The 61481-nt window shown below is 48.7% G+C and overlaps 1 protein-coding gene across 7 annotated transcripts; it reads left to right on the top strand.

The window, feature by feature from the left end:
• The first annotated feature begins 1345 nt into the window (after nucleotides 1–1345).
• SLC25A37 (solute carrier family 25 member 37) lies at nucleotides 1346–45036 on the top strand. 7 transcript variants are annotated; one of them, XM_033429761.2, is made up of 6 exons: nucleotides 1549–1683; nucleotides 25030–25096; nucleotides 36307–36349; nucleotides 37109–37337; nucleotides 39369–39425; nucleotides 41291–45036. In XM_033429761.2, the coding sequence occupies exons 4-6, from the start codon at nucleotides 37115–37117 to the stop codon at nucleotides 41809–41811; spliced, it is 801 nt and encodes a 266-aa protein (XP_033285652.1). In that variant the 5' UTR covers nucleotides 1549–1683; nucleotides 25030–25096; nucleotides 36307–36349; nucleotides 37109–37114; the 3' UTR covers nucleotides 41812–45036. The 7 variants fall into 7 exon arrangements, with proteins under 7 accessions (XP_004270714.1, XP_033285652.1, XP_033285651.1 ...); XM_033429760.2 differs by lacking the exon at nucleotides 36307–36349; XM_049711682.1 differs by lacking the exon at nucleotides 25030–25096 and having other exon boundaries at nucleotides 1550–1683.
• Nucleotides 45037–61481: the final 16445 nt, after the last annotated feature.

Raw genomic sequence — 61481 nt, 5'->3', positions numbered from 1 at the left:
CTAGCCCATCCTTAGCACCAGTCTTGGAAGCAACTTTTGGCAGCTACCAAAATTGGGGAAATGGTGCCCTTGGCCATGAAGACTCTATTGACATCACTGAATCTCAAATCCCAGAGAGCTGCCTGGGTTGTTATGACCCAAATCTTGGGACCAGGGTGAGGCCAAAGGGGGTGTGCAGCATCTTCAGGGTCTCCTGCACCTTTTCATATCTCAAGGCACAGCTTTTCTGACCAGAGAAGCCTTCTTTGGATAAGGTGCAGTAAAAGTTGATCAGCTCCGGCCAAATCTTAAGCCCAGAACATGCACATTTAGATGTGCAGATGCCATGCTTTCAGGGAGCCTTAGATAAACAGGCAGGTTACTCCCCTACTTTTTGATTACTCCCCCTTCCCCCAGATGGAGAAAGACAGTATTATTTAGGTTAAAATAAAACAGTCTGGGTTACACTTTATTTAAGAAGATAGCTTGGGATGAGTTTAAGATCGAGAAGACCAGAGTCTTTAAAGATAGGCAGATGCAATACTGCACGATTTCACTCTCTTGGCCACTTTGCACCCTACTGTGAGACCAGGCTTCTAAAGTCCCTCCAGCCCCAGGAAAACGTGCTGAAGGCGCCTACTCAGAAGGGCTCCATCCTGGTGACTACTTATTGCCCGGTCCAGGGCACGGTGGATTTAGCCTCTTGGTGAGAATAAGGAGGCACAAGTTTTGCTCTATGTATTATGTGTTTTCAGTGAGACAGAAAAATTCGAGTAAGTGGCCGTTCTCCTCAACGAAGCAGCCTGGCACAGCATCTTGAGTTTTCACTTTGTTCCCTCCACGGGACATGCTCTCGAGCTGCACAAAAGGAGGTGAACCCCTCATATCGCGCAGTGGGTCCTCAATTCTAGAGCTCCACTCCACCTCCACGTGTGCCTCCACCCCTCCCCTCCTCCAGCCACCATAACTGCTCCATAAATGACGTTCGCAGCAACTTCCCCCCTCCAGGCCTGAGGAATGCCAAAGCTTGCTGAGCAATACTGTTTGCAAAATCCCCGGCTCTGGGGGCAGATTTTCCGCTGCTCCGAATCTCCCTCCAGCCTCAAGCATTGCCCAATCCCTACGGTCCGGCTGACCCTCCCCAGCGACTGCCCCAAACCAGGCAGCACCACCCCAACAGGAGGTAAGACAACTTCCCGGGACACCCCAACGTCTCCTTTCGCCCCCATCCGGTAGCTTGGAAATTTGCACTGGGCAGTGACGTCACACTGGGAGGCGGGTCCCCACTGTCCCGCACACCAATGGTGCGGCCGCGGCCGGCCTCTACTTTCCCAGTGATTGGTGCCCCTCTGCTCCACCCCAGCCCGCCATGGCGTCAGGCGCCGCAGCACCCGGGAGGTGGTTCCCACTTTAAAGAAGTGAAGTTTTTCGCCCCCTCCCCCTCCCCGCCCGCCTCCTGCAGCCTCCCGCGCCCAGCGGAGCCGGCGGATGGAGCTACGCTGTGGTGGCGTAGGGAGCCAGGCTGGAGGGCGCAGGATGGATGGGGACAGCCGAGATGGCGGCGGCGGCGGCGGCTGCAAGGACGCCGGGTCGGAGGACTATGAGAACCTGCCGACCAGCGTCTCCTTATCCATCCACATGACAGCCGGAGCGATGGCCGGGATCCTGGAGCACTCGGTCATGTACCCTGTAGACTCAGTGAAGGTGAGGCGCGAGGGGACTTTAGGGACGGAGCGAGCGGAGAGGAGAGCGCGCGCGCGTGCGTTTGCATCCCGCGCAGGAGCAGCCTGGATGCAGCTCTCCGAAACCGCGCTCTCCTCGGGGCCGCGGCGCCCCGGGTCTCCTGGGTCTCACCGGGAGTTGGCGCGCGTAGCCGGGGCGCCGAGGAGCGCGCTGCGCAGCTCCTTCCGCTGTGCGCCTGGGCCCTGGGGGCACCCCCCGCGCCCACGAGGGTGCCCCAGCCGGCGCCCCGCTCCGCCGCTCCCGCCGAGTTCCCGGCCCGGGCTGCTGGCGGCGCTGCGGCCGGCGAGGAGGAGTGGCGAGCGCCGCTGGCCTCGGTGGTGGCGGCGGGGTTCCCGAGGGAGGCGGCCAGTGCAGCTTTGCACAGTCTTACCACTGTCTGGCCACGCGATCGGAGAGTTTGCGGTCCCGGGTCGTTGCGGCTCCAGCTGGCGCTCCCGGTGTCCAAGCCGTGGCGAGCGGCGTCCGCCGGCCGGTGCCGGGTGGCCGAGGCTGCCCACACGTGCGCTGTCCCGGAGGGACCCGCCGCCGGGAGCGCTAACCACGCTCGCGCCGAGGAACGTGTCCCCGGTCCGGCCGGCCCGGCCACCCGCCCTCCGGCTGTCGAGCCGCTGAGAGGCAGTAAGACTTGCAATGACATTTGCCTTCTCATTTTGTTGCAGGGAGGCGGGCAGGCAGGGAGAGCGTGTGCTATACAGCCTTTCTTACGGTTTGTGTAATAGAGGTTCAGTTGGCCCGGTACTTCCCGGGTAGTTTTAAATGCATTTCTGTAAGGAGGCAGTTTTAGCCAGGCGGATTTTGCCTGAGTTGACCTCAGTCAGCCTGTTCAGGATACCGAATGGCTAGGGGATAGAGTGCTGAGGGGGAATAATACTAGTACTGACACATCGCACTTTTGTGGGCAGAACTCATCTAAAACACACAGCAACCCTGGGGATTAACAGATGAAGAAACCGTGGCACAGAGAGGTGAACAGATTAGCCTGCCCGGGCTCGTGAGCCACTGTATCCTCCGACTCCAGCCTCAGTGTGCTTTGGGAGATTTGGGGACCTCTCCGGGTGGCAGTTATCTTGGAAGGCAGGCCCAGCAGAGTTCCCCAGTTAGCATCTGTATCTTGTTGCTGATGCTGGCCCCATGTGAGTGGCGTGAAGGCCAGAATGTCTAATGGCAGGTTTTCCCTGCCCTGGGCAGCTCTCAGAGCTGGCAGTCAGGGACTGGACAGACACGGGTCCAGAGAGAAGACCATGGGCATTGGCAGTAAGGTGAGCCCAAGTCTTATATTGTGCTGCTGGGACTGAGCCATCACCCCTTCTCTCCCTCCGGCATCCCAGTGGGGAATTAAGGGAATGGTCCTTGCCTGCCAGGGTTACAGAGGCCACAGGGAGATCTTGTCTTTTAGGTTTCCGAAGCTGCTCCAGGAAAGACCCTGGACAGATACCAGGTGGCATTTGTGTAGGAAAGAATCCCTCACATGTAATAAAATTCCCCATGTTTGAAGTTGTTGTCTCAGGCGCCTTGGACAGAGTGTGGGAAAGTTAGGAGCAGGGAGATGTTATTTGAGCGGCACCAGACCCACTGGGTCGTGGAGATGAATGTTCCAAGGACCTGTACCACTTCTGAGGCCCTTGGTCTCTGCTGTGAGTTTGGTTCAGGGCATCATTTTAGCTTATCTTTAGGATTAGGAATAGTCAGTCATGCCTTTTGAGCTCCCTGTGACACTCTGAAGAGGCATTAATCTCACGTGTTTAAATGTTGTGATCTGTGTTTAGTTTCCTCCCTGCCCCTCCTTCTGCCCCATGGACGCTGGTCTGTTTTGATCCATTTGTCACTGTGTACTTAGTATTACTTTCTGTAGCGGTTGGTTTTCACCTGTGACCAGGTTAACGTGGTGTGTATGATCGAAGGAGCTGGTCTTCCTGTCCTAGGCAAGTCATTCTGTGGGGCTTGACTGTAAAATGAAGGCTTGGGTTAACTAACCAGGAAGGTTTTCTTGGTTCTGCGATTATAATCCTAGCTCTGAATAATGACCCTTAGGGGTTCTTCTGGTTTTGAGCATGCAGGTTTGGCTTTAAAGCCCCTCTTGTTTTTTGGCTACAATTTTCTTGGATTACTCTTTTCACTTTGCAGCAGGGATGAAAGGCACAGAGTTAAGTGGTATGAGCCCCGCTGTGTGACCCCAGTGAGGCTGGGGCAGAGTGCCAACGTGTGCCAAGACCAGCATGGTTGTCATGTGTCCAACATGAGATATGCTTCAGTCACGGGAATGCTCTACTTGGGGAGACCTTCACTGTGTTCTTCTTAAATATTTGGGAAGATGAAGACTGTGAGTAATTGAATCAGGAGCCCTGGGCTGGGGTTCAAGCCCGGCCCCTAACTTGTTTCATGCCTTAGGCACGGTTCTGTGTCTTAGTTTTGTCACTAGTAAAACGGAGGCTGTGGACCAGTTCAGCATTTCCCATTTTTAACCTGTCCCCCTTTCTATGAACACAGAACACTCGTCCTCTTTTTTTTTTTTTTTTTTTTTGTGGTACACGGGCCTCTCACTGTTGTGGCCTCTCCCGTTGCGGAGCACAGGCTCTGGACGCGCAGGCTCAGCGGCCATGGCTCACGGGCCCAGCCGCTCCGCGGCATGTGGGATCTTCCCGGACCGGGGCACGAACCCGTGTCCCCTGCATCGGCAGGCGGACTCTCAACCACTGCGCCACCAGCGAAGCCCCCACTCGTCCTCTTTACGTTCTTGAAATTTCAAAAAGTTATTACACCTGAAGCCAAATCAATGTAAGTTGTATCTTGAAAGGGAAAAAAAAAGTTTTCTTTGATTTCATAAGGCACACAGTTTTAACCTGTTCTTGTAAAGTTCAGTGAGAGTGTTGGATGCGCCTGCTTTTTCCAGTTTTTCTCTCCTAGACAGTGTGAACCATGGTGCTCAGGGGTGGTCACTTTCATTTCTGAGCCCAGCGAGCTGTTAGGTTGGGTCATTGAGTGCAAATAGGTCAGCCTTGCTAATGCTTCCCGCTGTAACATTACATACATTTTCCCATGAAGTCCCATCCCCCCCACCATGTCACCTTACTGATCTGCATTTTTCAAACTGGATGGTGACCCATCAGTGGGAGCAACATTTTTTAAAAAATTAATTAATTAATTAATTTGGGGCTGTATTGGGTCTTCGTTGCTGCATGTGGGCTTTCTCTAGTTGCTGTGAGCGGGGGCTACTCTTCGTTGCGGTACGCAGGCTTCTCGTTGCGGTGGCTTCTCTTGTTGCGGAGCATGGGCTCTAGGCGTGCGGGCTTCAGTCGTTGCGGCACATGGGCTTCAGTAGTTGTGGCTCGCGGGCTCAGTAGTTGTGGCTCGCGGGCTCTAGAGCGCAGGCTCAGTAGTTGTGGCGCACGGGCTTAGTTGCTCTGAGGCATGTGGGATCCTCGCGGCCCAGGGCTCCAACCGGTGTCCCGTGCATTGGCAGGCGGATTCTTAACCACTGCGCCACCAGGGAAGTCCCGGGAGCAACATTTTTAAAAAGCCAGATTGGTGAGAGTACAAAACACGGGCACGTGTGGCATGCGGTAAGGAGCAGTGTCGCTCCATGAAATTCTGCTTGGGGGTGTGTGTGTGTGTGTGTGTGTGTGTGTGTGTGTGTGTGTGTGTGTGTGTGTGTGTGTGTGTGTGTGTTCCCTGAGTGGCTGTGTAAAGTGCACTTCTGGCTGGGGATTGTGGACAAAAACGTCAGAAAAACACTGAACCTCATAATCACTAGTGCCTCTTGAGCTCCAGCAGTCAACAGCCTGTGATTATTAAGTGGGTATTTGGAAGACTTTGGGCAACTTTTCTCCTCTTTCCTGTGTCTTCCTCTGTCACTTGTCCCCGCGCTGGTGGCATATGAGTACTCACTCATCCATAAAGGGCCAGGCTGCTGGGACCCCGTACTGGTCCCAGGGGAGCGAGCGAGGGGGCTCCGTAGGGCTCTCGCCAAAGGGTAGCCACGACTTGCTCCTTTCCAACTGGGGCTTTGCAGCCCCTCTACCGTGAGCCTCTCCCTGGTGCACCAGAGGGGCCAGTGGCGTGGTCGCCTAGACCAGCACTTGGGGTGGATGTGAGAACCCCTGATCGGGAGCGCTCAGGGCTGTGGGGAGAATGCCAGGTGGGTGGAGGAGGAAATTCCAACCAGATTAGGCACACCGCTTGCAGACCATGCTGAGTCCTGCGGTGGCGAAAGCCGGGGCAGAAGGAAACAGGAAAGATTTGAAGCGAGGGAACTTCCGCTGACCCTTTCACAGCCCTTCTCTTGTTTTGCTTGTCAGGGAAACTCAGTCCTCAAGCTCTGCTGGGGGAAGCCCTCCTTCCCCGCCAGGGTGCAGGCCGATGGCAGGGCACTGACTGCCGGCCGAGTGGGTTAAGGCTCAGCCTTCTCTCTAGGAGCTGGTGGCTGCCGGGCCAGTTAGAAACCTCGCTTGGCCTTGGGGGTTTCTGTCGCCGGCCCTGCTGAGCTCCGAGCAGCAGCAGCGAGCCAGGCAGGTGCCAGGAGGCTCTGCATTCCTCCACTTCTGACTTTGCTCATCTTTCCTGGTCCCAGCAGTGCAAGCTGACTGCTAGGGTCCTCTGGGGAGGTGGGGGGCAGGGGGCGAAGGCAGCTGCCAGTGTCCCTCCCACCCACTCCAGTGCTTTTGAAACCAAGTACCGTCCAGTAGATGCCATTCTGCTTCGAAAGGGCGTGAAATCCCAAATTGCTCTCGTTCTTGCAACAAAATTATAGTGATCTTTCCTGTCTCCTAGAGATCCCGCCCCTCCCTTCTTTTCCGTCCTCCTTCAGCGGGAGGCGCTTTTCTAAAAGGTGGATTTCGGAGTGGCGTGGAGTCCAGCGAGGCGTCCTCTTGAACTTCTGTCCGGTTGTCTGTGTCATGAACACCCAGGCCGCGTGCTGATGCCCAGGGCTGGGGTCTGCTGGAGGAGTGGGAAAAGGGATCTCAGGCGGTCCCAGATCAGCGCTTGGCCCCCATGTGGCCACTTTCCGGCCGGCTGCGGGCCCCCTCTGCCCAGAAGTGGGGGAGAGGGAGGCTAGAGCAAAGGGCTTGGAGGGGAGCCCCTAGGACTATAGTTGGCAGTCAAGGCGGCCTCAGCTTTTTAACAGCGGGAGGCACTTGGGGCTAATTGGGGGGATTCAATTACATTGTTTAAGCCATACAGGGGTGTGCACATGGGGTAGGGGGGTGTGCACATGAAGTGGGGGGGCGTGTCATGTGGAAGGGAGGGCGTGGCTCTGTGGAGTAGGCCTTCCATAGTTTCCTGGTTTCCGTTGGGCACCTTTTAGCCATCTGTGGCCCTTTCATTGAAGAGGACTTTTGTCCCACCGCTCTTGGGGGCGGTGACCAATCTCCAGACTTGAGTCCCACTTTTCTTCTTTTACAGGCTTGGGTTCTGGACCCCTTCTGACTTTCCCTGACCCACTGGATGAACTGGCTTGCTTGTGTTCAAGGAAGCCTTTGGTAGTCCCTCTTGAACCCCAGAACTGGCTCTTTTCATATCTCCCCTGGTACCCAAGGGGTACTTTCCTTCTCAGAGAGTTTTCTTTTTGTTTTTAATCTTCATTGAGTTCTGCTTCTCCGACAGTCTGCCCTCCCCTCCCAGCCTCCACCTGGAATGTTTGCTGCCGTCCTTTTTCATAGGAGGCTTGCATCCGATCACTGTCTCTTTAACTGCAAACCTGCCCTCAAGCTCCTTCTGAGCCACAGTTTCTCACCCTCAGAGAACTATCTTGGGGCAATTCAGGTCCCAGTCTTGGACTTAACCGGTTGGGCAGGACACTTAGCTTTTCTGAGGTCTAGTTCTCTTATCTGTGAAATGCAGACACAAATTTTCTTCCTGCTTTTTCTCACCTGAACCAACTTTCCATTGCTTCCTTCTTCCCTTGTTTTCCCGTCGGAACCCATGGAAGTTCCGTGTAACAGGCTCCCTTAGATCTTCACTGAGTTTTCCTTCCTCCTGCCGGTGCTCTTCTCCTGAGACCCCCACTTCCCTGAAGCCTCTCAAGAAAAGATGGTTCCCATCGCCTCAAACCACATGCCTTGGGGCTGCTGCCCTCTGGCTGTTCATCACCCCCCTTATCAACTGCTCCTTCCCCTTTGAGGCTCCCGCCATCCACTTCCACCAGTGTCCATCCCTCTTCTCTCTCTGTCCCCACTCACCTCCTGCTCTACTGGGATGGCAGGATGGGTACGGGCGGGGGCCCCTGAGCCTGACTGCATGGACTAGGTCCTGCTTCCCACTTGGGTGTGACCTGGGGCAAGTTTCTTCATCCACCTCTGTGCCCAGTTTCCCCACCTGTAAAAAAAAGGACAAGATGGTACTGATGTCCCAGGTGGCTGTGAGCGTTGAGTCCTTACTGCACTTATCAGAACCTGCCGTGTATGAGTGTCCCCTAGGTGGGAGCTCTCAGGTTCATCATGGTCATCATCAATGACGTGATCCAGTCGCTTTCCCTTGTTCTCTGAATGTTGGCGTCTGGCTCATAGACCGCTCCTCTACCCTGAATCCCATCATCATCCTGAGACTGTCCCCTCTTGGCCACCACCCAACGAACACCCAAATCCTTCCATTCTTTACGTTGCTCAGATCGAGGGCTGTTACCTCCACGGGGCCTTGTCCTGACCCAGAACCTTTCCGCCTCTGAAATCGTGCGTTCAGACATCTCATAGCCTGGCCACAGCTTTCTCATGGTCACACTGTGCTAGGGCTCCTGTCTCTTCTCTCTCTCCTCTGAGCGCATCCCTGGCTTCCTCAGCCCATCCCTGCAGCCACTCCTGGGCCCGCAGTTTCTCTGCCTTTGGTCCTTCCAACGCTGGCCTGCCCACACCTAATCCCTAACAACCCACCACCCGCTGGGCAGCCGAGCCCTTCGGGAGAAACCCACACTGCTGCCCCGTGTGCCAGGCCTCTGCGGCCCCCAGCAGACCCCACTCCTCCAGCAGACCCCAGCCCTGGGCATCAGCACGCGGCCTGGGTGTTCATGACACAGACAACCGGACAGAAGTTCAAGAGGACTCCTCGCTGGACTCCACGCCACTCCGAAATCCACCTTTTAGAAAAGCGCCTCCCGCTGAAGGAGGACGGAAAAGAAGGGAGGGGCGGGATCTCTAGGAGACAGGAAAGATCACTATAATTTTGTTGCAAGAACGAGAGCAATTTGGGATTTCACGCCCTTTTGAAGCAGAATGGCGTCTACTGTCCTTTCCCGTGTTCTGGTCAGTCTGCTTTTGTCCTCCTCAGCAGCTGCTTCAGAGCATCTTGCTTCTCAGACCCCCACCCCTCCTTCTCCCAGCCTCAGTGTGGCATCTCGCTCCCTGTTTATAGAGGAACCAGGCCCCCAGTCAGGCTCTCCTGTGACAGTCCTTCCAACTAGCCTGCCGTCTCCCGCCCCTCCCTCCTCCTATCTTAAGGTAAGAGGGTCCTTCCTTCCTGTAAGGGGAATCAGCAGGGGAAGGGTGACGTGTAGGGACCACCCCATACACCTGGATTTGAATCCTGGCTCTCCACCTGGGCCACCTTACTTGGCCTCTCTAAGCTCAGTTTCCTTGTCTGCAGAGTGTGGATGTGAATCCCAAGACCTACCTTACAGGGTTGTTGAAAGAATTAAGTGGGGTGACATACGTGAAGCTCTTGCTTATTGAAGTTCTCAATAAAGGTCATGGGGGTAGTTATTGTGGTCAGCTGTCTCATGAGTAACCCGCTTCCAGTATCCTTAGCATACCCCCACCCAGCCCCACCCCACCATGGGTTCCTTCTTAGAAGCATTTCTACGTCCAGTCCGAACTTCTCCCATCTTAAATAACCAACCAACCCCAGGCAGCTCACCTTGAGCCCACGTGCCCTTAAAATAACAAATGTTAGAGAAGGACGGTTGACATTCAGTCTCTCCCTCCTCCCCTTGTCACCCCCTAGGCCTCTCTGGGTTTTTGTGCCCGTCGCTCTGCTGGCACTAGGGTGCCAGTGATCTCCTGGCCTAATACATTCCACCATCGTTTTCCTGGCCCCTCTGACGACAGGCAGCCTGCTGGTCTTCCTCAGAATTCTGCCCGCTACCTTCTTTTCTTTCCTCGGGACACGTCTCCATTTCTGCTTGGGTCCTGATAACTCGCAGGTGGCATCTCTGTGTCTCTGGTCCGGACTCTCTAGGAGCTAGATAAACAGTTGCCTTGAAGACATGTCCATTTGGCTGTCTTGGTGTCCATCACGGACGTCCTGCCCTCCCCTCTGGCCTGCCCTTTGGCCTGGGCCCCCTCCCTCAGAAAATTGGGGATGGTCTACAGCTTTTCCCCCACCTCTGCCCCCCTTCCCCTTCTCCCCGTATGCTTCCAAGACCTGTCCCCTCCTGCATCTGTAATACCTCTTAATTTGTTTTCTTCTCCCTCCTACTGCTTCTACCTTGGTTCAGGGGACTCAGCAGCTGTCGCCTTTACATGGCAGACTTCCCTGATCACGGAGTCACAGTTGAACAAACCCTCCCCTCCCCTCACCCACACTCCCCTATTGCCCGGCCCTGCTTTTTCTCCACAGCATGTGTTACCTTATAACACACAATACTGTTAATTCATATTCATTTATTTATTTATTTTCCTGGCCGTGCCACCCAGCCTGTGGAACCTTAGTTCCCTGACCAGGGATCGAACCTGTGCCCCCTGCAATGGAAGTGCAGAGTCTTAACCACTGGACTGCCAAGGAATTCCCTCATATTTATTATTTATACTGTTTACTATTTTCTTCATATTTGTAATGTTATTTACATTGTTTATGGTCTCCCTCCATTGGAATGTCAGCTCCCAGTGGGCAGGAATGTTTTACTCCTTCGTTCTCTGGTGTGTTCCTATTGCCAGAAGCAGTACCCGGCACACAGTAGGTGCTCAGTTAAGTATTGATATTTGTTGAATGAATTCCCACAAATCCTTCCTAGCTAGTCCTGCACACTCCCAGTTTTCTCTCCTTAAATAGGGAAGAGTAGCAATGCCCATCCTGCCCACCTTTCAGATCTACTTACTGGATCTTGGAAGAAAGTGCAGCCAGGTTTGCAGTGAACACAGTTTAAAAAGCATAAAGCTCTCTGCAGGTGCCAGGCCATGGTATTTATTATCAAACCAGGATCGTGTTAAAGGGGTAAGTTTAGCCGATTGGAATGGAAAGTCCAGCCTGTTCTCCACGGTGCTGCAGAGCCTGCAAGGGGCCTGAGGGGGTAGAGGGGCAGCCCATTGTCTCAGTTCACATCCATTGGTGTCTCCCCCCACCTGACACTCCCCTAGCTGTCCCCGTTGCCTTCAGAATAAAACCTGGACTACCTCGCATGGCATGCAAAGACCTAGACCTTCTCCCCCTCTGACTTAGCCACCGGGGATACGTAAAGGTTTTCCGTGACTCTTGGTTGAATGAATCAGTTGTTTTAAAAAAGATGTGGGGGAAAAAGTGCTTTAAAACCTGCTATGAAACAAATGCTAGTTTTTGTTTTGCTGAGCGTTTGGAATCTCTACTGTATCTTGGTCACAAAGAGACTTTCTCAGCCCTTTTGCCTGTCCCTTTCTTGTGGTAGAACCCATAAGCCTCAGTGAAACCGTGATGAGGCTAGGAATTCATCTGGCCAGCCACTTCATTCATTCCACACTTAACTGAGGCCCCTCCTACCCTGGGCAACAAAAATAAGTCCTGGCCCCTATTTCCAGAGCCCGCTCCCTATAATTAGACCCTGAGCTTAGGTGATGGGACCGGCTGGCTCCCTTTGAGGAGATGAATGGCCCAACTTGATATCTGCTTTCAGGTGGGCATGAGGGCTGGGGTGTGGAGTCTGGAGGGCCCAGGCTGCCATCTTGAAGGTCTGGAGTCAGATTGGGAGTGTCACTGGGATGTCTTTGCTTGGCATTCTTGCATCGGCTCCTGTCCCCGTGGGAGACACTGGCCCTCAGTTGTACTGTTCCTCCGTGCCCCCCCACCCCCATCTTCTTCCTCACCCCTGCGGTTGTTAGTCATTCTGGAAGCTGAAATTGGTTCACAGAAGGTACCTTTGAGAATCCCCTCACCGTACCCTCCCAGTAATCCCAGACTGCCGGGAAGGGCCGTTGTCTGGTCACTAAGAGGTGTTTTGGTTTCACATTCGTGCTTTCTCTCTGAAGAGAAAACAAAACATGTTGAAATAGAGAGAAATCCCAGCAGCAGCTTGGTTGAAGCAAGAGTTGCATAACAGGTTTAGGAAATGTCTGGCCACCGTGGATCAGGTGAAGGGACTGCCGCTTCGTGTCATGGAGAGGACGTCCTCTGAGGCCAGCGGCCTCCGGATTCATCACACACATCCTGCGAGAGACTCAGAAAGCCACGATACCGTGAGGTCCGGTGGCAAAAGCCCCTGATGGATCTCTCATTGTAGCGACAGCCTTTGTTCCCTGGAGATGCTGCCGTGGGCAGGGGCTGGGAAGGGGGGCATGTCTGTCAGACTGGTGCTGGTGTTGAAGCCCCTAGAAAGGGCACTGAACTAGGAGGGGTTGGGGCTGGCCCCGTGAATTTAAGTCCCAGTCCTGCCATGCGCCAGCTTTGAAACCTGGACGAGTCATTTCTCTGGGCCAGTGTCTCCTTGTCTCATGGACTGCTATTAGTCACCTAGACTAACATCGTCTGTTTACCTACTTGACAGGGCTGTTGAGAAGCTCAGGTGGGATCATGTTTGCGGGTGGCTTTTGTAAACCTTGACAGGCCCAGCTAATGACAGATCATATCAGAGACAATATGCTTAATGATTAAGAGCCCTTCAAGTTAACAGCACGGGCTCTGGGGCTAGACTCCCTAGGCTGGTGCCTGGACAAGTTACTGAAAACTCTCTGTGCCTTATTTTTCTCATCTGTGAAATGGGGATAAAATAGTACTCACCTCAGCGTGTTGCTATGAGAATTATGATACACCTAGAGTGTTAAGAAGAGCGTCAGGGACGTGGAAAGCACTCCTTTAATATTAGCTCGTAATATCATTTCTGAAAGGGTTATTTCTTGAATGCCTGGTTATGCTTGTATGTTGCTATTGTAATTGTATATTACAGTATTTTTGTATTGTTTCAACCTATTTTCTGTCCCTTGATCCTCCTAGATCTCCTTTTTTTTTTTTTTTTTGCGGTACGCGGGCCTCTCACTGTCGTGGCCTCTCCTGTTGCGGAGCAAGGCTCCGGACGCACAGCCTCAGCGGCCATGGCTCACGGGCCCAGCCGCTCCGCGGCATGTGGGATCTTCCCGGACCGGGGCATGAACCCGCGTTCCCTGCATCGGCAGGCGGACTCTCAACTGCTGCACCACCAGGGAAGCCCTTAGCTCTCCTTTGAAGATAGGAAAAGGCATGTGCAGTTTCTCATTTCATAGATGAGAAAACTGAGCTTCAGAACAATAACATGCCCTGAAACTTGGGCCTCTTTCTGCTGTACCAGAGTTGAGGAAAGGAATCAGGTAGGAGCAAGCAAGTGAGGTGCTGGGGTGCAGACTCAGATGTTAATGATGGCAGAGCCCTTGAGCTGGGTTCTGAGAGGAGATGATAGGGCCTCAGCTGCATTCTTAGGAGGGAGGAATTGGAGTTGAGGGAACACCAGCAGGAAATCAAAGTGTGGCATGGAACACGGGGCTCTAACGTATAGGTAGGAGTTCCTGGGTCAAGTACTCTAGTATGCAGGGCAAGCGGATGATGACAAATGGTTATTGCCATAGGATATTTTTGGCTCTGTCTGGCTTCTCTCTCTCGAGCAAGTTGCAGCTCTCATTTCAGCAGTGTGTCAACGTTGGACTCAATATAGTAATTTGAATTTGGACTGGCCTGAGGATTCCTTTCCAGAACACAGCCGGAAAATGACCTGTTAGGAAGAGCATTACCTCATAGTTCCTCGGTCTGCTAGGGCTGCAGTGTCCTCATCTTAAATAGGGCAGAGTAACAGTGCCTGTCGTGCCTCCGTTTCAGGTCTACTTAATACATCTAGTAAGAAAATACAGCCCGGTTTGCAGTGAACAAACCTTTATACCATTTAAAAAGTATAAAGCTCTCTGCAGGTGCCAGGTTGTGGTATTTATTATCAAACTGGGATCCTGTTAAAGGGGTAGGGTTAGCTCATTGGAATGGAAAATACAGGCTCTGGTTCCAGCCACTGCAGGATTTGCTACAGCTGCATGGCCTTGGGCACTTAACCTCTCTCCTTACACACAGTGTCTCCCATCTGTTGAATAAAGACCAGGGTGGCCGGCTGCTGCCACCTCTTTAGCTGGGTAATGACGAAGAGCCAATTATACTCTGGGGCGTGCTCAGAAATACATTTAAAATTGATGATGTAGGACCAGTGACGAGCGGGGCCGCATACGGCTGGCTACGGTGATTAAGGCCAGTGATTAAGGCCGACTTCAGGGAGTGAGGGCCCCGTTCATCTCCGTGGGGTTATCACCTTAGAGGCTCCATTTCACTCTTCAGGTGAGTCTGCCTCTTTGAGTGGCAGGCGTGGGAGGCTGGGGACCAGGGAAGGTGGCTGATCACCCTGCAGTGTGTCTCTGTGTGTCTGTTGATGCTCTTACCTACCTTGGTCCCTCCCATCTCTGTTTGCCTTGGTTGTTCATGGCCACTGACCATGAAAGTAAGAGGGGAAGGAGGTAGGACACAGATGCCTTTGTCTCGGGGTCCCTGGTCCTCCTTTCCTCGCACTGCCGACACGGAGGGTTTTGCTTGCTCATTGCTTTGCCCTGGGCCTGACAGCCAGTGTGGAGGGTGGAGGTGGAGAGTGGGCGCTGGCAGCCCGCAGGAAGCTTGCTGGCTGGCTTGCTGGGGATGGGAACATGCAGGGCCCTGCCTCTGGCTTGCAGTGGGGTACTCTGCTCCCCCGGAATAGAGGTGGTCCCATGGGTGTCCTGGGGCTGTCTCCAGCCTGGATTAAAGGAGTGAGTGGTTGGCAGATGATCAGATCTAAGAAGTCAGAGTGGAGAAACGGGGGGAAGCCTTTCTTTTTTTAAAGTATTTATTTATTTATTCATTCATTCATTCATGCTGCACCGGCTCTTCCTTGCGGTACACAGGATCCTCCTTGCGGCATGCGGGATCTTTTAGTTGCAGCATGCGGACTCTTAGTTGTGACATTCATGCAGGATCTAGTTCCCCGACCAGGGATCGAACCCAGGCCTTCTGCACTGGGAGTGCAGAGTCTTACCCACTGAGCTGCTGGGGAAGTCCCGGGAAGCCTTTCTAAAGGAAAGAGGATGCTGGTGTGTGTGTACTTGAGTGTGAGGGTGGAAGGACGAACCTGGGGTGTGTCATTGACTATAGAACCAAGTCTCCTTCCTTAGTCACTCTTTCCACGGCTTGTTTGCTAAATGTTGGCTTGCATTAGCATGATTCATAGAAACATCTCTACCGAGAAAGAGTTAAAAGGCATTTGTAAAAGTGCAGCTTCATCCCCTGGACTTCATTGAATAACTAAATTAATTCAGGCGTGGGAGCATGTGGGTGTGACCGCATGTGCTGGGCACTGGGAGCTGGGGGGCTCGACACCTCCGAGGTCACCCCACAGCAGTCCCCCGTCTGCCAGGAGGACAGAGCTATCAATGAATCATTTCCGGAGGGGGCGATGAGCCTCTTCTCATGGAAACCGAACCTCAGGAGCAGTCAGGAAAGGGCCCCTCGAAGAAATAATGTCTCAACATATCTGTATCTAGACTGAAGGAGAAGTAGATGTTAGAACAGGGCTGTACGATTTCCTGTCCCCTAGAATGTCATGGCCTGTCCCCAAGGTACCCCTCCCCTGACACTCTGATTTTGGGCTTCTGCTCTGAGCCGTCTGATCACAGAATCAGCTGAGAAAGTTTTTGTGGTTTGGGGTCACACGGGGACCTCCACGTGGGACCTGCCCCGCATTCTGAAATTCTTCTTCTCTCCCCACCCTGTTCTGAAATTTTAGTTCACTGTTTCGCCTCCGAGTGACTGCCCGGTGGCATCCAGGAGGCCCAGCCTCGTCCCTGGATGAGAACTTTCACTGCAGAGCTGAGGACCAGAGGAGGGTGAAAACCCAGAAGAAGGGAGGAAAACTGTCATGTCAAAGGCATTTCTGCTCATAATTGGTTCGTAATTGATGGGTGACATGACTGGCAAACGCCAGCTGGAGCAGCAGCCAGACAAGTGGCTAAAAATTAAATAGTCACGTGACTTGTCGAGGTTTTTAGGGTTTGCCTGAGTAACCTTTTCGGCCCAGGTCACTGTTTGTAGGGTGACCTGAGAGACATGACACACAGTGTAGGTGACCACTTTGCTTTCTGAAGGACAGAGGTTGACCTGGAGCCCCATACAGTGCCCTGTTCTTGACACTCAGATTCCTATCTCATTCCTTGTCACTTTTTTTTTTTTTTTTTTTTTTTTTTTGCGGTACGCGGGCCTCTCACTGTTGTGGCCTCTCCAGTTGCGGAGCACAGGCTCCAGACGCGCAGGCTCAGCGGCCATGGCTCACGGGCCTAGACGCTCTGCGGCATGTGGGATCTTCCCGGACCGGGGCACGAACCCGTGTCCCCTGCATTGACAGGCGGACTCTCAACCACTGCGCCACCAGGGAAGCCCTCCTTGTCACTTTTTAAAGGCAGCTGAATAGCTGGACATTTATTTCCTGCCCTCTCTTTCCTTTGAGCCTTTCTCTCTCCGGTGGATCCTCCTATAAATGCAGAGGGTTCAGTTCCTGGGGCTTATCCATCAACCTCCAGTGATTCTGATAAAGGCTGGAAGCTGGACTTTTGAGGCTTTTCCTCCTGGTGCCTGTACTAGTCCAGGTTTAGACAGAAGCTCCTGGATCTCACAACTTCTAAAATCTGAGTCCTGCTTCTCCAAAACACTGGTCCAGTGACATGGGCAAGAGCCAGCCGACCCCAAGGCCAGCCCTCCCTTTCTGTGTCTGCGGATTCCCGTGGCACAGGAGGTCTTTGTTACTAAATCTTCTGGGTGTTTTGAAGGAGGACGTGTGTGGGCCTTTTTCAGTGTCGATAGACAATGCTGAGCTGTTCTCCAGGAGAAACAGTCGGGATAGAAGCAAAGGATTGATCTGGTGGACGTTACGCCATAGAAAATGCCCCGTTGGGATAGGAGTTGTCAGTGAAAGGGTTAAAAATCTAAAATATGAAAGAGAGACTAGAGAGTTCTCTTTTTACACTAAAAATTGTTTTTCCTTAAATCTTGGCTTCTCAGGCAATCATTGAATTAATGAACGTGTATTTATGCCAGGAAGCGTGAAACGTTAAATTTATTTCAAAAATGACTAAAGATTTATAGTCAGTCCTTAGAGTACTGAGAATATCACCATCATTAACTCAGACAGAGAAAGACATATATCATATGATGTCACTTACATGTGGAATCTAAAAAAATAACACAAATGAACTTATTTACAAAACAGAAACAGACTCATAGACGTAGAAAACAGATTTACAGTTACCAAAGGGGAAAGGGGGTGGGGGAGGGATAAATTAGGAGTTTGGGATTAATAGCTGCACACTGCTGTATATAAAACAGATAAACAACAAGGACCTACTGTATAGCACAGGGAACTATATTCAATATCTTGTAATAACCTATAATGGAAAAGAATCTGGAAAAGAATTGTGTGTGTGGGGGTGTGTGTGTGTGTGGGTGTGTGTGTATATCTATCTGAATCACTTTGCTGTACACCTGAAACTAACACAAAATTGTAAATCAACTATAGTTCAATTTTTTTAAATACATAAAGCAAGGGCTTCCCTGGTGGCACAGTGGTTGAGAGTCCGCCTGCCGATGCAAGGGACACGGGTTCGTGCCCCGGTCCGGGAAGATCCCACATGCCGCTGAGTGGCTGGGCCCGCGAGCCATGGCCGCTGAGCCTGCGTGTCCGGAGCCTGTGCTCCGCAACGGGAGAGGCCACAAGAGTGAGGGGCCCGCGTACAGCAAAAAAAAAAAAAAAAAACATAAAGCAAGATGATTTAAATCAGCTTTAGAAATGACTTTTCATTGTAAAAACAATAGAATAACAATGAGGAATACATGGACAAGTTGGAGTGACTCCTAGTTCCTTCTTTGCCTCCAGAAAAATCTTTCAAGTTTCAGAAGGAGGTAGAGAAGGAGTTAACACTGCAGTTTGTCACAATGGGGTCTGTGTGGGTACAGTTTTAGGTGGTTCTGTTTATCCTTGGAATTAGCACTGTTCCCTCCACAGGCTCCTGAGATTGGGCTGGACAGTGGTGCTTCCCCTGACCTGGGGTAAGAATTCTCATTTTAACCTTCCCGTGAATGTCTCTTCCAAGGTTCTTTTGAATTTTCTGATAATCTAATCACAAGAAAGTTTCTGAAATTCTCTTTCAGACCCTAAAAAATGAAAGTTAACTACAAAGCTGGGCTTTTACTAGAAGTTGCTTTTAAGTTGGAAACAGATTTCTGATCCTCTCTGAGTTTAAGGGACAGGAAGAAGCTTTGTCAGCCCAGAACTTGAACGTGGAGGGCAGGGGGATGATATGAGGAGAATCAAGGCGAAACGGATTCTTTCTCTGGATACACACACAGAACATTTAATTTCCATTTTAGGGTGAGTTACAATTAGCTCCTGATGACCAAAAGCCCACCAACTGAGTGACCCTGGGAAAACACGTCACTTAATCTGAGTCTCAGTTTCTTCATCTGTGGAATGGCAAGATGGAACTAAAACTATATGGTTTCTTAGGAAGCTTCCCGTTCTAAAATCTCCACTCCTTATTTGCATGGGCTGTATAACTCTGGGCACTGTCTTTTGACTTGGAATGTAACATATAGACTTGCAAGCACTTCTGCTTGAAGGAGGAAGCTAGGAAGACCACCCCCGCCCACGGCCCCCAGCTCTGGAATTCTCCCAGGGCTAGAATGCCCAAGGAGGAAAAGAGCTAGATGCCCAACTACCATTTGGGGCCCCTGTTTCCCAGAGTACCTGCCTAGAAATGATCATTTATTTAAATTACTTGAAATCTCCAACTACAGCACTGAAAGACTGCAAACGATTCATTCACACTATTCCAGAAATGCTGAATGGCCACAGCCCCACCCTAGAAGCAAGGAGAGCCTTGTAGCAGATGCTTCTGGAAGGCTCTGTTTATAGCTCTATGAGTCCTTCCTGCCGAGGACCTTTCATGAGCTCACTACCAGGAAGCTGAGTCATCCAGGGGTCAGCCGGCATGGCCACGGTCACCCAGCATTGCCACACTGAGATGCTTGCCGCAGCCATTCCCTGCACGGTGATGGGAACCCCATCACTCCCCACGGCTTGTGAGGTCGGGACCAAAGAGACTGAAACGTCCCATGGAGGGTCAAAGGACTGTCCTCTTTTCAGGGCTCCACATGGGCTCTGTGCTGTGCTCCTGGTACCCAGCTGGCTGCAATGACAACACCTTTCTTGGGGCCTCTGTTCACATCCCACCTGCCACTACCCGTGCCCCCAGGTGGCCCCCTTCTCCCATGCTTCACCTGCGTGGCTCCCCCCAGGCTGCCGGTCCCTGCTTCGAAGTCACTTCCAGAACCCCGCCCCAAATCTAAACTAGCATCCCTGCCTTTACTGTCTCAGCACCTTTACCTTCTCCCTTGCTTCAGGACATTTAGAGTTTGAAAGGTTTTATTTGTATGACTTAAAAAAAAAAACTTATATATTTATTTATTTGGCTGCACCGGGTCTTTAGTTGCAACACGTGGGATCTTCATTGAGGCGTGCGGGAGCTTTTTTTTGTTTTTTAGTTGCAACATGCAGGATCTTTCGTTGTGACATGTGGGCTCTTAGTTGCGGCATGCGGGATCTAGTTCCCTGACCAGGGATCGAACCTGGGCCCCCTGCGTTGGAAGCGCGGAATTTTCACCGCTGGACCACCAGGGAAGTCCCTATTTGTATGAGTTTTGGTTTGCTCTTCCCCTCGCCTACTAGGCTCTAACCTCCTTGAAGGCAAGGACTCGCTGCCTGCCCCGTCATCCCCAGCACCCCTAGCAGCGCCCTGTTTATGTCGTAGGGAGAATTTGTTGGTCGAATGACCCAGTTTTACCAACGTGCGACTCCTGCGGTCTGGCCACTCACTCTCATCCCCGGCACCCATCTTCTTCTCTCCCCCTGGAAACCCTTCTCATCAGTTGACTTTGGTTTAAATCATACACTTGAGCTCTGTTTCCAGGATGAGGGTTTTCAACGGCATGAAATCTCACCCAGGATTGAAGGTTCCTGCCATTCTCTTAGGCATCCAGGGAAACTTACAAATAGCTCCCCCAAAACTTAGGAAATAATTTGTACGTGCAAAAAGTTGTATTATACGTGCAAGTGGATTTTGGAGGCTGAGAGGCGAGTCTTCAGGATGCTACCTTTGGTGTCTTTCCCCTGAGACCCTTAGAACATCGAGCCTGGTGTTTCTGGTGTTTTGTCATCTTTCTCTGTTATTGTCTGGTATATGAAGGAAGCAGAAGAACATCCCCTCCAGCTGTGACCTGGCCCCGCCTACACATAAATCACCCAGCATTTTGGAGATGATCTGACAGCAGCATTTGTGGGAAATCTGGCTTCAGGAACATCTGGGAAATTTACCCAGGGCCCATGCTTAGCCCTCCAGTGTTCCCTGAACTCTGGAGCCTGGCTCTCCTAGGGCTTATATCCTGGGCTCTTATCCTGTGTGTTAGATCCCAGAAAATGTGAAATGCATCGCACTGTGGGACATAGATCCTCAGTAAGCAGATAGATAGCTGTTTGGGGAGGAGAGTATATCTGGGGCTTAATGCCTGCTTTGTGTACGTCTGTGGATGAAATGCAGCGTACCTCTGAGTCCTTGACTATCGTTATGGAGTGTCAAAGCACAGTGCTGGGGCGCTGAGATCACAACAGATGAGGCTGCCCCTTCCTTCGTGTTTCTGTCAGACTTTAATGGGAGACAGGCATGCAAACGCATCACCTGATATAATTATAAGTAGAGGAATGAGCAAGAGAAGGCTGGTGACAGGGCAGCTTTGAAAAGGCTTTTTTTCCTGTGGATAACAGGCTCATAGTGGGGCTTGCTTTAGAAGGTATGGCTTCTCTGGCGGGCGTGGAAGCCAGTCTTGCAGAAGCTGGCAGGACCGCACTTGACTTGGGAACCGTGCACGGGACTCGCGAGGTGCCTGGCTCCCTGAGCCTGTCCAGGGTGGATCCAGGAGGGCTGTCACCCACAGCTCCCTGGCTCTGATGGCAAGGTAGGGCCTTGGAAACACCGGCATCATCACCCAGTCTCTCAAACATTTGGCTGGTTTTTGACAGCTACCTCCATGCCTGAGCAGGTGGGGTATGATATCTTCCTGGCATGATAACTTTTGGGCTGACACAGGCCAAGGGTGTATTAGACAGGGACACACTGCATCACTGGGGCCGGGGGCCAGCATGTGGAAAAGGGTGAGCATCCCAGCTCTGCATCTTAAGCCTTTCTGCCTTACGTCAAAGCTTTGCCTTCCGTCCAAGAGCCCCTGGGCTGAACTTCCAGGTACTTCCTTCCAAGGCAGGCCTTGGAGCCAGGGATGTTGCTGTGTCCAGGCGATTATGCTGTGCATTTGAGCCTCTGGTCGCCCTCACCAAAAACAGACAAGAAAAACAAAAATTGCTCTCCCAGCTGTGCAAAGAAACCTCAGGGAACCATTGGATTGTGACAGGATTTCAGACTGTGATTTCAGAAATGCATACGGAGTGAGCTGTCGATTAGATTGAGGATTGTTTAAGAATTGTGGTTAAAATACACATAACATAAAACTCGCCATCTTACCCTTTTTTCAGAGTACAGTTCAGTAGTGTGGTATATCGACATTATTGTATAATACAACCGTCACCACCATCCATCTCCAGAACTTTTCTCATCTTTGCAAACTGAAACTCTGTCCCCATTAAACAGCATCTCCCCATTGTCCCCAGTCCCCTAGCAACCACCATTCTACTTCCTGTCACTTTGCATTTGACTATTTCAGATACCTCATGTAAGTGGAATCATACAGTATTTGTCTTTTTTTTTTTTTTTTTTTTTGTGGTACGCGGGCCTCTCACCGTTGTGGCCTCTCCCGTTGTGGAGCACAGGCTCCGGACGCGCAGGCTCAGCGGCCATGGCTCACGGGCCCAGCCGCTCCGCGGCACGTGGGATCTTCCCGGACCAGGGCACGAACCCGCGTCCCCAGCATCGGCAGGCGGACTCTCAACCACTGCGCCACCAGGGAAGCCCACAGTATTTGTCTTTTTGTGATCGGCTTATTTCACTAAGCTTGATGTCTTCAAGGTTCGTCCGTGTTGTGGCATGTGTCAGAATTTCCGTCCTTGTTGAGGCTGAATAATATTCCGGTGCATGGATAATGGCACCTTTTGTTTATTCATTCATCCGTGGATGGACACTTGGGTTGCTTCCACCCCTTGGCTATTGTGACGAATGCTGCTGTGAACGTGGGTGTACAGATATCTCTTTGGGACTCTGCTTTCAATTCTTTTGGATGTATACCCAGCAGTGGGATTGCTGGATCGTGTAATGATTCTATTTTAAATTTTTTTTGGAACTTCCATACTGTTTTCCATAGGGGCTGCACCATTTTACACGCACACCAGCAACACGCAAGGGTTCTAACCTCTGCTGGAATTCTTTTTTTTTTTTCTTTTAATACAGGTGTTTTTAAGCTGCGGGTAGTCCTAAGGTTTAGTAATGTAGATTTACCTCCCCCCCACCCCAGATAAAACACTCCCCTCCCACACGTTTTGTTTTTTAAAAGACTCTTTACTGGTTTTATAGATTTAGAATGTTAGAGGCCAAAAAGGACCTCCTTAGAGATAATCTATTAACTCCATTTATTCATTGGACAAATATTTGCAATTGTAATAGATGGGTGAACAAAACGCAGGAAATCTTCCACCTCTCGGTTTACCTGCTGGTGGAAATTCATGTTGATGCCCAGCTAGGTGAACCGATTGCTAGGAGTTCCTCAGGGATTTGGTAGCCAGGCTGGATGGGAGTTGAGGTCTTGTGACGCTTGGAACAGGGCTCTCTCTGTTCTGTCATGCTCACGTTTAGTTGCACGTCTTGGGGGGATCCCCCAGATCCCCCGTTCGGGAAAGTGAGACACACTTGGATTTATCCCTAGAATCCGAGGGACCTGAGAGCCGGCCCACACCCACAGGTGGAACGCGGCAGAGGGAGCAGACCCCAAGCAGGGCGCCCTGTGCCCGGGCCTGTAGCTCAGTTTGGCCCCAGCTGGCTGTCTCCCTGCAGTTCCGAGGGTGGTGGGTCCCTGAGAGCTGGGGAGGGCCTTCACTACCACTGTGGTGACTGCACGGGAGTGGGTTCCAATCAGCCGTTTCAGGGAACCTTGGCCCTTAAGGGCTCTGCCTGGCCCTAGCCCTGGACTTAAGCACCAGGTAAAGGTCTCCAGAACTGCCCTGAGCTCTTAGTGAACTTTCTGCAGCGCTTTCCTCTGGACCCTTTGCACCCGTGTAAATTGACACTAGATTTCCCCCCACCTCTCTAGCTCCCCTGATTGTTACATAATCAGGAATCATGTGAGCAGCCGGCTCCATTCATTTAGAAATGGGGAGCAGAGAAAGGTGACTGTGCAAGCGGGGTGGGTGGGAGGGATGGAGACCCTTAGGGGCTGTTTTGTGCAGATCCCTCACCTCCCTGGGCCTCAGTTTCTCTTCTGTTCGGAGGGTCAGCGAACTAAAGGGCTGCTGGGCAGTCCTGACAATCAGTCAGGTCGTCTAGTCCAAATATGCAGTGATTGCAGGGGCCTTGCTTCCAACCAGGGTGGATCCCGGGGGCATCCTCCCCAAGGAAATGAGCATCTTATGAAGGAATTAGAATAAAAGTGACATGACATCTTCCTAGGAATTTGCTGTTTATCTCCCCCTCACCCCCATAAAAAGGATTAATAGAAGCACCAGCAGCTGGACGCTTCTGGTAGGGAAGCATCTGGGAGAGATTCAGTAATTCGCGGAAGGAGCAAAGGAGCAAGGGTGCAAGAGAGGAAGCAGCAGAGCTGGGATTTACGTCAGGTGAGGCCCCAGAGCCTGTTCAGCTGACTGTCGTGGGTCTGGACTCCACTGGAAACTGGAGGGCTGCTCCAGGTTTGTCCAGCCTCTTTCTGGTCAGAGGGGATTGGAGTAGGGCTTCCATTCCTGTCCCTTTATTACGAGATTGTAGCAATTGTGGCCTGGAGTCCCCAGTGCCCTGTGGCTGGTAGCTTCCTTCCAGGACCCTGAGCTCTGTTGTGTGGTTTATGGCCTATCCTATTCTGTAGTCTAATGATTCCGTTCAAACCTGTAATGAGATCCTTTGTGCCAAACAGCCATTTATGAGCAAGCAGGGAAAAATACCCTCACCTTCTAGGCAAGATTAAGCTAGTTTTGGTGGTAGTTCTTAATGATATTTCAAAGCCATTTGTATTAACACAGGTGGTAGTTTAGGGGTCATACTTGCTGGAGCCCTTCTACAAAAAGTTGCAGTGATGCTAACATTTACTACCTCCTCTACGGTGCTAGGTGGTCGATGTGCTCGTGTTTGCTCACTTATTCATCGCAGGAAGCACGTGAGGTAGGGGTTTTCACTGATGAGGGAACTGAAGGGCAGAGAATTTTAGTAACTTAATGTGTACAGCTCAAAAATAGTGACGTGGTTGAGGACGGGGTCTTTGTGTCCCCAGGTCCTAATAATGGCGTCTGGCACGTTGTAGGAGCTCAGTATGTGATGGTGGAGTGAATGGATGAACTTCAAACCCCAGGAACTGTCTGAGCATTGGGTGGGTGGGTGATCGAACGAGGTTTCTTTGAGATTCCATGATTGGGATTTTTAGCAAAGTACTGTTGAAGAATGGTCAAGTGGGCGGGGTCCGGGAGTCGGAGTGCTGTCCATTCTTAGTGCCGTGGTGACGTAACTCTGGGAGCTTGGGCAAGTCATCCAACCGTTTCCTCGTCAGCCAAGCAGAGTTGGGGGAGGGCTGGATGGGTGGGAAAACTCTGAAATCAAACAGAGGCCCAGAGGGAGGAGCCCCTCCACCCCATGCAAAACAAAACAGATGTTGCTGGAGCTTGGGGGCGCTGAAGTAGGTAGCAGGGCTGTCCGGACTCTGCTTCTCCTGCGTGCAGGAGATGCGCTGGTGCTCTGGGGTGGGGGACCTCGTGTGTTCCCTGGGCGCTTCCACGTGGACCCTTGTATTAAGCCTGCTCTTCAGTGCGGTTCTGTAATGCTTCAGCGAGTTTCCCCAGATGCCAGGAAAACAGAACACTTTGGAGAGTGAGGTGTTTCTCCAGTGCTACCTCTGACGCCTTTTCCTTACTTGTAGGTGGGGTGTTTTTAAGCCAGTGACATAGACAAAGCTGCTGAGTCAGGGGAGGCCCCGGGGAGGCCAGGTGAGTGAAATTCTTCATTGAAAGCAGCCTGCCCATTGGAGTATTCAGTCTCAACCTTTGCATACTGATAGAGTGCCGGGGGTGTTCGTGGGTCAGGATGCCCTTCCTGCCCACCACCTGGGTGGGCGAGCTCTTTTCCAGGACGGAGGTGGGTTGGTATTGAACCGGGTTCTATTACCCAGCTCTGTTTGAGCCCCATGTCCAGGCTGACAGCCAGAGTTGGGAAACAGTGATGCTGTGTGACCTCCAGGGGACTGGTCTCTATGACTGACTCTAAGTACCACCTGGACATAGACACCCCCGCCCCCCTCCCCAGGACCTGCATGGACTTAAGCAGCAAGGATTTAGGTGACTTTGACGCATCAGGGCTACTCCCTCTTTAAAAGGTCCGGCACGTGAGGTGGTGTACGCGTGACTTCGCACAGCCATAGAAGCAGGGCACATCACAGACCAGGGAGAAGCTGGAGGTCATAGGTGACCCTTCCAGTCTACCTTTCCATGAGAGGTCCTGTAGCCTGGTGCAGGCTAATGGTGCAATCCTGGAGCCAGACCGTGTGGCTTCCGGTCCTGTCTGTACTCTGTGACCTTGGGGCAAGTCGCTTATCCCCCTGTGCCTCAGTTTCCTTGTTTGTAAAACGGGGATAGTTAGCTGCTATCTAACTTTATTATAATTATTTTATTTATTATATATAATACATTATTATAATAAATATTTTATTATATTTATATTTATTATTATTATTATTTTGCGGTATGCGGGCCTCTCACTGTTGTGGCCTCTCCCGTTGCGGAGCACAGGCTCCGGACGCACAGGCTCAGCGGCCATGGCTCACGGGCCCAGCCGCTCCATGGCATGTGAGATCTTCCCGGACCAGGGCACGAACCCGTGTCCCCTGCATCGGCAGGCGGACTCTCAACCACTGCGCCACCAGGGAAGCCCTATTTATTTATTATATTTATTTTGTGAGTATTGGCATTGGGGCTCGGAGAAGTAAGGCAGTTTGCCTAAGGCCACATAGTCCTTCATGCTAGATGTGGGACTTGAACATAGGAGTCCAGCCCTGGCTCGTCTTACTGGAGCCAAGCAAGGTGGGTCAGAGTGACCAGTGGTCCAGGCTTCCCCTCCACCCAGTGCTCTCCCGCCCTCTCTGTTTCCCAGTGAGGTCTCCAATCCCACCCATGAAATTCCAACCGTGTTACCTGGAATCTTGGGAATTTGCCCACCTGTAGAGCAGAGATCATTTAATCCTTTGGGCGGGCCACCAACTAGGTACTCTGAGTGTGTCCTAGGTACCTGGGGCCTGAGCCAGGTGGATTCTTTCATCCCTCCCTCCTGCTATAGAATTTTCTAGAGAAGGAGAGGAGTGAGCAGGTTTGGCTCCTATGATGAAGCAATGTGGGAATGGCATCCTTGGAGCCACAGGCGAGGAGGCTGTGAGCTGCTGCCTGTGGGTGGGAAGGCAAGACTCCGTGGCTGTGCTGTTACAGTGACCTTGCAGCTTGGGAGCCAGCCGCTGGCCCGTAATGGGACCCCATGGGGAGGGCTTCTGTTGCACAGGCCTGGTCCCTCCTCCCAGATGCGGGAGATCCCAGCCTTCTTGCTTACCGCGCTGCTCTTTGTAGCTGCTTTGTCAAGTGCGGGGCATAACCAAGGAGAACACTTGACTGTAAAGTAAATTCCAAACACCTTAGCAACCTATTCAGACAGAGCCTCCTGGCGTTCAGCCGCCCTCCCTCTCCATGCACACCTTACTGCTGCATCCCCTGCACATACGCCCTCCAGCCAGAACCTCCTCCGTTTCCCAGACCCACCAGCACATTCACATCCCCCTCAGCCCGAATGTTCTCTTCCTTTCTCTGCTCTGTTTGCTTTTTTTTTTCAATCAAAGTGACACGTGCACCTAGTCAAAAAGGCAAATAGTGTGGAAGGGACTGTAATGACAGCTCCATTTCTTGCCAGTTGAAATACCATCCCCCTTTCCAGGTGCAGCTCAAATGGCCCTTTTCTGCTACCCTTTCTGGGTTGCATATGCTCTGGGGTCTGTGGCCTATTCCCAGGAGAAGTGGTGTTTGGTGCTGTGGCTTTTTCCCTGGGAGGCTGAGGAACTTGGTTTGGGTTGTCTTGGTGGAATATGTGTTTTCTACTGACTACATCGTGGAAGCTCTTCACTTAGTCCTTTTTTAAAAAAAAAAAAAAAAATTGAAGTATAGTTGATTTACAATATTGTGTTAGTTTCAGGTGTACAGCAATATATATATATATTTTCAGATTCTTTTCCATTATATAGGTTATTACAAGATATTGAATATAGTTCCCTGTGCTATACAGTGGGTCCTTGTTGTTTATCTATTTGATATATAGTAGTGTGTATCTGTTAATCCCATACTGCTATTTATCCCTCTTTTCCCCTTTCCCCTTTGGTAACCATAAGTTTGTTTTCTATGTCTGTGAGTCAGTTTCTGTTTTGCAAATAAATTCACTTGTACTATTTCTTAGATTCCACATATAAGTGATGTCATCACTGAGTCCTTTTGTCCCTAGAAATAGCAATGCCCCCTAAGCACACCCTTAATGGGCCTGAAGGTTTCAGGGTTGCATCCGGAGAGCATGAATGACAGATGGCAGGGATCCTTTGCAGTCCAGGCCCAGCACCACCGAGGCAGCAGGTAATCAGGAACGTCTGACGGTGGCTGGTCTGATGAGAAGAGCAAATGTGACTTTTGTGAACATTGGACCCCGTGGGAAATAAGTGAAAAGGCAGAGGGGCTTGAAGGTTTGCTCTCCCATGTGTGAACCCACTTCCTCCCACCCTCCCCCAACATCGGGGCCACCTGAAAACCCTGGGAGGTCTGGGGCTTTCTGTAGGCGAGGCAGGGACATTGACACAGCCCTGATTTAGCTGGAGGTGTGGTCTCACCCCTCTCATCTCTTTTCTCTCTCTTTTTTTTTTTTTGCCGTACGCGGGCCTCTCACTGTTGTGGCCTCTCCCGTTGCAGAGCACAGGCTCCGGACAGGCAGGCTCAGCGGCCATGGCTTACGGGCCCAGCCGTTCCGCGGCATGTGGGATCTTCCCGGACCAGGGCACGAACCCGTGTCCCCTGCATCGGCAGGCGGACTCTCAACCGCTGTGCCACCAGGGAAGCCCCCCTCTCATCTCTTTTCTGTTCACCTTTTCTGCCTGGTTCTCCAAGAGCTGGCCCTTTGGCTGCTTTCATATAGGGGTTCTCAACAGGGGCTTTCAGAATGCAAAGGCCTGGTCCTCCCGTGCACCACCCGTCTTCCTGCTCCAATGTACAGCCATTCTCCCAACAGACCCCCCTTTTCTGCGGGTGGGGAGAGGCAAGGACTGCTTTTGAGGACTCATTTTCTCTTGCTGGCTCCTAAATTTTCCTTCTGATTAAAAATCAGAGACACAGTATATTCTCCTTATGGATATACTTTTGCCAACTTGGGAGATGTAAAAAGACACGATTTGGAATTTTGAACCTGGGAATACACTTTGATGTGCCTCAGAGTGCCGCGAACGGCATGGTTCCCCTAGAGGATTTTCTGCATTGCTCCGTTCCTGGTTAATGTGGTGCGGGGGTGATGCTAGATGCTGTCCTCATGCCTCATTTTTTATGATTTCCGCATGTGCTTTCAAAGGGCCAGGGTGTGACCATTGGAAGCCCCACCAGGAGTCCATCCCCTGTCGTGTGCACCATGAGTTCGTGAGTTCTGTCTGAGTCAAGATGCTGGCCATTTTGAACTCGGAGCGCTGAAAGGTTTACTGTGCGTTGGCTCCCTTGATGTGGTTCGGGTTTCTTCGTCTGTTGTATGTCCCTCCTAAGGCTTCTGGAAGGTGCGATGAGGGCTTTCCAAGCCCTCGATGAGGTCTGTGGCTTTGCTCCGGAAGGCAGTCCTCTCCCCACAAAGCACTGTGCCAAAAAAAGCCTCTCCCTCCTGGACCGCGTGTGAACCGGTTCTTGGGCGGCCATCTCTCCTCTGGGCGGCTGTGCACGGGAGCTGTAGCGTGAGCAGCAGACAGACCCCAGTGCAGCTGCACACAGTGTCAGGGGTGGGCTGCGGGTGGAAACGCGCTGCCAGGGAGGCCTTGCACCCATGGGTGCGTGGCTATGGGGTTTGGAAAATAGGGAGGGGGCTGGGGGCAGGCCCTGCCGTCCAGCGTAGGCATTTTACTGTGGTTCGACTTAGTGATGTCAGTGCTACTTGGAAACAGTTGGCAGATGGGAGGGAATTCAACTCGCCAACCTGACTTCTAATTCTGAAGCAGCCACTGGCGGCAGATGCTAACGTTGTTTGGCATTTTCCTAGCACTTTCTCGGTGCTTGAACCTTATTTCCTTTCTCTGGGAGGAAGTCTGGAGCTGAGATTCCTGGGCGACCTTCTGGAGCGCAGCCTTGTTCCCTCTGTGGGAGCTGTGGCTGCCCATGTGACGTTTGTTCATTCACACCCTGAACTGGGAGCCCCATGCACGCCCCGCCCTGTCTCCCTCCCCATCACACCTGCCTCAGGGGAGGATCGTGGCAAATGCATTTGAATGGATGGATGAGTAGATTTCACACTATCTTTTTCTGGTCTCGAAAGTGCCACTTGTCATGGGAAGTTTTTTTTTTTATCTTATTACTTGGTTTTTATTTTTGAGAAATTCGGAAAGAAAGATTGGGAATCCCCAGCCGTGTCCAGGTCAGGTGGGAGGACAGTGGCCAAGTGACGCCGCAGCGGCTGGGGCCAGGCTGGCTTGGCCTCTGCAGGATCCCTGGGGAGGTCCGAGGACTCCCTGCCGGACTCCGCTTGCCCTCTTCTTTCTGGTGGGCCCAGATCCATGACTGCTTATCCATGTGCCCTTGGGCAAGTCCCTTTTCCATTCTGGGCTCCAGTTTCCCAGCAGAAAAGGCAGGTGCTAATAAGCTAGATGTGCTCTCTGCCCAGCCCTTGCAGCTCCTGTTATACGATCCTTCGAGCTTACCTGGGGCGGAACACACATTTTCCACTCCCTCCCCGCCCTCTCAGTGCGAGAACAGGCCAGGACTTCCCTGGTGGTCTAGCGGCTGAGACTCTGTGCTTCCACTGCAGGCACGGTTAAAAAAAAAAAAAAGAAAAAGAAAAAAAAGAAAGAAAGAGTACAGACCTACAAGGTAGGCTTGTCCTGTTTTGTCTTCTTAGGGGAGAATTTGAGGAAGGGGCTTGACCCCTCCATTCCGGTCTTGATGGAGTTGGTTTAAAATTTGGATCCCTCCTGTAGAATTACTGTTCTAGAGCTAGGGGAGGGGGGTGGGGGGGGTGGGGGGGGATTGCTTAGGTGAGGCAGTGAGTGGCAGAACCAGGCCAGAGACCCAGGTCTCCTGATCTCGGGGCCCACGCACTATCCTCCATCCCGTCCCTTTGAGAGCAACGGCAGTTATGCGAGTTGATGTGGAGTAAAAGGCTCCGTCACGTGCCACACGGGGGCTCGTCCCGCTCATTTGTCCCTCGCATGGCCCCCCACCAGGCCTAGTCTTCCAGGCTGTTCCCTGCAGCCCATGCTCTGCAGGGGCTGCTCCGGGGGTCCCTCTGACTCCTAGAGCTGATCTCTGCGCTTCCTGCTTCCAGGGTCCATGCCACTGGCTGCCGCTGCGTCTTCTCAAGTGAGTTCTGCAAGGTGTGACTGATTATTCAGTGAGACGAGGCTTCCATTGCCAAAGACAAACCTTGAAGAAGTGCCTTGAAACAGAGCTCAACAGTCTGCTTTCCTGAAAGACTTCTCAGAGTCTTTATTGTGCTAATTAATGTACATTATGAATTTCCAAGAGGGGAGAATCAAAGTGCAAAGAATGGGAATTTATTATAAACAGGAGAGCTGGACAGCTAGGTAGGAACCGAAACTCAGGACATGAATGGCAGTTGGTGAAATTCTGTCTCCATTTTCTTGTTTTTTTATTTTATTTGATCTTAATTTCTGCTTTTTCTCTGTGCATCTTCATTCATTCATTTTCTTTTTCCTTCTCTCCACCCTCACACCTTTTTTTTTTAATTGTGGTAAAATACACATAACATCAAAGGTACCATCTTAACCATTTTTAAATGTCCTGTTAAGTGGCGTTAAGTGTGTTTATACTGTTGTGCTACCGTCACCACCATCCATCCACAAAACTCTACATCTTTTTTTTTTTTAATTAAAAAAATTTTTTGTGGCCGCGTGGCTTGCAGGATTTTAGTTCCCTGACCAGGCCCAGGGGTTGTGCCCCCTGCAATGGAAGCACAGAGTCTTAACCACTGGACCGCCAGGGAAGTCCCAGAACTCTACATCTTGCAAACCCCATATCCTACCCTTTAAACAATAACTCCCCGTATCCGCTCCCCCCCAACTCCTGGCAACCATCATTCTACTTTCTGTCTCTATGAATTAGAGGTCTCTAGGACCTCTTATAAGTGGTATCATACACTATGTGTCTTTCTGTGATTGCCTTATTTCACTTAGCATCATGTCCTCAGGGTTCACCCATGTCATAGCACAAGTCAGAATTTCCTTCACTTTTAAGGTGAATAATATTCCACTGTGCGGGTGGACCACATTCTGCTTGTCCATTCATCTATCGATGGACACTTGGGTGGTTCCCACTCACCCCTAACTTTTTCTTCTTCTCTAGTCCACAGGTAGATAGAAAATGCCCAGCCCTCAGCTGTACAGTTTATGGGCAGTGTCACAGAAAAAGAAAAAAAAGAGACTCTATTGATTATCTCCTCTCCAGCCCTGGTCCCTGCAGCCTCGCTCTCACCTGCCCACCTTCAGCTTCTCTCAGGCTCCCTTCTGAGGATGCTTTCATGACCTTACGTAACGGTACAGATGGGTCAGTCCTGCCCCCTTTTCTGAGCTCTTTCTGACAGTCCGTATCATTCTCCTCTTACTTCACACTTTCCTTGTTTATTTCCTCTTGTCTCCTGGCTCCCGACCCCGAGTGGGTGCCCCCTGCAGGCAGATTGGAGAAATGAAGGTGCTGCAGGACCAAGGAGGCGCTGGCCCCAAGCCTGGCCATGGTGGTTGACGTGGGCTGAGAGGGGGCTTCCTGGGTCCTCAGCGCTCATGGGCCACTTGCTTCTGTTCCGGGCGGGGGTCATTGAATATGGCCTGCCCACCTGGGTAGCCCACCTCCCCGAGAACAGAGAAGTCCACTGAAGTCCAGCCGTCCTTTTCCATAGGATGATATGTTTTGGTTCAAAATTTATTTATTCCAACTGCCTCACCCCTCCTATCAAGAGAGGGGAGGTGAGAACTCAACCCCAAATTTCCCTTGTAAGTCTCCGTGAGCCGGCTGACATGAGCAGCTTGGTAAGGCAGAGACCACCCGTGCCCTCCGCCCCCTGCCCGCCGTGCCTTCCCATATATAGGGGGCAGGTAGGAGGGGGGACAATTATCGTTGACTGCACTCCAAGCCAGGCGTTTCCTGAGGTTACCTCACAGTCTGCCAACAGCTCTCTGGGGGATTTTTCCATACCCCAAGATTAAGGAACCTGCTTGAGGTCCCAGAGCGGGGATGGTGCAGACCAGCCCTGCCACCGTGCGCCCACTGCTCCCTACCTTCGCCTCTGCACATACACCGCCCTCACCGCTCCTCAAGTGACCAAAGCTGTGTTGATTACTGCCGGGGCCGGGTGAAGAACGTCATTAGAAAGCGTTGGGGCCTAGAAGGGGCCTTTATTTTTTTTAATTTTTTTTTTTTTTTTTGCGGTACGCGGGCCTCTCACTGTTGTGGCCTCTCCCGTTGCGGAGCACAGGCTCCAGACGCGCAGGCTCAGCTGCCATGGCTCACGGGCCCAGCCGCTCCACGGCTCGTGGGATCTTCCCGGACCCAGGCACGAACCCGTGTCCCCTGCATCGGCAGGCGGACTCTCGACCACTGCGCCACCAGGGAAGCCCTAGAAGGGGCCTTTATTTAGCAGTTTTCCGGAAGTGTGAGTGAGGATCAGGGTCATCTGGGGAATTAAAAAAAAACTAAGCCAGACAGAGGAAGACGAATAATCATATGATATCACTTATATGTGAAATCTAAAAATTTTTAACAAAAGATACCAGTGAACTTATTTACAAGACAGTAATCGACCCACAGACATAGCAAAGTTATGGTTACCAAAGGGGAAAGGTGGGGTAACTTAGGAATTTGGGAGTAACATATGCACATTACCATGTATAAAATACGTCACCAACAGGGACCTCCTGTAAAACACCGGGAACTATACCCAATATTTTGTAATAAGGAAAATAAAATTCTTTTCCCTGTAAGGGAAAAGAATCTGAAAAATAATATATATATATACACGTATATACATATGTGTGTCTGTGTGTGTATATATATATATATATAGAGAGAGAGAGAGAGAGAACTGAATCACATTGCTGTACACCTGAAACTAACATGACATTGTAAATCAACTATACTTCAATTAAAAAAAAGTTTTAAATCAATATGTGTTGGGGTGGTGCCCAGACAGGTATTTTTAGACATTTCCCAAGTGACTCTGATCATTAGCCGCTGTTTGGATCCTCCCCTTTGCTTTATGGTTGAGGGCACTGGGGACCAGAAAGGTGAGATGCCACAACCAAGGCCACTTGACCCTGTCAGAGCCAGTGAGGGCCAGGAGCCCGTGTCTCACTCCAGTCCTGTGTGTTCTCTTGCACTGCCACACCCCTGCTTGCGAGGGGCTGCTGGGACCGAGGAAGGCTGTCCTCTGTAGGCTGGTCTTGCCACCCCAGGCCAGAAACCAGGAGGAGGCGGCACAGGCAGCTGCTGCAGACCTTCCCCAAGGCGGGTCTCTCCTCTGGGAATGGGCCTGGCAGGAGCCACTTCCTAGTGACAGGCCCCAGCTAGGCCCCCAGGGACAGGCTGCCTCTGGTCCTCTTGTGGCTCAGAGACTCACACTCTGGGCTTGAGAAATGCAGCCAGATGTGAACTTTTCATCAGTAAGGAGAGCTCTAGATATAAAGGGTGATGGGAGGGACAGGTCATTACGGGAAAGCATGCTTATATTTAGGGGAGGTGAATAAGGGACATAGTACGGCTTCACCCTTGTGGGTATCCTAAGTTGCATGTGTGTGTGTTTGCGTATCCGTTCATTCAGCAAACATTTATTGGTCCCCCACTGTGAGTTAGACACTGTAATAGGCATTGGAGATGTGCTGTGACTCAGACAGACACAACCCCTGCTCCACGGAGCTTAGAACGGTCTGGAAGGCCAGGTACTAGAACCATATTACTTAGCCTCTTGACGAATCCTTTATTGTTATTAACCGTAAGGATAGTAACAGACATTTAATTTTCTCACTCCTTCTCTCAAAAGAGGAAGCTGAAACTTAGGACCCCTGCCTTGTCCAGGGTCACACCGTAAGTGATGGAATCAGTTCTGTCTGAGAGCAGAACTTGCCTTCTCGGCCACCTGGTTGTACCATCTCCTGCATCAGGCTCCTGATTTTTATCGGGGGCAGTGACAAGAGAAAGCCAGGCGAAATATGAAGCTTCATTTGCTCTAAAGCTTGAGCAATTTCAAATATCCATTAGAATTTAGTGCTAGAGAACCTCTGCCGTCCCTGGAGCACCAGTTTTGTCTCTTCCAAAGGGAGCACTTTGCGTTTCGTGTACTTTATTTTCTCTGGCCAGCAGTGCCCTTAGGAACAAAGCACAGGTTTTGTAGCCATGAGTCAGCGACCCTTCTGGTTGGCACACTCACCCACTTCTTCCTTTGGTCTTGTTTGCTTATAATGTGTCCTCTATTATCAAGGTGCCTAAAATCCTTTTGAAACGGGTTAGAATAGAAAACACTTAAACAAAAAGGTACAGGGACACTGACCCTGTCTATTCCCCCCCCTGGGAATGTGGGACCCAGGTGTCTGGCGGCTTCCTCTGGCTGAGTCAGGGGGCATTTTCACCAGTCTGTGGTAGAAGAAAAGAGGGGAAAGTCGTATTTAATAAAGCTAAATTGAACTTAAAGACCAATTTTATAGTCAGAAGTAGTCTTTACTTTTTTTTTTTTTAAAGCATTAAAGGTGTCCTGGGACTTCCCTGGTGGTCCAGTGGTTAAGGCTCCACGTTTCCAGTTCAGGAGGCATGGGTTCGATCCCTGGTCAAGGAACTAAGATTCCGTGTGCTGCGCCGCAGGGCCGAAAAATAAAACCACCACTAATTTGGTTTTCATGCTGTTCCTCTGAGCCCTGGGGTTCCTGGTCGGGGGGATTTCTGCCTTGAGGAGTGAGAGGAGGGGACAGAACTTTTTGTCCCATTTCCAGTCAGAGAAGCTCTTTTATTTTATATATTAGTTTCTTTATGATTTTGTTTAGAGGTAAAAGGGTATTCCTACAAAAGTTTGGAGACCCTCTGCTCTAGACTCTGTGTGTTGGGTGGAGGGGAGTGGAGGAGGGAATGCTGCTTTTGCAGGACTGAGCCAGTGTGGTACAGTTACCCACAAATATTTCTTATCTACTGTACTGGTCAGGGCTCTTCAGAGAAACAGAGCCAATAATGTGTATATGTGTGTGTGTGTGCGAGTGTGTGTGTGTGAGAGAGAGAGAGAGAGAGAGAGAGAAATTGGTTCACATGATTGTGGAGACTGGCAAGTCCAAAATCTTCAGGCCAGGCCAGCTGGAGACCCAGGGAAGAGTTGATGTTACAACCAAAGACTGGAGGCAGAAGTCTTTCTTCTTTGGGGGACATTAGTTTCTTTTCTCTTCAGGCCTTCACCTGATTAGACAAGGTACACCCACACAACGGAGGGTAATCTGCTTTACTCACAGTCTACTGACTTTAAATGGTAATCTCAACTATAAAATGCATTCACAGCAACATGTAGACTAGTGTTTGGCCATAATTGGAGCCAGCATGGGTACCGTGGCCTCGCCGGGTTGTTGGCATATAAGATTCACCATCACACCTACTCAAGTGCCTGGGGAATGTGATGGGGATGACAGAGATGGGGAAAGTTGGTCTTTGCCTCCAGGGGGCAAGACTATACATAGGAAGAAGTTAAGAACAAGACCATCTAGTTCAGTGCTAACTTGTATAGACGAAACGTAAAATGCATTTAGAGGAGATGAGGGGGTGGGTGATGGAGGATTCCAGGGAGATTTATGGTTGGGGCTGAATGGAGCTTCCACAACACAGAGGTCTCAGATAAGTGAGGGCACAGAAGACTTTAGAACCGGAGTGGGAACCCCTGGATAATAATGATACTTCTATTTCAGGGGTCCCCACCCCCTGGGCCACACAGCAGGAGGTGAGCAGCAGGTGAGTGAGTGAAGCTCCATCTGTATTTACAGCCACTTCCCATCACTTGCGTCACTGCCTGAGCTCCGCCTCCTGTCAGATAAGCAGCGGCATTAGATTCTCATAGGAGCACGACCCCTATGTGTGAACTGCACATGCGAGGGACCTAGGTTGTGCGCTTCTTATGAGAATCTAATGCCTGATGATCTGAGGTGGGGCTGAGGCGGTCTCATCACCCCCAGATGGGACCGTCTACTTACAGGAAAAGCTCAGGGCTCCCACTGGTTCTGCATTACGGTGAGTTGTAGAATTATTTCATTATATATTACAATGTAATAATAATAGAAATAAAGTGCACAAGAAATGTAATGCGCTTGAATCATCCTGAAACCATCCCTCCCACCCCGATCCGTGGAAACTGGTCTCTGGTGCCAAATCCCGAGGCCCAGAGAGGTTAAGGGATTCATCAGAAGTCACACAGCTTCCCAGTGGCCGGGCAGGTGTTCCTACTCCAAATCCTGCCCCTCATTTTTACCGCCTTTGCTGGGCATAATGAAATCCATGTGAACGTGTGTGTGTGTGTGTGTGTGTGTGTGTGTGTGTGTGTGTGTAGGGGTGGGGGATTACTCCAGAAAGAAGAAGAATAAAAGTTTTCTTCACCCAGAAATCCTGTGAATCTATAAAAATGGCCTGTTATTTTCTCACTCTCTCCCTGGGTCTTCCTCTCGCTCCTGACCAGCCTCATTAACCCCACTCTTTTCTTCTCTCGCCCTCCCCCAGACGCGAATGCAGAGTTTGAATCCAGATCCCAAGGCCCATTACACAAGTGTCTACGGAGCCCTCAAGAAAATCATACGGACTGAAGGCTTCTGGAGGCCCTTGCGAGGCCTCAACGTGATGATGATGGGCGCGGGGCCGGCCCACGCCCTATATTTTGCCTGCTACGAAAACATGAAAAGGACTTTAAATGCCGTTTTCCACCACCAAGGGAACAGCCACCTAGCCAACGGTATTTGCAAGCATTTGTCTGGAGTTAGAAAGGTCTCTCCTTCAACAGACCCTTCCCCAGGGTTCTCCTCCCTGTGACCCAGCAGCCTGATGCCTCATCTCCGCCACGCTTGCTCATGAATCAAGGACTCTAGATTTGTGTGTGCACACACACCCAAACACACGCACACACACACGCGCACGCACTTTTTTTCATTCCCCTCCTTCGCTCTCTGAAGCCCAGGGAGAATCAGTGACAGAGGTGTTTCATTGTTGAGTGGGTTTTGCCTTTTTGCTTTTTTTTAAAAAAAAAAAAAAAATTCAATTAATGATCAGATCTAGGGGAGAAAAAAAGAAACAAAAAAACAAACAACCCTGAATAGAAACAAAACTTTTGAATGCTGGATTCCAAAAAAAAAAAAAAAAAAAAAAAAAAAGTTATCTGGACAGCTTCTTTGAGACTATTTAAAAACTGGCCCAACAGGTCTCTACAACGTCAAGATCTAACTAAGCTTTAAAAGGTCAAGAAGTTTTATGGCTGACAAAGGATTTGCTCCTGCGCAGAGGACCTTTCCCACCTAAGCTTCTGGGGATTGGGGAATTTCACCCCCGTTCTCTTCCGTCTGTTGCATCTCTCTGCAAGCAAGGGCTGAAATCGTTTTCTTTTGTTGTTTTGAGGGAACCAGGAGGGTGGGGGGTGGCCTGAGCTGGCCGCAGGCAACTGTTTTATAGGCTTGTCTTACTGGGTCCTGCCAAGTGGTTATTTTCGCCTCCTGTGGGTTTGGCTTTTGTTGGTTTCTGTTTGGGTTTGGAGCGAGACTCTGGCTAGTGGCATAAGGAGAACTTACTTTAACAAATTTATTTTTCAGCAACAGAGAGGTAGATGTGACTGGCAACAACTTTCTACCCCTTCTCTTTTTTGTGCTACTCAGAACCAGAAAGCATCCCTCCCATCAGCAAACCCTGGTAATAATGACTCCAGCCTGGCTGGTTTGCAGACATTGGTTTTGCTTTTTCAAAATCGGCCCCTAGTTGCATTTGTCCGGACCGTCACCAAGATCTGCACTCTTGATGCTGTCCTCAAGTTCGTGGCCTCAGGGCCCTCCTTTTGCTGAAACTGCCTTTTTAGCTCCTTGGTCTCTGAGCCCCTTGAAGGCGGTTTTGAACGGAGCCCAGTTTATGTCAAGTTCTACCCAGCACTGTTATTGCTTCACTGTGGTGTGTGCTTTGGTCGCGTTTTGACCTTTCTGGGGATGATCCTAAGCGTGTGGGAGGGAGGGAGGGAGGGAGGGAGGGGCATAGATATGCATTTGTGAAGCCTTAGCCTGTGTCCCTCATTCTTCCCACCTTTTAGCAGTTATCTTAATTACTGGGCAGTGTCACCCACAGAGGGAGGAAACCCAGAGCCAAATGCAAAATTCCAGGCTGGAATCTGGCTTTCGAAGTTCCTGGTTCTTGAAGCCAGGCCAGAGGAGACCCTCAGATGGGCTCGGCCATTTCTGAGACACGTCATCACTTTGCAGACTCACCCTGGAAATCTGCCATATGCAGATCTCCCTGACGCCCTTTGCCTTTGGCCATTTGCTTTAAAAAATGCCTGGATTTTATTAAGGAATTTTCTTAAAGATTTCTCTCTCCCCGCCCCCACCCCTGTCTCTGCTGTATACACGATATCATCCCCTTCCATTGCCCCCAGCGTAAGGGCAGAGTGGGTTAATCTGTAGACAAAGGCCAGAGATGCGAGAGAATTAAAATCTCTGTGGTGGAAAAAGCCACCAAGTGTGTTTTCTGGTAGCATCCAGTGTTGGCAGGTCTAGCCTTTTCCTAGGGAAAATGAGGTTCTGCAGTATTGAAATGTGAGTAACGGTGCCTGTGTTACCTTCCTCATTTTTATCCAGTATTTTCCATGATCACTTTAGGGTTTTAAGAGTCAGTGCTCACCTGGGTGGAGTTGGTAGTGAGTTTTGCTTCTTAGAAAGCAAGGTCCAGAGTTCCAGGAACTTCCTCAGAACCCCTGGTCCCAGAGGGTAATTTTCTGGAGTTTGTTTTGCAGGGATAGCTGGGAGTATGGCCACCCTGCTCCACGATGCGGTAATGAATCCAGCAGAAGGTAATGTTTCATGGTCCCAGGGAGTGGCAGTAGGGGATGCGCAGAGGGGCCGGAGCAAAGTTGGGGGGTGGGGACAGAAGGTCGGGCAAGGGAACTCCTGGTCCCCAGTCGGAATAAGCAGGAGAATTCGTACCATGTTCTCAAAGGCTTCGAGAAGGCACGTGAGCATTTGAGCTCTGGGATTCCTGTTCACTTAAACAGAGCTACACAGACCAGTAGCATCAGTGTCTCCTGGGAGCATGTTAAACATGGTGATTCTCAGGTTCCACCCCAGACCTACTAAACCAGAATATCTGGGGGTAGAGACAGGATATCTGCTTAACAGGCTCTCCTGCCAATTCTTTTGTGTGCGTTTGCACTACTCTGAAACCTGTGTGTGCTCACATGCGTACACATGTGCACACACACACACCCCACTGGGCCCTCGTTAACCATTATCAACCATAGACGAATTTAGAAGGAACCTGTCAGAGGCCATTCATTAGGGCTTATGGACTTATGTTCAATTTGCTTTTTTAAAAGAAATTTGAAATTATGATGGAAAATTCCAAACAGGCGAATGTAGGGAGAAGAGTATGGTGAACCCCCACGTGTGTATCGCTCTACTTCATAAATTAATATTTGGCCATTTTGTTGTAGCTGTCTTCTCCCACGTTACCTTCTTTTTTTTTTTCCTTTGGAATTTTGGGAGCATTATAAAGCAATTCTTAGCTGTTCAGACGAGTTCTGTCAGCTTTTTCAGTATCCTCGCGTCCTCAGCCAACTTGGGTCTGAATGGTGAGGAGGTTTTGGACCCGGTGCTGGGCATACCTTCAGCTGGGTTATTCTCTTGTGTGAGATGTAGGACTCTCTCCCTTTTCCTCCTCTATCTGAAAATGGTCCCTTGCTAGAAGGGAGAATCAGAGGTTAAAAAGTGCAGCATTTTAAATCTTGCATTATAAGTTTGTCTGGTTTAAGGTTACAATTTATTTGCTGTCAGCTGCCTCCCATGCCTTAGCAGATAGGAAACTTGTTCTGACTTTCAGGGATGTATGGGTCAGATTGGGAGGTGGGCTGCTTTTTCTGTGTGTTTAAGGCAATTCATATCAATGAGCAGTAAGTTAGCCCATGTCAACCAGGCAAGAATTTTATTTCTACTTTTTTTGAAGGAGAGAAAAATGAGGTTCAACTCCACCCTCCTCTCCTTGACATTATATCGTTTTGAGGACTTTATTTCTTTAAAAGTAAAGCACACTGTACGTGTTTATCTTGCAATGCGTGGGGACAATTAAAATTCTAAGTATTTGCCCCATGTCCTTTGACCCGCCAGTTACTTTTGTATTAATAAAGCCAGGGTCCTCACTGGAGTTTGCCATTGAGCTTGGGCTGATATCATTCTAGTGTCTCTTCCAAGAGCACTGAGACCCAGAAGCTAAAAACACGGTCAGAGGTACAGACCACTGAGAATAAAAGACGGGACCTGTGTCCAATAGACGTACTGGGACGGAAGAGGGCCGAGGAGCCAGGAGCAGGGTTTAGATTTCTCAGCGTGTGTGAAGCCCGAGGCAGCTAGGGCCTGGGGGCTCAGCTCGGGGAGTCTCGTCTGAAGTGGCTGCCTGGTTTGGGGGCCATGCCAACCAGGAGTCAGGCAGGAGAAACGTCAGGAGACAGCCACCTCCTGGCCCTGGATCCCGGAGGCAGTGTTTAAACGGGATGCCCTGGAGCTGGCCCGCGGTGGTTTCTCGGGCTGGGGCTGGGTGTGTGCTAGCTCTCTGTGCCCTGTTACCCATGTGCCTAAACTTACTTGTTTCTCTTTATGGCTTGGCTTCCCATCTCACTCCGACCTGGGGTGGGGCTAAACCCAACCACCCGGGACCCGCCCACAGTTGTGAAGCAGCGCTTGCAGATGTACGACTCGCCGCACCGGTCGGCCCTCAGCTGCATCCGGACCGTGTGGGGGACAGAGGGCTTGGGGGCCTTCTACCGGAGTTACACCACGCAGCTGACCATGAACGTTCCCTTCCAGTCCATCCACTTCATCACCTATGAGTTCCTGCAGGAGCAGATCAACCCGTACCGGGGCTACAACCCGCAGTCCCACATCATCTCAGGCGGGCTGGCCGGGGCCCTGGCTGCAGCCGCTACCACCCCTCTGGACGTTTGTAAAACCCTCCTCAACACTCAGGAGAACATGGCCCTCAACCTGGCCAACGTCAGCGGCCGGCTGTCGGGCATGGCCAACGCCTTCCGGACGGTGTACCAGCTCAACGGCCTGCCGGGCTACTTCAAGGGCGTGCAGGCCCGCGTCATCTACCAGATGCCGTCCACTGCCATCTCCTGGTCCGTCTACGAGTTCTTCAAGTACTTCCTCACCAAGCACAAGCTAGAGAATCGAACTCCGTACTAAAGGAACGGGCTGTGGGAAGTGATGCCAGAATCTTTGATGGTGCAAAGACTTTCCCTGACTGCTGCCCTTCCCCTGCCCTCACACCAAGATTCCTGGGGCAGGGTGTTGGCAGGATCTGCTCTTTGACGCCTTAGAGAGAGGAGAGGACGGGACAGCCACTTACACGACGGCCGTCCGTCCGCAGGGACATCCCAGGTGGTAGAACGTGTCGAAAGACTGACAGGGGAGCGAGAAAGTGCTTTTTCTCTTCCTCCCCCCCCCAGCCCCGCCCCAGAGAGCGATGTAGCCTTTCTGCTTCAGTATAGCATCTCCTCCCCTAGAATCGTACGTAGATCACCCAGGAGGGAAGAAAATGTGCAGTGACTGAAAACATTAAAGAGGAAAAAAAAATTATGTATATAGAAGTTCCAGTACACAGTATCACATAGATGGATAATGTTTATCCTTTATTTTTCTATGTAGAAGTTTTGGGATTTGCGTGTGTGCCTGTGTGTGTGTACAAGCAAGTGTTACAGCTGGGAATATAAAGCTGTTTAAAAAAAAAAATAGCTGAATTCTTCCATCGGGTTAAGTCAAAAGGCACCAAAGTAATACGTTGCTCCACGTGGCCTAAAATTGTGTTGAGCCCCCACAGATGGAAGTTCCACTTGAATGTAAAATAATAAATATAAGGTTTATATTTTGAATTTTCTTTTCATAGGGGAAAATGGTACGTTGAAAAACAAGTCAAAATAATGATATAATACTTTTAGCTACTTTTTTTTTTTTTTCTTACTCAATCAGTCACCTTCATGTGCCTTTTCCCTTGGTCTTTTCCTAGAAATTCCAGGACCAAAGATCTGGCCCTGGGGCTTTTCCTCTTGCTGTGTGCTCGCCCTCACGCACACGTACTGGGCGGCAGCACGGCTCACACTGGAGCACAGTGGCCCCAGTGGAATTAGGGTGGCTGGTCTTACACTTACTGAAACCATTTCCTTCCCTTGTGGGTGACGTGAATGTATGCCTCGCGGGGCCAGCACTTAAAAGCCCTTGAAATGCCAATGCTTGGCCACTTGTTGGGCGGGCATGTGTGATAAATCCTACCTTGATCCTAGGACTTAATTCTCCAACAGTCTTTTAACCCAGGCACTTCAGGTATTCTTGTCTGTGTGTGTGTTTGACTAAATCTCCTGATCTCCTGTGTTTCCCTGTGCAGTTTTAGGGGTTTTACAAAACACAGCAAGCATATCTACGGCATTTGTCTGTACACCTGCCCATCACAAATTTCCACCTTAAGAGCCTCTCACCGCGCAGGGACAGGCCAGGCTCCCCAGCCCCGCTGCGCAAGGGACCCGGGCCCTCGTGCTCAGTCAGGACGCCTCTCGAACCATCTTCATAGCCTTGCTTGATCCACGCCAGCTGGGAACACGATGCCTTGTTTCCTGAAATGGCCTATCTGAGCCAGATTATCCCTGAGAGCAAACGCAAGCCTGTTTCCTCCAGCCAAGCCTTCCCAGGCCTCTCTCCGAGGGAAGACCCAGTGGCTTCACAGTTTCCTTTAGAGCTGTCTTTCAAAATGAGCAGGAAGTACGTGTGTGTTTTCATTCTGGTCGGCCTGGTGCTGACCTTGACCCTTTGCCCTTCGCCTTTCGCCCTTCGCCTTAGGCATGGTCCATGTCTTGCATTCTCACCGAGGCTCAGACCCGGGCTCCTTCGGATGCCGTGACTCCTGGGATGAACTCAGGTGGTGCTGGGACTTTTGCATCTCAGAACATCGTGTGCTGTGCCTCTGGGAGTAGTTTGCAGGTCCAGGACAGCAGAAACCCATGTCAGGCAGCTCCCACACGTGCCCCGATGAGCAGGGGCTGGGGGGCCTGCCTGCTGACCTGTCCCACCTCGGAGTTAGCCCACCCCCACCCCCCGGTGGAAATCAGTTGCAGCGAGCTTCCCCGCTCCGTTGCAGTTGCATCCCCACTCAGGGATGCCAGAAGCCCACGGAGACCAAACTGCTGGGGGAAGTGTTGACATCTCTAAACATATACCCCGTCAGTGTTACATTTTGCAGATGGAAGAAAATCTAGATCGAATTCTAAAATAATTATCCAACCACCCCTTTTTGTCCACTTCAGATACACCACACTGCTGCAAAATATTCCTTATTTCTTATGGGATTTTGTTTTTCGATGGTATTGAGGAAAGAAATGGCTCACTTCTCAGGGAGAACTCCTTTGGGTCGGGAGAGATAGAGTCCAGATTTCAGAGTCGGAAGGTCTGATCCTGCTTTCCTTTCCCAGTGTGTAGGGATCGGCTGGGAAATGGGGGTGATGCCACCTGTCCTGCCTTCCCCACTGGGTCTTCCAGAGGCTGAACGAGCGATGTATCTGAAAAAGCTTTGAAAGTTGTGAAGCGCTAAACAAACAGAAGTGGTCATGAATTCTGGGGGAGGTAACCACTGCCCCCCGCCTCACCCTGAGCTCCAAAGCTTGTCTTGCTGCCCCATGCAGACTGCAGCCCAGTTGACTGTGACTTTGACTTGGCCAGGAACGAAATAGGAACATGTTCTCCCCATCCCCCAGCCCTGGCGATGACCAACCTAACGTAGTCGGTCACGGCACAAACTTGGTCACTGGTGTCTTTGGTGTCATGGGGGCGTCATCTGCCGCCCAGCAATGCCACTTGAGTACAATACTCAATAACAGTGACTTCTGTCCAGACCATGATTTGTGATCCAACCCCTCATACATCTGAGTTTTACTTTTTAGAATTAAAAAATTGATTTTTTTCCAAATGGGATAAATCTGCAATCCATGACTTTTTTTTCTTAACTTTGGATCGAAACTCGCTAGATACTGGCCTGCATCCTTTTGTGTGGTTTCTTTTTCTTTAATTTTTTTTAAATGCTGATGTCTTGTTCCAAGAGCTGTCCTCCAAAGTCCCCCCCTAAGGCTGCACTGGCAACACGTTGTTATGCCATTAAGGTTTTATTTAACTTTATTTAAGGATGATTGTGCCTGTTCAATACAAATGTACTGCTGCTTCCCACCTGCGAGACGCACGATGTATGTTGCTAGGGTGGGCCAGTGTCCTTTCTTAAATTCCTTTCGTAAATATCATGGTTTCTGCCTCTTGATTGTCACCAGTTCCTGGAAGAAGGGGAGAAATGTGTGTTTCTGTGTGGGGATATTTCTGATATGCTGCTACAGTTGTGACACTGGAGCTACAGAAAATAAAGCCTTGATCTTTGAAGTGTTGTGGGCTCTTTGGTGGGGATGTTGAAATAAGAGGGAAGTGGATGGAGAAAAGGAACCTAATTCATGGAGCTTGTGCCTCCTGCAGTCTGGTGCATTAAGGACCAGGATCTATGGCTTCGATGGAAAGTGCCCCTCAGCCCTCTTATCAAAATGGAAGCAGGTGGCCAGGGATGGTCATGAGAGATGATGGGGCAGGGCTGGGAGCCTCCATGGCTTTGCTCACTCTGCTGGGGAGGGTGGCAGCTCTTCTATCCTTGTGGGATCATGAGTGTGAGAGGCTGCCAGCACCTGGGATGCCCAGCCCTGGTGCCTGGCACGCTCATGCCTGTTTTCCCTCTCTCATCCCTTTATGGAGGCTTAATCAGGGTCCCTCTACACGGAAGACCCCGAGGGGGACCAGAATCCACCCGTACTTCCTAAAGAGCACAGCTTAAACCAGGAACTAGACCTATTCTGGAGTTGAGAATGGGGCTGGGGGGTCTCGGACCCCTTTGAAAAGCCAGGGACAGCTCTTGACTCATCACAGTTTGGGAGGTCAGAGCGCCTGCTTTCAGCATAACCATCAAAGACTTTAGTGAGGGTGGGGAGTCAGGGTTGAGGTCAGGCTTGAGAACCAGCCATGGGCAGCGGTGCCAGGAGGTGGGCAGCGGTGCTGATCAGAGAGTGGAGAAGGCTTTAGGTAAACTTCCTGCTTTGCACTTTTACCAAAGGCCAACACTGTGCTTCTCAAAGCTGCCTTGTGGCTTGTTGATTGCCTCCACTCCGGGCTGGAGGGCATCCAGTGCGTATATACCCATTCAGCAGATTTCTCTCCCTGCCCCACGGAGTCCACCTGCCAGCAAGTCCAGAGCGCCTCCCGCGAGCAGAGCACCGTGCCTGGCGCCCTGGGGACACGAGCCAAGTGTCAGTGGTGTTCCCACCCTTTCAGGCCATACAGTCTAATAGAAGAATATAAGGGAAGACATCAAATCAAGACCCACCAAGATGGTAGTGGAGGCTGCCGTGGATGTAAAACAGTAACTTGATAACCTTTAGACCAGGCTCCATGAGACACTTGCTAGTCCATCCAATCCCCAGCTCTGTCCCCACTGTTGGTGTGCCGTCTTGTCCTGCACCAGCTCCCCGGAGCTGACTGGGCACGTTTTTTCCCAGCTTCGAATTCGGTCATGTCACGCTGGTAGCTTGAAATCAGCAATGGTAGGGATGTTTACACCACAGAAATGGGCCAGTGCTATAAATCGGGCTCTTTCTTTTTGAAGAGCCAGCTTACCTGTCCACCACTATGGGCACATAGCACGGGGCTTGGTGTGTGATATTCGCTGAAGTTTCACTGAGTGAAAGAGACGCTGGCCGCACTTTTTGTCTTCGACCCGGGGTCCCCTCTAGTTCTGGAGCTCCTGGTTCGTCCTACGACAGAGACCATCTTCATCACTTAGGAGCCCTTTCCAGCCCATCCACACTCTTTAAATTCCAGCCCAGAAAATCCATGAAGGGAAGGGCTTCCCTTTCCTCCCGGGCCAAGCGCTCCATTCTGTTCCAGTTCTCACCTCTTCGGGGAGAGACTCCACTTCTGCCCGCTTGAGTGACCTAAATGCAACAGACACCTCCGAGAAGCATCTAAGAAGCCCAGGGTTGTCCAAGAGATAGACACGGCCCCTGGGAGGGGTGGAGGGGGGCTAGTACTGCTTACAGAGAAATGAAGGCTTGGCTCTGGTCTAAGGCAGAATGCATGCATGGCCTAAGAGTTCGGGAGAACAGCTGGGTTGAGCCATAAAGGCCTTGTAGGAGAAACCTCGGTGCCGAGCTGCAAAGGTGAGCTTTGACCGTCATCTGACCTTGAATCGGTGGGTAATGGGGAGTCATTAAGGGTCTCTGAGTGGAGGACTCCACGACTGGAGCTCAGCTTTCGGAAGAGTCATCTGGCAGAAGTAACAGGATGGAGTGGCGGTGGGATACCAAAGAGGCCGGGAGATGGTCGATTTGTGTCACAGTGAAGTTGCCCAGAAGAGAGGTGACTGAGGGGAAGGCAGGGGACACTGGAACAGCGTGAGCGTGGCAGATGAGAGTGTACAGTGGAGCTTGGGGCGGGGCGCGGCTGCAGGGCAAGGTGAGGATGGGCTGGCTGAGGGCAGTGGCCGCGTCGGCAGGAAAACATGGCGGGCAGGAGGAGCAGGTGGTGGAGGAAGTGCCTCGTCTCTAGGGCCATTGGGGTCCCCTCGGTCCCCCTCCTCTCTGGGTGTGCTCGACATGAGCTGAGCTCTTGGCCAGAGCTTCCTCTTCACCTCCCACCTCCCCCCCCCCCCCACGCTTGGTGTTGGTTCCTCGCCCTTCTTCAGGCCACACCCTGACTACCTTCTTTGTTGCTTCCCAGGCCTCCTAAGGATGGCTGCTTGGGAAGGTTTTGCCTTTGGAACTCTTGGCTCTCCACCCCTCTTGGTGCTGATCTGCCCTCACAGCTTCACCTGGCCGCCCTGGAAAGATGATTCCCAGATGTGGGAGATGGCGCTCCCACCTCTCTCTGAACTCCAGATCTAGGTGTTCAGGTGCTGGCTGGAGATCTCCCAGATCTCAGCTACTGTTCTCCTAACCCCAAGAGACTTTGGCCCCTCCTGCCGGAGGCTTACCATGTTACTTACGTTATTACTCCCTTACTGTGCTACTCACTTACCCTGCTACTCCCTTACCCTGCTACTCCCTTACCATGCTACTCCCTTACCGTGCTACTCCCTTACCGTGCTACTCCCTTATCCTGCTACTCCCTTACCATGCTACTCCCTTACCCTGCTACTCCCTTACCGTGCTACTCCCTTACCATGCTACTCCCTTACTGTGCTACTCACTTACCCTGCTACTCCCTTACCATGCTACTCACCATGTTACTCACTTGCTCAAAACCTTCCAGGGCTCCCCAGTGCTTATTGACTTTAAGAATAGGCTAACCTGCATATGGCAGTGCCAGATTCAGGGAGTAAAGAGAAAGAGAACAGCTAATGGACATATGAGACCCTGAGGTCTTGATCTCATGAACAGGGCAGGACAAGAACCATGTGCAATGCTTACATTTAATAGTGAGGAGAGAAATGGGGACCAGGAGAGACTGGAGTGGTCAGAAAACTATGAAGATAGCCAAGAGGTGAGGAGGAGTCATCCATTCGACTTGGGTAGGTGTGATGTAAAAGCAGTAACAGTCATTTACAAATTCCCAGATTGTCTCTCCTTGCTCTTGCCCTCTTTGTCCCTGGTTTGTCTCCCCTCCCGTTTACTCTTGCCTCTTCTGATTCCTTGCTAAACCCCACCTCCCCCAGGTTCAGCTGCTTGCCCTCCAAGCGCCGTTCCTAATATACCTGACAGAATATTCCAGTAGCCACCTAAGACAATAATCAGGCAAGTAATCAGAAATGCCCGTCCCAGGCTTGTTCACAAAAGTCAAATCTGGAAGCAAACTGGTTACCTATCAAGAAGTTAAATGATTTATAGAGCATCCGAGCTACCCTGGTGTTCTAGTGGGAACCAAGGAAGTTTCATCAGGAGTCCCGGGTCAGATACATTGTTTAAAATGTGGACTCCCCAGTACATTTATAAAATTCGAGAATACTTCCAAGCTTACTCATTTCTCTAGCCTTTCCTCCTAAAAGTAACCTTACTTTGGGGAACACGTAAGCCCCCTTTTGTGAAGGGGTGGATATGCGATGGCATATCCACGGTTTAGAATTCCACTTTAGTTTCCTGTTGACATGGCTTCTTTAAGAAAACCTTTGCTCATGTTTTTATTTACACGTGGCAGTCGTGATCGTTCACTTTCTATAGCAGGTGGGACAGCTGGGGAGAGCCACCAGCACCACTGCTGAGAGGACACAAGTGCCACCTTAGGAAGGATAGCCCAGCCTGTGTCTGCTGTCATCTGAAAGTCCTATGTGAAAAGAAAAGCTATAAAATCAAGATCATACTGGAGATGTTTGGGTCTCTGACCCAAGGCAGTTGAAGTCCAGGCATTGCCTTAGAGTTCTCGTGAATTTGTGTTATCAAGGACTTACTACTGAAATCACTTACTACAAAGCAGAACCCACGTGAAATCCAGAGCGACAGAGGCATTGTGGACACCTGGGTTCTTTGTCATTGTCACCCTGGCTTTTGGTGGCTTCCTTTAAGAGAACAGGTGATTTAAAAAGAATAAATGAAGGAGTTCAGTCCTGGAGTCTGCCCAGCATCCTGCTTTCAGCCTTAGGTGTTGCTCTTGCCCAGGGTGGGTGGAGCGGGGCATGGGGGAAGCGGAGAATTTTCACTACATCTACCGTTGTGACCTGGACATCAGTGTGCAGTTTAACACAGGAAGTTTGGAAGGGAAGAGAGAACAAAAGAGTTATAAAGCTGTTCTAGAAGACCCAGTGTGGAAGTTTTCAGGACTGTACCAAAAAACATGTTCTGACCTCTATGTTACTTGCCAAGTTTTTGCAGAAGGGAAGCCTCTGGCCTTGCCAGTGAGACCCTCCTACAAGGCATTTAGTATGAGATGGAACTGGAATGAATGGCTAAATCTGCCTGTGAAATACCCTGACTGGCCCAGGAATGCCCAAGTGGCCCTGACTATTTGGGATGTGTTGGGCCAGGAAAGGCAGTGTCTGTGGGAGGACCAACCGTTTCACGGTTTGGAAAATATGGCATGTTTTGCCAGGGGATGCATGACTTGAAAGTCTGGCCTAACGTGGAAGCAGATGGATCAGAACCCACAAAAACTGCTGGCAGAACAAGCAGTGCTCTCTCAGAAGATGAGGTGAGCAGCCTTGCCAAGTTACCGCTAACATCAACAGCAGATAAGCAAATAATGTTGGGTTTGATTTCCGGTTTCTGCAATGTGGAAGACTAAGATAAACTGAAAATCCTCCCACAACAAACAGCTAAAAGTATGAAGTAGCAGTAAAATAGGTAAAACAATTTAGGAAGGTAAGCCTTGCCAAAGATGAGTTTGCAATCTACAATTACAAACCAATGAAAGCTAAAGTCAATAATCATGACAAACAACTGGAATATATCCACCAGAAATTCAGATAATGGAATATTGAAAATAAAAAAAACTATTTAAAAATAAAACAATAATATAAAAACATAAATCAATAAAACACAAAAAAGAGAAAGATTATTTACTACTATAGCTATATATTGAAACTTAATACTGGTTAGAGTAATTCTTCATCTTTTTTTCTCCTTTCTTCAAACTCAAGTGTTTGTTTGTTTTTATAAATAAATCTATTTATTTATTTTTGGCTGTGTTGGGTCTTCGATGCTGCGCGCAGGCTTTCTCTAGTTGCGGCGAGCGGGGGCTACTCTTGGTTGCGGTGCGCGGGCTTATCATTGCTGTGGCTTCTCTTGTTGCGGAGCACAGGCTCTAGGCATGCAGGCTCAGTAGTTGTGGCACGTGGGCTCAGTAGTTGTGGCTTGCGGGCTCTAGGACACAGGCTCAGTAGTTGTGGTGCACAGGCTTAGTTGCTCTATGGCATGTGGGATCTTCCCGGACCAGGGCTCGAACCCGTGTCCCCTGCATTGCCAGGTAGATTCTTAACCACTGTGCAACTAGGGAAGTCCAAACTCAAGTGGTATTATAAGCCGGATTTACAAAGCTGCTGAGATCAATGTGACCATGATAGAAAAACCAGAGAAGGAAAGTGAAAGAAAGGAATATTACAGACGGTTCTCACTTATAAATATAGATGCAAAATTTCAGCTGAAAATTAGCAAACTGAATCAAGCAATTAAAAAATACATCATGCCCAGGGACTTCCCTGGTGGAGGGAAGAATCCACTTTTCAATGCAGGGGATGCAGGTTTGATTGCTGGTGGGGGAACTAAGATACCACGTGCGGCAGGGCAACTAAGCCCGGGCGCAGCAACTAGAGAGAAGCCTGCGTGCCGCAATGAAGAGCCCGCGTGCCCCAACGAAAGATCCTGCATGACGCAACTAAGACCCAATGCAGCCAAAACTTAAATAAATAAATAGATATTAAAAAATACATCATGCCGAAACAGGATTTATTCCAAGAATGTAAGAACAGTTTAACACAGAATATCTATCAGTGTACATTATTACTGCATTATTGAGTGTTTCAGGGGTCCCCCAAGATGAGATGATGGAATCACAGGGCTCAGAGGCAGTTGTAATCACAGCTAAGATTTATTATAAACAACACAGTAAGAATATACAGCTAGATGGTTCAGTAAGGGAAAAAGATATAGGTGAGGTCTGGAGAAATCAATACACAGGCTTCCTACGCTTCCCCTTCCCAGCCCAGGAAGAGACACACTTGAGTATGTTTCTTTCTCCAGGAAGAAAAATGAAGCCTTTTGGAAAAGCCCATTTGAGACTCAGAAATTAGGGTTTTTACTGGGGGTCTGGTCACACAGGCATTCTCTGCCCTCAAGTACCAAAATTCTAGCCTCCGAGAAAGAAATCAGGTACTCACCATAAATCACAATATACAAACAACCTAGCCACAGTGAAACATCTATACCCGTTAGAGAATGTTTCAGCAGTCAAGTTCTCACACCTTAGCGGGAGCCCATCGTTGCAAGCAGGTTCTTCTAAAGATAGCAGCCTCAAGTCTGCTATGTTAACTATCTCCTGCACATTAAATTAAAGGAGAAAAGTAACATATGGTCAAAAGAATCCCCAATCTTACCAACTTTTTGGTAAGTTTCAACAAACATTCATCATACAAAGTTTTGGTAAAATAAAATAGGACTGTCTTAACCCTATATAAGAAATATACCAAGAAATGATAACCAACATCTTACCAAATGGTTAAGTGTAAGAAACATTCTCATAAAGTCAGGAACAAAACAAGAATGCTTCTACTACTGTTCCGATTAGACACTGTACCAGAGTTTCTTGCACTAGCCAGTACAAGAAAACAGTATACGTAGGGCCAAGAAATAAAAATTATTTACAGATGAAAATCACATAGAAAAGTCAGAACTATTACATAAACTGTTAAAATAATGAGTTGAAGGCTTCCCTGGTGGCGCAGTGGTTGAGAGTCCGCCTGCCAATGCGGGGGACGTGGGTTCGTGCCCCGGTCCGGGAAGATCCCACATGCCGTGGAGCGGCTGGGTCTGTGAGCCATGGCCGTTGAGCCTACGCGTCCGGAGCCTGTGCTCCGCAACGTGAGAGGCCACAACAGTGAAAGGCCCACGTACTGCAAAAAAAAAATAATAATAATAATAAAATAATAATAATGAGTTGAGAAATGTTGTTAGATACAAGATTAATAAACAGAAATCAGTTATTATTCCAACATTCCTATTATTCCCTTTTTACCAATCTAAAAATACAGTCTTTAAAAGATATTTTCACTAGCAACAAAGACTACATGAAATTTAGAAATAAACCAAACAGAAAAGGTATAGATCTTCATCTTGGAAATCCAACAGTATCACGCCTAGAATTCTACACTAAAGAAACTCACTTTGGACATAAGGCGATACATACAAGTATATTCACTTCAGCCTTGATAATAACACAAAAAAATTGAGCTTGTTGGGAGAATAAATAATAAACTGATTTACTCATACACTGGGATACTATACAACAGTTTAAATGAAAGCATTTGAGCCATGTAGATTAACATGGATAATCTCAGAGACAGAATTAAGTTTTTCAAAGCAAATGGAAATGAAGGAATGAGGGAAGTCTTTCCAAATATTTGTGATTTTTTTCATCTTTTTTAAAAAGTGTGAAACAAATAAGGTAAACTGTTAACATATGTTCAGTTTTGACAGTGAATACATAGATGTCTGTTACATTATTCTGCATAATTTTGTTTTGGTTCAAAATAAAAATTTAAATACATACATACATAATTTTAAAACTCAGACATTTAACTTGCCAGGACTTGGAAAACAATAAATCTATAGTCAACGAAGGAAAAAAAAAAGAATAAATGAAGAGTGGTCTTGGGAGCCTTTGCTCCTATTGTTTGTGGGTTGTAGATATAGATTGTGGCTTCTGCTGAGTAGTGAGAATATGCTTTTAGAGGTTGCCTCTCGTTGGGTTGACAGGTGACAAATATATATCTCAACATTCATATTTTGAACTTCATGCAATCAGGTGAGTGAAATACTGCAGCAAATCTTCTCCCTTTGCCTGATTGTATCTGTGTAAAGTTTGGAATAAAATAATGTACAAATTTTAATGAAAATAATTATGGATACCACCCATATGCCATTTTTTTTCTGTAATGCTGGGCTTCACAAAGTTTTAACGGGTGTTGCTTTATAGAAACCACTTTTATAAATTGGAGTATAGTCGCTTTACAATGTGTTAGTTTCTGCTGCACAGCAAAGTGAATCAGTTATACGTATACATATATCCACTCTTTTTTAGATTTCCTTCCCATTTGGTCACCACAGATCATTAAGTAGAGTTCCCTGTGCTAAACAGTAAGTTCTCATTAGTTATCTATTTTATATATAGTAGTGTATATATGTCAATCCCAATCTCCCAATTCGTCTCACCCCCCTTTCCCCCCTTGGTAACCATACGTTTGTTCTCTACATCTATGACTTTATTTCTGCTTTGCCAATAAGTTCATCTGTACCATTTTTCTAGATTTCACATATAAGCAATACTATACGATATTTGTTTTTCTATTTCTGACTTACTTCACTCTGAATGACAATCTCTAGGTCCACCCACGTCTCTGCAAATGACACTATTTTGTTCATTTTTATGGTTGAGTAATATTCCATTGTATATATGTACCACATCTTCTTTATCCATTCCTCTGTTGATGGACATTTAGGTTGCTTCCATGTCCTGGTTATTGTAAATAACACTGCAGTGAACACCAGGGTGCATGCATCCTTTCGAATTATGGTTTTCTCTGGAAATATGCCTAGGAGTGGGATTGCTGTGTCATATGGTAGGTCTATTTTTAGTTTTTTAAGGGACCTTCATATTGTTCTCCATAGTGGCTGTACCAGTTTACATTCCCACCAACAGTGTAGGAGGGTTACGTTTTCTCCACACCCTCTCCAGCATTTATTATTTGTAGACATTTTTGGTGATGGCTATTCTGACTGGTGTGAGGTGATAACCTCATTGTAGTTTTGATTTGCATTTCTCTAATAATTAACAATGTTGAGCATCTTTTCATGTTCCTCTTGGCTATCTGTATGTTTTCTTTGGAGAAATGTCTATTTAGATCTTCCTCCCATTTTTTGATTGGGTTATTTGGTTTTTTTGATATTGAGCTGCATGAGCTGTTTGTATATTTTGGAGATTAATCCCTTGTCAGTTGCTTCGTTTGCTAATATTTTCTCCCATTCTGAGGGCTGTCTTTTTGTTTTGTTTATGGTTTCCTTTGCTGTGCAAAAGCTTTTAAGTTTAATTAGATCCCATTTGTTTATTTTTATTTTCATTACTCTGGGAGGTGGATCAAAAAAGATCTTGTTGCGGTTTATGTCAAAGAGTGTTCTGCCTATGTTTTCCTCTAAGAGTTTTATAGTGCCTGGCCTTACATTTAGGTCTTTAATCCATTTTGAGTTTATTTTTATGTATGGTGTTAGGTAGTGTTCTAACTTCATTCTTTTACATGTAGCTGTCCAGTTTTCCCAGCACCACTTATTGAAGAGACTGTTTTTTCTCCATTGTATATTCATGCCCCCTTTGTCATGTATTACATGACCATAGGTGTGTGGGTTTATCTCTGGGCTTTCTATCCTGTTCCATTGATCTATATTTCTGTTTTTGTGCCAGTACCATACTGTCTTCATTACTGTAGCTTTGTAGTATAGTCTGAAGTCAGGGAACCTGATTCCTCCAGCTCCGTGTTTCTTTCTCAAGATTGCTTTGGCTATTTGGGGTCTTTTGTGTTTCCATATAAATTGTTAAATTTTTTGTTCTAATTCTGTGAGAAATGCCATTGGTAATTTGATAGGGATTGCATTGAATCTGTAGATTGCTTTTGGTAGAAACCACTTTCAGTAGTGAAAGTCCTTGACAACAGAAGTATCTGGGGACTCAAAGCAGTGCCCAAATTTCAACTGCCTTGGCCCAGGACTAAAAGAACTTCACCAGCCTGGAAGCTGATAAGACCCAAGTGCTAGCAGCTTCCTTTGGTTCTTGCTTATTTTCTAGCACTTCCAGTGGTCTTATCTATGGATTACTTTATGTCCATAATAATTAACCTCTATGGTCAGTTCACAGTCTTTAGGCAGGAGCCAGGGGCTGAGGGCCTATTTTATGTCTCCCTCTCATGTTTCCCCTCAAACTCATGATACGAATGAGATCTGGGTAAATTACACATTAAGAAGATTATGATTAATGACACTGAGATGATAACTGTACTGGGAAGAACAGCTGGGATGTTCTAGATGGTAATACTGGACCAAACCCTGATCCTGTTATTCATCATAGAAAAACTCCCTTCACACAGCATGGAACATGGGGTTTTAAGCCTCTTGGTGTTCCAGTGAGCTAGGGTTGCCAAGAGCACTCATTTGCAAATGTTCTTAGATTCCTACTGTCATGCTTCATTTGATCCCGCTTCCTATTCTGAAGAGATTATTTTTGCTGATTTGACTTAGGTCGAAAATCTTTGTTTATTGATGCTATCTTGTATTTCAACCTTGGCCTCTATAATTCTTTTGTTTCTAAGATCAGCTTTCAAATTTCTAAAAGCCAAATTTGAAAAGTGTATAATTACCTTACAGTGAATGCTAATATGAGAATAATTTTTTTATCGTTGATATAATGAAGTAATTTATTTGCTCTGGTTAATTTTAACCATTAAACCATATCAGATGGGTGCAGTCCAAAGGCTTGGACACTAGTCCTGGTGGTCACTAACTAGTGGGGTAAACTTGAGTGATCTTGGACATATCATTTACTCTCTCTGGTCTAGTTTCCTCATCTGGAAAATGAAAGAGTTGGGTCAGATGACCTGTAATAGTTACTCCAACTGCAGTAGTCTATGTTTGTTTAATACAGGCTCTATCCAGTCTCCAAGTCTGTAATTAAAGTATGGTTACATGCTTTTATATGAGATGAGAAGGAGACTCTTCACAGGCCTTTTAGCGTACCTGCCAGAAGGAATCATTCATTATCATTTTGCTTTACTGATATTTACTTCTCACTTCCTAAACTACTCTACAAATAAAATATAAAAATCCAGGAACTCAGTATAGGAAAATGATGCATGTAAATTATTTCACATCCTTGTCTTTAACATGTTTTTAATTGCTGCATCTTTATGCAATGGTAATTAAATAATTTGCCTATGTCATTCTAAATTCTGAGTGACGACTGTTGTCTGTGTTGAACTCCAGGTCCAGTGCCTGAAACAAAATAGGTCACATTGAGAGCCTGCAGTCTGGGGAACGTGATAGCAGCAAGGCCCTCATTTTCACATTGTACATAATTATAGGAAGATACAATGAGGTTTTTCTGTGGCATTTAAAAAAATTGTAGGGTCTGTATGTCTGAACTTTTAAAAAATACATACTTCAATTTTTAGAACAGTTTTTGGTTCACAGTAAAATTGAGGTACAGAGAGTTCCCATATACCTTCTGACCCTACACATGCATAGCCTCCTCCATTATCAACATCCCTGACAAGGGTGGTACATTTGTTACTATTGATAAACCTACATTGACACATCATAATCACTCAAAGATCATAGTTTACCTTGGGGTTCACTCTTGGTGTTGTACATTTTATGGGTTTGAACAAACGTGTAATGACATGTGTCCACCATTATAGTGTCATGTGGGGTCATTTCACTGCTCTAAAAATCCTATGTGCTCTGCTATTCATCCCTACTTCCTCCTAACCCCTGCAACCATTGATCGATTTGCTCTCTCCATAGTTCTGACTTTTCCAGAATGTCATATATTTGGAATCATACAGTATTTCATCTTTTCAGAGTGGCTTTCACATAGTAATATGCATTTTAAGTTTCCTCTATGTCTTTTCGTGGCTTGATGGCTCATTCCTTTTTTTTTTTTTTAAGTTTATTTATTTATTTTTGGTTTTGTTGGGTCTTCGTTTCTGTGCGAGGGCTTTCTCTAGTTGCGGCGAGGGGGGGCCACTCTTCATCGCGGTGCACGGGCCTCTCACTGTCGCGGCCTCTCTTGTTGCGGAGCACAGGCTCCAGATGCGTAGGCTCAGTAGTTGCGGCTCACGGGCCCAGTCGCTCTGTGACATGTGGGATCTTCCCAGACCAGGGCTCGAACCCGTGTCCCCTGCATTGGCAGGCAGATTCTCAACCACTGCGCCACCAGGGAAGCCCCAATGGCTCATTTCTTTTTAGCACTGAATTATATTCCATTGCCGGGTTGTACCACAGTTTTTTCGTTTTGTTTTGTTTTGTTTTGTTTTGGTCCATTCACTTACTGAAGGACATCTTGGTTGCTTCCAAGTTTTGACAATTATGAATAAAGCTGTTATAAACAACTATGTGCAGGTTTTTGTGCGGACATAGTTTTCAACTCCTTTGGGTTGAAAGAAAAGTGATTGCTGAATTATATGGTAAGATTATTTTAGTTTTGTAAAGAAACCACCAAACTGTTTTCCAAAGTGGCCGTCCCATTTTGCATTCCTACTATTTTTGCATTCCCATCTCAAGCAACAATCACTGTTAATTGTTTTTAGCAAACGTCTGGAGTCCCACTGAGTTTGCAATGCCTTAGGGGTTAATCAGCCCTGGATTTAGGGAGGTGACAACCAGCCCTGTAGATTAGAGTGGAGGAGGAGGGCGTTCAGGAGGCTTGTCAATGTCCTGTGTGTGTGTGTGTGTGTGTGTGTGTGTGTGTGTGTGTGTGTGTGTTAAGAATTATGTCTGCAAGGATGTCATAGATTAGAGAAAAAAAAGTGTTTTGAGGATTAATGTGTGAATACACTGTCTCCACTTGGATGGACTGTGTTACTTATGGACACAATTCTATAGTAGTATTTGATTCTCAGAGCAATCAAATTCTTTTTTTTTTTTTTTGCTGAATTTCTATTTCTTGCCACAGGGTGGCATCTGATTTTCATTAATATCCGAGACACACTTCATCTCTCACCACTCAAACTGGAAGCCCACATCTGTCTCAGTCTCTGGTTGCTTAGAGTACCACAATTTTTTCAAATGGCAGCATTTCCAAAGGATATTGCATTACCTTGGGTTCCTCTAGGAGTCTTGAACTAAATCTTTTGTATCTGTAACTCAGATCTGTATCAAGGCATGCTCGTGCATTTTACATTTTTTTAATTGATCATTGCGTTGCAGATCCTTCATAGTTTGGGAACTTTTCCCTTGTGTTTCTTTGCCTTACGCCCAAGAGTGGAGGCATGAATTATTTTGACATATGCTTATTATATGCCACGTGCTATTTTGCTTGGGAGTGAGACAGTACAGAGAAGCCTTTACTCAAAAATCTAGGTTTCAAGCTGGGTCTATACAAGATATATGCATGAAACAACCCTGAAGGAAAATTTCCCAAGGCAAATTGGCTAAGTTGAAGACCATTTGTATGAGTAAGGTCTCTAGATCATTAAGGGAAGGGATCAAGTCTGATTGGGTTCACCATTGTGTTTCTAGCACCTTGCACAGTACCTGCAGGGGTCATGACTCAGCTGAAAACTGTGGACTTTGGGGCCCTGAGACCTGGGTTCAAAAGCCCGCTTGCTAGCAGTAGGACCTTGAACAAGTCACTAAGATGGTTTGTGCTCTATTTTTCCTCTCTGTTATGTGAGGATGATAATTAAAACCTCAAAAGATTGAGTGAATAATATAAATGAAACCAACTGCCAGTGGGTATTAGGGCCCTACGTTTCTTCTCTTTTCAAACATGTAAAATCATCTTGAGCTGGATGTCGCAAGGATTTGGCCCAGAGACACCATTCCCGCGTTCCCGTGTGCAAAACTGTTGTGTCCATTAAGCACTATAAGTTCAGTGCCTTAGGAGTACCAGCTTTACAGGGAACAGTGGGAATGTTTGGAAACCAAAAAGAAATGTACTGATTTCGAAATATGAAAAGAAAACGGAAAAATCAAAATTAATGAACATTTAATTAAATGTCTATTAAACATTATATCAGTTAGTTAACTGCTTCTAGCTCTTATATAGCCACGTAGAAATTATATTTAACGTGGGATGTGAGTAAATTCAAGCTTTTTGATTTGATGTGGGATGAAGACTTAGGGACACAGGCCTATAAAGTTCTTAAAACAGTTCCACTCCTATGGCTGGTGCAGTCATGGAATCCTTAAGGATGAGCTGGCTTGCCATGCCAAATGAGGCAGGGCCTGGGGGCTTATCAGTCCTCCCGACCTGTTACTTTCCTTCAACAGCTAGATCAGTAGTTGTGGTGAGCTGACAGAGGGTGAGCCTGGCAGAGGATGAAGAATGCATTGGAAAAAGGGTTCTGTGGATTCTTTCTCATTAGTGGATACTCTTTGGCTTCTCAGTAATAAGGAAATTAACAATTTAAATTTGACTTATACTTTATTTTAAAAATCTATCCGCATCCATGGATCTTTTCAAGTTGCAGTGAGAGCCCCAGAAAAAGAAAAACTCTTGGTGTATGTTGGTAATATGAGAGGACACTCATATTACAGTCTATTTCTTCTTAGTTACTAAATGCACGCTTTATGTAAGAACATCCTCCCCCTGGGTTGAGCTATGGCACTCCCTTCACCTTCTGTAAAGGTGGGGAGTGCTGGATGAAGCTGGGAGATAAGCAGAAGCATCTGTCTGCTATAGAAAGAGGAGGAAATGGTGCGTCAGGAGCTTGGAGCTCCCAGGACTGGTTTTGATACCCAGCAATTAAGTTCAAGCTTACGTCTCCCAGAGTCACTGCATTAAAACACAGGGAATTTTAGGAACCCAGGAGAGTGACTGCTAGACTGCTTAGACTGCTCACCTGACAAAACCTCCACTATATGCCAGTAAGGATTTAGTTGCCAGAGAAATTGGTGTGTAGCGAGAGGGGTGGATTAGCTTCTTTGCAAAAGGAGACTTCAGTTTGTAGAAGAAGCCACACTGGTTTGCGTTATAGGGGATGCCTATATCCCCAGGCATCTGTTATGCTCTGTGATTGATAAGATTTGCATCCATTGTTCTTCCAGAAAGTTACTGAGCAAAGTGAGGAACTCCATCCTAGAAGGGCAAAGCCAGAGTTGTCTGTGATTTTTTGAAAGACTACTGAACGTGAAACACAGCTCAGGAAAGTGGGGCCTGAGGAAATGTGACCAGGATGTGCAAACTGATGAGCAGAGCACCTGAGCTAACTGTGGAGGAGGAGGGAGCCAGAACGAGGTGCACAAAGTTTACCTGGTTTGTTGAACAGGTGTCATCTCTGTCATACATCATTAAGCCAGGCTGAGACAAAGACGACTTCTTCCTTCTCATGGTGTTGCTGTTTGCACTTGACATTAGGACTGGCAGGATGAGAGGAGGGATGTGACCGTGATCCAGCTCAAAGGGGCTCAAGACCCAGTGACTTTTAGCTGTGAGCACAGTCTAAGAAAGGGCAAGTCCTGGTGCCACCAGGCACCGGAGCCCTGTCTCCTGGTGTCCTCTTCATTAAGGCAGAGAATGTGGATTTCTCGAGTGGCTGGTCCTGGGCACTTGAACTGCCTAGGACTGCTCTCTTTTTTTTTCTTCCTGTCGTGGTATTGGAAAGGCTGTGAGAATAACTTAACCAACCTGTTCTTGATTAGAACTGTAGAGAAAAAAAGAATATCCTGGGAGATCATCACAGTTGCAGATTCACCTCACTTTAAGCAGATGATGAAATTCAAAACTCTGGTTTACGTAGATAATAGTGCATATCAGATGCAATAAGTTTACCTCACGAAAGAATACACACGAAGATTCTTTTTAAAAGTAAGCCTGCTTGGTGAATTTGTAAATATTGAAATATGCAAGAATCCCATTTGCATTCAGCTTTTAGAAATATGTATGCTTACCTAAGGAAGGGACATGTGGAATTGAAGAAATTTACAGACTGCTAAATTTTAAAAAAATATTTATAAATTTACATCGAGAATAATGAACTTGTTTGGTGTTCAGTTCCGAGTTTTGAGAAATGTATAAAGTCAGGTAATCACCACCATGATCAAGGTACAGAATATTTCTATCACTCCCCCAAATTCCCTTGAGCTGCCCTTTTATAGTCAAATTTTTTCTCAACCCCTGACCCTTGACAAACTGTTCTCCATCTGTATAGTTTTGCCTTTTGCAGAAGGTCATACAAATTGTAGACTATTTTCTATTGTGTGGATGTAACTCAGTTTGTTTATCCATTCACTAACTGAAGGATATTCGGATTGTTTCTAGTTTGGTGATTATGAATAAAACTGCTCTAAGCATCTGCATACAAGTTTTTGTATAAACATAAGTTTTCATTTCTCTAAGGTAAATATTTAGGAATGGGATTGCTGGGTTATATGGTAAATGTA

The sequence above is a fragment of the Orcinus orca genome, chromosome 6, assembly GCF_937001465.1.
Source record: "Orcinus orca chromosome 6, mOrcOrc1.1, whole genome shotgun sequence".
NCBI classification, from domain to species: Eukaryota; Metazoa; Chordata; class Mammalia; order Artiodactyla; family Delphinidae; genus Orcinus; species Orcinus orca.
The sequence above is the reverse complement of the archived record's forward strand: the minus strand, read 5'-3'. Positions and strand labels throughout refer to the sequence as shown.

Bases quoted from the DNA above. Each gene is read 5' to 3' on its own strand.
- SLC25A37 (XM_004270666.4), top strand. From the start codon at position 1,468: ATGGAGCTACGCTGTGGTGGCGTAGGGAGCCAGGCTGGAGGGCGCAGG. The intron at 37,338-39,368 runs GTATTTGCAAGC...TTTGTTTTGCAG, and splicing joins GAACAGCCACCTAGCCAACG to GGATAGCTGGGAGTATGGCC. The intron at 39,426-41,290 runs GTAATGTTTCAT...ACCCGCCCACAG, and splicing joins GGTAATGAATCCAGCAGAAG to TTGTGAAGCAGCGCTTGCAG.